This window comes from Protopterus annectens, chromosome 9.part0 (genome assembly GCF_019279795.1).
Source record: "Protopterus annectens isolate FY-2018-M chromosome 9.part0, PAN1.0, whole genome shotgun sequence".
Lineage (NCBI taxonomy): Eukaryota > Metazoa > Chordata > Ceratodontiformes > Protopteridae > Protopterus > Protopterus annectens.
The window spans coordinates 607,101,967-607,174,055 of NC_056743.1; positions in this window are offsets into that span (position 1 = coordinate 607,101,967).

Consider the following 72,089-nt stretch of genomic DNA (forward strand, 5'->3'; position numbering starts at 1 on the left):
GACATTGGCAACCTTCAAACGCTGGACCCCACCCAGTTTGGGTTCGTGAAGGGCCGATCTTATCTTCTGCACCTGATTGACTTCTTCGAATCAGTCTCCAGAGCTGTGGACGAGAGTAAGGCAGTCCACACAGCCTGTTTAGACCGCACCAAGGCCTTTTCCACCATCCCCCACTCTGGAATCGTAGATTAACTTACTAAGCTGGGCATTAATCTCTACATCACTTGATGGGTTGCCAACTGGCTTACTGACAGAACCCACACTGTAAAAGTAGCCGACTCCAAATCCAGTTCCAGACAAGTGACAAGTGGAGTACCTCAGGGTTCAGTCTTGGGACCGCTCTTGTTTGGCATCTACTTCTCTGAAGTACAGGCCAACACTAAGGAACTCTGGCTAACAAAGTTTTCAGATGACTGCAAACTGGCAGTCATTACTGAATCCCCAAATGATGTGGATATTCTACAAAGGGCCTTACAGAAACAGATGCTTGGTGCCAGAGCCATGGGCTCAAGTTCACTGCCAAGAAATGTATAGTTATCCCTTTTGGGAAAAAACATGTACTCATGAATTACCACATAGGTGGCAATACACTAAACACCGAAAGTGTGATAAGCGACTTAGGGACACAGGTGGTCAGTGGTCTCACCTTCGATAACCACATCGCTACAACAGTCAAGAAATCCTTCTATGTGGCACACCTCATCACTAAGGGCTTTTCATCCAGAAAAAAAGGAGGTAATTGTCCCACTGTACTCATCCCTCATTAGACCCATGATAGAATACAATTCCCCATTTGGTATGTACCTCTCAATACATCTGCAACAACTGGAAAGGCCACAGAAAACCTCACTAAAAGAATCACAGGCCTAAAGCAGATTCCCTATGCTGACTGTCTAAAAACTCCAGCTATACTCTGTCACATATCATCTACTCAGAGGCAATCTCTGCTTAACATACAAGGCCATGTCAAACCCAGAGCTGTTGGACATGCTACACTTAAAGAAATCCCAATCCCTCAGAGCCACATGCTCCAGGGATCTAAACCTTGTTATCACAATGAACGAAACATGCTGGAGGGATAGATTCCTGACCCAGAGACCCCACAGACTCTGGAATGGACTGCCCATACATGTCAAGCAGAGCCTCTTTGGCCCTCTTGAAAAGGAACCTTGATGATTGGATGGGAGATAGGAAATTCACACCGAGGATCACGTCAGTCACCCTGCTAGACGGGTACAGGGAAGTAAATATTGTGGGAAGAAATAGCCAGGAATTGTTATGACTAGGCTTGTATAGGCCCTAGGGCTGAAGCCTAGTACCAACCTATGAACCTGTGTAAGCAATATTGTAAAAGGGCAGGAAGAAAAACTATGCCCTTGTGGTAATGAATCAAAAATATGCAAAACAATGCAGAAGAGTGTGCAGACAGGATGGAATGTGTTGATTTCATTTATTGAAATATTGAAATGATTACAACTAAGCATCATACAATATTGCCAGGTTAGATCAAATATATTCCAGTAAGTACATTAGTAGATATAGGAATATATTTCAATAAGTAAATATTTAAATACATTAAAATACATTATTAAATGTTGATAGGGAGCTCTGTTTATAGATTTAAACTGATGAATGTCTGGTACTTAAAGGACTTTCTAAGGTGGCATCAGACTCCCATACCCATATAAGGGAAAGTAGCTCATTTTAAAAGACCAAGCAAGCAAGTGAAGGCCCATCTCCAGAAACCAACTGCTGTGTGACCCAAAATGTCAGAGTCAAAAGTTGCACTACTGCATGCAGAGTAAAGCCCTGACTATGGCCCAGACAACCTAGGTTCAGTTAGCATCTTATCTTGGGTATCTGAGGTACAGCAAGGGGAAAACGTTAACGCACTTAAGTAAGGTGGTACAGGGTGAGAAAGCTTTCAGTAGAGGCAACAAGCCTCGCTTGCTGAGCTGAAAGACCTTGATAAGAAATAGGCCACTGACAGATCCTTTAAATTGAGAGAAGACTGGTTGTGTAGGGCTCTGAAGGTTAATATAAGGGATCTAATGCAAGTTATCTGTGCAGCAACTGGTAGCCATTTCATTTCCTGCAGTCAATGCATGATGTATTATGGCCTAAAGCCTAGTTACAGACCAGCTACAGCCATGCAACACCACTATCAGTAAGCTCAAGGTTAAATGGCATTACAACTGACCAAGACATGTGATGCTGTCACATGGTCCATCAACAGGAAAGCCAACGATGGAAAAAATATTCTGGATTAGGGTAATATTATTAAGATGATCATATGATGACTTTGTGATGGCTGGCACATTGTCTTTAGGTGTAGGGCTGTCATCAAGAATCATGCCAGGATATCTGACAGAGATGATAAAAACTGGAATTTATCCTTCCCATATACAATAAGGGGGGATAGAAGAAGAGGGCATTTTGAATGTTGAATGGAGGCATGTGTCAACAGTAGCTTTGGCTTAGCTGTATTATAAGCTTTAGTTGAGTTTATGCCCTTTATCGAAGGATAGGCTCCAAGCAATCTTCATGAGAGACTATCGAGTAAGGAGAAGTACAGCAGAATATCTTTAGCATCAGATTAACAATGAATAACTTTCTCACAGGACTGCCTAAATGTCTGCTTTTACACTGTGAGCATGAGGTTCCAGTATTTGATCTCTGTAGTATCCTATATTCAAAACAATGAATATTGGAGGAAATATTTCAGGAAACCACCTGCTATGTGTGCAACCCAAATGTAAGAGTCAAAAGCTGCACCATGGCATAAAGCTGCACTATGGCTCTGGCAGCTCAGGTTTAATTAGTGGCTAAAGCACTGAGGTGCAGCATGAGAAGGACGGGCATCATATCCTAGTGGGGAGGGCATATGCACCAATGCCCTTTGTATCAGAGCTCTGAAAGAGACAGGGGACATGCTAAATGGGATTAGGTGGGGGACATTATCTGAGTCACCACGGAAATGGGACTAAAGGCTACTGTTTCCACTGCATGTCAGACCATTTGACACTGGGTGCATGTGTACAAATGGTAATGAGTAGTTAGGGTGTAAATTAAACTCTTGTCCCAGCAACAATATGATGCTGCAGCAGGATGCCTCAGCCTCTGCACAGGCCTCAAGCATGTGTCAGAACAAGTCTAGAGTGTTAAGGAGAGACTAGTAGACCCTGGGGATGTGGGAAGGTACTGGAGGCAACCAATGACCAGCTGTGTAGGTGCAGTGCAATGCAAAAAAAATAAAATAAATAAATTAAAAAAATATGTAAGAGGCAAACTGCTCAGCAATGATGCCAGAAATGCCACAATATGATCTTAAGTACTCAGTCAGAATGCTGTAGTCCTCAGTATCAAAAGCCCCAAAGACAAGAAAGAGGACTGGGATGGAATGCAGATGTTGTTCTCTACCTTTTAGAAGGTTACGTACCTCCCACATTGCAGTTTCCTAAGTGCTGTGTTTAGATCTTAAGAGTTCATGTGATGAGAAATGGAAAACATCTGACTATGCACCACCCTGTGAATAACTTTAACTATAAAAGGCATATTAGAGACATGACAGTAATATTTCAACCTGTTTACATCCAATAGTGTTTTCTTAAGTATATGATTTAATGAAGATAATGAAGCTCACATTGCCAGTGAGGATTGGACAGTTAAGGGGATAACTGTGATACGAGGCAAGATTTAACCAAATTCCTAGAAACAATGATTCAGCCTACAAGAGATTGTGTGCAAAATACAACTGGAGTCATAACCCTCTCAAAATCAAATGACTCAGACTCTGCAGGGCAGATGCCTAGGACAGCTGCATAGGGCACATTACACTGGGAGCCTGTGACTCAGAAGACTGCAGCAAGATGGCAAGATTTAGCATAAACCTCACAGGACAAAATTGTCTTCTTGTGTGATATTTGTGTATTATGTGTAGAATAATGTACATCTAAACCAAGTATCTTCGGGCAAACATATTGTCTACCAGTGTTCAATCCACCCCCTTATTTTAATTTCTCAATGCTTCTGGTCAAACCACATTAAGTGGAAGGTGCAAGACAGACATTATCTGGAGCAACAGAATCTACAACACCTGTTGCAGCCATAAGTAAATATTAGGCTAGCTGCCTTTGACAGCCATTTTAACTCTGGCCAATTTGTTTCAAAGGTGAGAATCAAACTCTGTACCTCGTGTGTGTGTGTGTGTGTGTGTGTGTGTGTGTGTGGTAAACACTTTCACAATTATACCAACCTCCACCCCTACCAAGGGCCTTAGGCACTGACTCAACTGTTTGGATCATCAGCACTGACTCCTAACAGCTGCTATTAATATTTTGTATAAACCCTATGGTGGACCCATTTAATAATGGTGGACAATACTGTTGGAAACCCAAGTCTGAAATGAACTAAGTAATAATGAGACCATGACATGGCTTCCACCACCAACGTTCTACTTTCAAGACCCATTTGGAAGAACAAGTGCAAAATGCATCTAGATTTGTGAGTATCATAAGCAAATGATTGAGCGAAGATACAACTTGCCTAATGACAGAGGAGTTCCACAGTGAGTTTATGAAACTTGGCATTGCCTCAGGTACTGAAATTACAGCTATGTCACTGATGCAATAAGCCAATGCTTGAGTCAAATCTTACAGAAATTCTCCCAAGTATGCAGGTGGATGCCACACAAGATTCCTCCAAAATTGTTTGCATTACTGATGCATATCAGCTGCACTGGAAGCTCAGATGCAGACTTTACTACCATTGACAATAGTACTCTGGCTTGGATTGTTAATGGCACCAAGACATGGGGAATGGATGCTACTAGACATGGTTCTGAATTTTATACAGCCTGCTTTACAGAATAAATACCAAGTCAGCAGAAAAGAAAAAGTCAGAAATATGTCCAACTGATTCTGCATCAACCTTACATTTAATAGCATAGTCTAATGTCCTGGGCAGGACCCGGGGAGAGAGGTCCTACCTAAAGGTTGGAAATGATTACCTAATTTCCAATGTACCACAACCAGTCAGGCCAGGTCCTTGTTTGGGTAGCATTTCAGCTTTGGGTGGTGATCGTCATGCTGACAGAATTCATGATGTCTCCTACCATACCTAGTAACCTGTAAATATGGGAGAGTAGCAAAAAATCAAATGGACACAGGCCAAGCCGGATGCCCCAGAATAGTAGAATCTTATTGCAGCAAAAATACACAAGCAATTTCCCAAAAACGATTAAAAATATTTAGTGGCAAAATAATTCAAAAGATGTAAAAAACTAAAAGGCATAACAAATAAAGGTTACTCAGGGTGAATGAGACTCCTAGAGCTAAACCTTTTACAGAAATTAAAATAATACAGGACATAGACTGTAAGGAAACAAAATGAAATGACACAGTAAAAACATAACAAAAAAAGATGAAAATGGAAAATACAAACCCACCCTCAGAAAATCTCAAAAACTGAAAAAAAAACTGTGCTGATTCAGTAAGTCAGGATGAAACAGATTATTTTATCTCAACAAATTCCTTGAACAAAATATCTACTTTGGACATCCTAGAACCAACAGATGACCATAATTATTATAAGAATAAAATACCCTGAAACTCTAATAAATGTCCCATCAACTTGTCTAAAATGGCCTGATGATTAGATTCAGTGTTGGTTGTATAAATCTACAGTAGTCAAAGAAGCAAACATAAGCCCATCAATAGGCATCAGGCAGGTGACCTCAGAATAGAAATCTGTCAGAGTTCTGTTTTCCCAAAATCTGTATAGGTCAGTTCACAAAATAATCTATGCAACAAATGTAAAATAAAAAAAATAAAATAAAATAACCATCAATTCAAAGTAACCCTCTATAAAATTATGAATGCATAGCCAGCAAGATCACAGATGACATAAAACAGGTGTAATCAACTGTTCTGATTATACTCCATTTCCTAATCTGTAATCAAAGGAAGGGCCAGCCAGTTGTTAGCAAATGCTGCATATAGTCAACATACCAAAAATAAAAAGCAACATATAGTCAAGCAAATACATATGCCAAAAAAAATCTTTCAGTTAAGGTCACTAGAAAAAAACTTTGACAACAAGAAATGAAACAATTTATCAATATTAACCAAGCTTAAAATCAACTGTTTAAGTTACATTTGGCATTGCAAAAATCCCTTCTATAGCATTAACAAATGGATATGGAACCTCAAAAATTCACACTCTTTTGAAATGAAAACTCACCAAAAGCTGTAGTTTCACAAAACTGCACCTTTATTATTCCTGAAATCAAAAGCAAATAAATCACTGAAACCATTACATTTGATTGGTGACATTTATTTCCTGGTTTTGGGTGGTAAATTCACTGTCAGGTCTGATTAGTACTGTGGTAATGTGAAAACCTCTGTTCCAACATCTGTTAAGTAGATCAGATTTGCCTTAGTTCCTTTGTCTTAGTTCCTGTGCTATCCATATCCTTATTTGGATAAGAGGAAGCTTCTTTGTTCACCAGTGGGAGTGGGGAGCATTGAGCAACCTATTTGTCCCTAGAGGATTTGTTCCAGCCCAGCAACTTGTAGTTTATTGGCCATTTTGGGTCAATTCCTGGCTCTTTTCAACCCCCTGCTATAAAGCCCACTTTTGTGTGCTTTTTCACTTGTAAAAGACTCAGCACAGCTCCTCGTGGTGTCCTTCACAGTTCTACAAGCAGCAGAGAGTGAAAGAGTGACTTTCCTGGATTTATAAGTAATTTTTCTGGCTTTCGCTTAAATTACTGCATCTCGACTGCATTTCGCTTAAAAAACAGCTCTGCATATTGTTTTTACTGTACTTGTGTTGAATTTATACTGTTAGCACTTTAAAAAGTTATTTTTTGTTTAATTTAATTGTTAGGCTAACACACTCAAGTGCGCTAGCCGTTTTATAGCATTTACTATTTGTTACTGTATCTTTTTCTCCTTTCTCTGTAAAAAAAGAAAAAAAAAAAAAAAAAAAAATCCTTGTTTTCCCGCTTTTCTGAACTAGAATAGTCCAGTCTTCAGATTTTGCTGATCTCTGGGCTTTGTCTTAGTTACTGTGCTATCCATATCCTTATTTGGATAAGAGGAAGCTTCTTTGTTCGCCAGTGGGAGTGGGGAGCACTGAGCAACCTATTTGTCCCTAGAGGATTGGTTCCAGCCCAGCAACTTGTAGTTTATTGGCCATTTTGGGTCAATTCCTGGCTCTTTTCAACCCCCTGCTATAAAGCCCGCTTTTGCGCGTTTTAGCGTGAAGTTGCTCATAGAGCAGCATAGGGCAGCACCGCTTAATCAAGTTTAAACTATTCCTGGCTCCGTAAAGTCTGCTCTTCAATTTTTCCCTTAGAATTGTTCTACTTGCAATCTAAACAGCCTATACTCTATCTGAAAAGCTCGGCACTTGCTCCTAAAGCATTTTTTATACAGGTAAAGCACTCTTAAACAAAAGAAAGTACTTCATTCACCTAAATTCCCTTGAATACCCATTTCCCTATAGGTCCTTTCTGACTCAGTTACACAGCAATCTTTTTCACTATTTCTAGCATGTCAAAGGGTCAGTTGCTGGCATCCTCTCCTGTTCAGCTGGTGAATCTGGGAATCTTGAGGCAATGTTACAATTGCCTCATGTACACAGACAACCCTCTCCTCCTCCCAACAAATACAAATATATGCGAGAGATACAACTATATAGCCAAACTGGAGGCTGAGCTCTCTCAATTCAGTACTGGCAAGACCAGTCAGGAGGAGAAGGTAACCACGCACACCACAAACCCAGTCTCACATAGAACTATCACAACTGCAAACCAAACATATAAACACACAAAAACATACTCGGAGGCGCTGATTAAAAATCTACCAAAACAACAGAGGCCTCCAAAGCAGACACCCAAGCAACTGCCACCTCAAGACATAGCACATGCAACACATAGTTCACAAAGTCATTGTGCTAAACAGTCACAGCCCTTAAGGCCAAACAACATGCCAGACACACTTGTAATAGGTAACTCCATAGTCAGACACACTGACGTCCCGCTCACCAGACTGAACAAGGAAAAGGTCACAGTAAGCTGCCTGTCAGGAGCTAGAATCCGCGACATAACACAAGCACTGATGTCACTCCACAGCAAGTACAAATATGACTCCGTCATTGTACATGCCGGTGTGAATGACCTGAGACGTACCTCCCTGGACTACATGAAAAGAGACATAGAAGTGCTCTCTGATTATGTAGCCCAGGCCAGTATGACCCTGACCCTGAGCAGCATCTTACCCTCACCAAGAATGATGCCACAGTACAAAGACAAAATGATCAGTTTTAACAATTGGCTTAATTACTGGTGTCATTCTAAGGGGATCCAATGTCTGTCTGCTTGGGATGACATGCTTGACAAGCCATGCTGCTTCGCAAGGGATGGCTTGCACCTGTCACCCCTGGGCTTCCGGATATTGGCCAAGGCTCTTGCCACCTCCATAGTGCCTTTTTTAGGCAAGGCTCAAATGACAAACCTACCTCCCTAGAAAACACAAGTGGAAAAAAACTAAGGGTAATGCTGCTCAATGCCAGAAGTCTAAACCTCAAGATGCATGTCCTCGAAGCCCTCCTCAGTATGAAGAACATCGATGTCTGTGCAGTGACTGAAACCTGGTTCAAGGCTCCTTAGAGCACCCCAGCACTAACAGGTTTTACCTCATATCATGCTTTCCAGCCCCAAAACTTGGACCGAACCACAAAAGGAGGGGGAGTATCCATATTCATCAAAGATACCCACACCTCCAGGTTAGTGGCAACGCATGAAGCATCGGAGACCACCAGGTGCAACTAACCATAGGCAAAACTGCCTTACAGTTTGTAGCATGCTACAGACCACCCTCTCAAACTCAGGAACCCCACACAGCCTTCCTGAAGACACTGGAGAGTATGAATGTCTCTCCAAATACCATCATATTGGGAGACTTCAACTACCCAAACATAGACTGGGAACATTACTCAAGCCCGAACACCCTAGCCCAAAGGTTCCTAGAATTCATAAACTCAAATGCAATGGAACAACTAGTCACCATTCCCACAAGAGGAGACCATATACTAGACCTGATCATCACAAACATGGGGAAAAAATGCTCCACACCGGAAGAATATCCCTCTTTGGTAAGATCAGACCATAAATTAATCTCACTGGAAATCCACATCCCGCCCCCACCCCCTGCACAAAAGACCACAGTGAAGAACTTCTCAAAAGCCAGCTTCACACTTGTTAAGACTGAAGTGGTATCCTTCAAGGCCCCTGGGCCAGTGGAAACCACAATCCACACTGCTGAATCCTTTGCAAATGCCTTCTACGGGCACCTTCAAGAATACATGGATCATGCAATCCCAAATAAAACCAAGACCTATTCCCCCAAAGGCAGGTGCCTGGTCTGGTGGACCCCAGCCATAAACAAACTTTACAACAGGAGGAGGAAGCTACTACATGACAGAGCAAAATCCCTAAAAGGGAAGGCATCTCTGATCAGTACTAGCAAAAAACTACGATCACTCATAAAATCATCCAAGGCCAACTTTGAGAGAAAAATCGCAAAAGACACAAAAGACAATCACAAGGCCTTCTTTAGCTATGTTAGAAACCTGGGTGGAAACTCCCAGATATGCTCAGAGTTAGTCCAAAATGACACAAAATACACTGAACCCACTGACATTGCCAACATTCTGGCAGACAGGTTCAGTACAAATTTCTCCTCCCCCCAAAAGGAGTAATAACTATCCCAGCGGAGTGTAGCCTCCCTAACATCTCAGATGCCCAGGTGAGAGCCGCCCTCTCTAAAGCTAAAAACACAGCATCAATGGGACCGGACGGTGTCCCGGGCTGTGTACTACATGAACTCCAAGAGGAACTAAACCCACACATAAGGCTGCTGTTTAATCTTAGCCTTACTACAGGATAGGTACCCAAAGAGTGGCGTACAGCAACAGTGGTCCCACTTCACAAAGGCGGTGCTTCTACAGACCCTGGAAATTACCACCCCATAAGCTTGACGAGCCTGGTCTGCAAAGCTATGGAGAGGATCATTATGGAACTCATAAACAAAGACATTGGGGGACCTAACAGACATTGGATCCTACCCAATTTGGCTTTGTCAAGGGCAGATCCTGCCTTTTGAACTTGGTCGACTTTTTTGAAACGGTGACTAAGGCCATTGATGAGGGTAAGGCAGTTCACACAGCCTACCTTGACCTTGCAAAAGCCTTTGACACAATACCCCACTCGGGCATCATAGACAAACTCACCAGCTTAAATGTAAACCCATATGTCACAAGATGGGTTGCAAACTGGCTCAAGGACAGAACCCACAGGGTCAGAGTTGCTGGAGCTATGTCAGACTCTAAGCCAGTCACAAGCGGTGTCCCACAGGGCTCAGTCCTGGGACCCCTCTTGTTCGGCATTTATTTTTCTGAGGTACAGGCAAACATAGGAGGATTGTGGCTGACAAAGTTCGCAGATGACTGCAAACTGGGCACCATAATTGATACTCCAGCGGACACAAACATCCTTCAGAGAGGCCTCATAGAAACGGATAATTGGTGCCAGAGTCATGGCCTTAAGCTGAATGCCAAAAAATGTATAGTCATACCCTTTGGGAAAAACAAGGTACCCACAAATTACCACATACGTGGTAATCCATTAAGTACGTAAGAGGTAATCGGGGACCTAGGGACCCAGGTTGACAGTAACCTCTCATTTGACACTCACATTGCCAAAGTGGTTAGGAAGACCTTCTATATTTTCCACCTTATCATGAAGGGTTTCACATCTAGATCAAGAGAGGTCATTGTGCCCCTGTACTCTTCTCTTATCAGGCCAATGATTGAGTACAATGCCCCATTTGGGATGTATCTTACCCGACACCTGCAGCAGTTGGAAAGACCCCAAAAGTTCCTCACCAAGAGGATAAAGGGTCTTAAACATATGTCATATGCTGCCCGACTGAAAAAACTCCAGCTCTATTCAGTCACATACCGCCACGAGAGGTGATCTGTGCCTGACGTACAAGGCCATGTCCAATCCGGAATTAATGGACATGCTCCACCTCAGAAAATCCAAATTCATCAGAGCCACAAGAGCAAGAGACTTAAACCTCAACACAGAAATAAATAGGACGTGCTGGAGGGACAGATTCATAACCCAGAGGCTCCCTACACTCTGGAACAGAATCCCAATCCATGTTAGGCAGAGCCCCTCACTAACTCTATTCAAGAGAAATCTTGATGAGTGGATGGGAGATCGTAGGTTTACCCCGGGGGTTATCTCTGTGTCACTACTAGACAGAGGCACAGTAAACTAAACCCTAAAAGGGCGTAGTATTCTCATCCTAAGGGGTGGTGAAAGCGACACACACTCTGGCTAGGCTTATAAATGCCCTAGGTCAGATAGCCTAGTACGAACCTATGAACCTATGAACACAGTACCATGAAAATTAAGCAAAATATGATTGCCATTTATTCATCTTCACTGTAACAGTAAAAAGCAGTTCCATTAAAGACTGGACTATGAAAGTACAAAGAACAAAATAGGGAATTATTCATCAGAAGACCTGAAAACTTATATGATTTTAACAACACAGTAATGTGACAAAATACATGCATATTTTGCTGTGTTCACTATGCTCCAGCAAAACAAATGAAGCTGCAGAATAGCTGTGAAGACGTGCACAATTATGAATTGGAGACAATAAAAAATCCAAGAATTAAAATGAACCAAAGTTTAGTCCACAATCCACAGTGAAAGCAAATCAGATCACTTAAAGAAATTGGGGAAACTTAACACTACAGCATGCTAACAGTAATCATTGAATGGCATTATATTGGAATGTAATTTCCCTCATCTGCAGCTTTTTACCATCTCCTTTACCATCAGGTTGTAACAAACACAATGCAGTTCACTAGGAATGAATAACTGCAACTGGGACCGATGTTTCATTACTAAATGCTTTTTAACTGTTCCTGCCGGTAAAACATTGCATTTTACAATGATCGTTCATTCCGGTTACTATAGAAACAATCCACAATGAACGATCATTCTAAAAAGCTAGCTGTTAGCGGCAGGAGCAGTTGATAAACGCTTATAAATGAAACGTCTGACTCAGGTAGTGGTGATCTGAATGTAGCTAGTTTGCAAGTGTAACGATCGTGCGTGGAAGGCACGAGACAGATGGCCGGTGTTATGCAGAGTTCCTTCTGCTTGCCAACAGATCTTCTGAGGTGCTTAGAGCGCAAATCTAAACAAAGTCTAAACTAATGGTGGCTGGCAAGGGAAACTTGGCAGCAGAATTAAGAGGGAAAGATTTTATTTATTAAACTAAAAGCCTAACATAGTAGCAGAGAAGGAACACTCATGAGAGGTAGGATTTTGCATGTGACATGAATGCTGGAAGTATGCCTCTTAACTTCTTAGAGCAAGAAACCTAGACAAAGCCTTATATAGAAACAAAGACTTTTTTAAAATATTACTCTTACAAACAGTTCATAGAATTACAGTTTCTACATAAGCATGAATTTATCGAAGGGTACGAAGTCGGAAATACAAATGCACGTATTGCCCAACTACAGTTCTTTAGGATTCAACTCTAATTTGCTTAAAATGCACAATTTAATGCTAAACAGACTTGGGGAAAATAAGCAATAATCATGGACATTCTGCAAAAGTTATCACAGTTAAGAAACATGGCTGAAAAACAGTCAATGCAAACAGCAGAATGGGACCATTAAGCAAGTATACGTGAAACTGCCTCTCGGCGATACAGTTCAACATATCAGCACGTAAATAGAAAAAAATATATAAAAATACAGTTAACCAACATAACATATGTGAGAAACATCACAGATTTTAAGTCCAATAGCACCGAGACAGGAACACAAAGTTAAAGTGCAGGTGCGGTTAGGAGCCAAACCATGATTGGAACTGAAGCCATACAGGATGTTTCCAAGCTAATTGACACTATGGGTGGGAATTTGAGTGACGTGGTTGAGTGGGCATTACTTTGCTCTGCTTTAGAGTGGACCCGAATTTTAAACGCTGGATTTGTCCCTTTAAGACTTCTGTGCATATAATGGGTGTGTCTGGTCGTTCTTCAGGATTTAAAGCAACAGAACCCGTTTCATAACCAAGTCCTTGTTTCCTATTGGGGAAACTTTTTCTGTTATTTGGATAAGCCATTCCATTCCTTTAAAGTTTAAGTTTTGTGGTGACAATAGTCTTTTTGAAACATTTGACTATTAACACCACCTCCTTATATTCGCAACATAAATCTCATGCACTAGTTAACATGTGATTGATAGGACATTCTAATTTATATATCTGCTCTTTAACATTGGTCATAATATCAGGAAAATGTTAGATGAGCATTCTTTACAGCTGCAGTCTGGTGGTGGTAAAGAATTCGACCAGTTTAAATAGAATGTATCATCAGAAGTAACACTGTTTGTACTCTTAAAGAAGACCAAGTTGCTGCTTCTAGAATACGTCTGTAATTCAACTCTCTTCAAAAAAGCCATAGATGAAACCAAGACATGATAGAATATAGCTTGACTCTGCCTGAAATAGTTTTGCTGCAGTGGGAATAGCAAAAGGTCAAAACCCAAGATATCCATTTGGAAATGGTCTGCTTTGGCACAGGTTGTCCCTTCTTCTTACCTTAACAAGAAATGAACAGCTGAGTGGAAGTTCTGAAAAATGTTATAATGTCAAGACAGTACCTGAACTGTCTGTGGACAGCCAAGATATGAAGTATCCTTTCTCCCTCATGTTGGGCCTTGTGGAATAACACAGGGATATGTACAATTTGGCTTTAAGTAAATTTGAATGCCACTTTAAACATAAAAGTATTAGTTGTCAAGGAAACCCTGTCCTGTGAAAAATTAAATAAGGTTGAAATATCATAAGAGTTTACAACTCAGATATTCTTCTTGCAGAGGTCAAGCAAGGAGTAAAACTCTTTTCCATCTTAACCTCAAGTCAGTAAATAGTTCAAGTGAAGCAAGTGTTAGGTTCTCCAACACAAAATTAATGTCCAAAGGAAGAGACACTGGTTTTTGTGGAGGTCTCTTATGCAAAACCCCTTTAAAAATATGTTGACATGGGAATACCTTGAAAAAGGGGGATCCATGGGCAGACATGCTGAAATGGCAAACAAATGAACCTTGATAGAGGAGTGAGATGGGCAAATAGAAAAGAAACTCACACAAATATTGTAAAATAAGTGAAACACTACTCTGAATGGGTTCAGGTTATGTTTTTGGCACCAAGTATAAAACATTTTCCATTTGCTAATATATGATGTTCTAGCAGAGGGCTTTCTTTTCCCCATTGCTACCATTGTGCACATCCTCTGTAAACAAGTGCCTAAGAGGTACTAAGACCCTAAAATCCAGGCAGTCAAAGTTGTTTAGGGTTGGGATGTATAAAATATATATTTTTTATAAACAAGTTGCATCTTTAGTAATTTATCACTTATGACATAGGTAACCATACACTTATACAAATGAAAACAAACTATATTGACATATTTTCAGTTGCAAACATTATACATCACTTATAGTCTATCCAGTCATTGTCAAACATTACAAAGCTCTTTCAATTCATACCTTCCCTTAAACCTCAGTCCTCTTTCAAGACATGTATTGTTCCTACCTTTTCAATTTTTTTTCATGCAATTTGTTCCTACCCTTTTCTAAAGCTTCCACTTAGTTGTTTTAGCTCTGTTACTATATTCACTTCTTCTGGTAGAATTGGTTTAGACTTTGATTTCCATTTTCTAGTAAATGCTTTTAGCAGCCACCAGAATTAAACTCAGCAAGGCCTTACTATGCCCAGGCAATTCCAATTTTATATAACAGATAAAAAAAATCAAATAATTTCCTTGGTTACACCAATTTGCTCACTCCGTATTTCTGATAGAGTAGTCTGCAGGGAATTTTTAAAGTCTGCCAACTCATTACAGTCCAAAACAATATGTTCCCAGTTATCTCTTGCATCTCTGTTCTTGTATGACTAGATCCATTGTGTGAGAGAAATTGTGGTAATTCGACCTGGCCAATTCCAAAAGGAGGGATAAACACTATTGCTTGGAACATAAGGAAGTCACCACAATGATCTTGGGGGATTACTTCTGAATCTTCAGAATTATCTTGAATATTAGAAAGGGTAGAAAAACATACATGAATATTCATGTCCAAGGAAAGGAAAATGCATCTGTCTTCCAGGCCTTCTTCCATGAAGTCTTGGATCAGAATTTTGCCACTGATTGTTCATTGGGAAGGCTAAAGGGCCTACTTGAGGAACTTCTCACAGATGGATCAGATCTTGGAAGGACCCCACCCGATCTAGTTTCTATTTGTAAAGGTCTGCCTTTGTCCTTTATTAGATATTTTTAAATAAAGCAAATAGCAATTAGAGCAAGCATAGGGGGAGGGAAGACCATAAACTGTGAGTAATGACATGTTCTGGAATCAGTTACTGTATCCAGCTTGTCCACAACACAATTTTGCTGTGACAGAATGTAAGAAGCAGAGTGAGATTCTGCTGTAATACTGTATCCCGTGACAACATGTCTACTCTGTGAAGGATATAAGACCTGGTTCTCCCTTACTTTTTTTTTACGTACCATATCACTGTGGTATTGTCCGTAATGACTTGAAATGGTCCTGGGGACCAAAGAATTAGAAAGTTGAGTGCCTTGATAAGGGCAAACTACTACTTTACATTTGTGTTTGTGTCTGTCTTTGCTGTCCTAGATATATTGCACTTTTATCCCCCTAGCAAAGTGGAAGGTAAATGTAGTGAGTGACTGTTTTGGAGCAGGAAAGGAGATGGAGAGACCTGGATTCAGGGTATTTGATGTCTTCACTAAGTGATTTATTTTCTCCCACATCCCAGAACTGGAATCTGAAAAGATAACGGATGTTGGTACTAAGACCAAAGCGACTTCAGATACCATTGTATCCACTCATGTGGAGTCTTGCCAGAGGTATCATGAGAATCACAGATGCCATGAAACTCAGAATCCTGAAGTATTTCCTTCCTTGCCCATTAAGGGGACCCCAACAGTCAAAGAAGACGTTGCTAACCCCCTGTCCATAGTGACTGTATGTGTAAGACCAGAGGGATTAGGGGAAAACTCCTGGAATAGATCTAAATGTAGATATATTTTTTCCTGTGGACAAAAATCTCTTTGTACTGAGGTTCTCCTGGAATCTCAGTCTATGTATGAGATCTCTCACCAGTGTCTCACCTTTGGCTGACATCTAAGATTGAAACAATTTCATGACCTTTAATCGTACATTGACTTAGGAATGGGGTCCATACCCATCATGGTATTAGAAACCTAAAAGATTTGGAGAAATTAAAAAAAGAGAGATATTCCTGATATTTTGATAAAGAGTCTGCATAGATAAGCAATACATCTAAATATGGAAAAATGTGGGTATCATATAGCCTACAATGTGCTGTAACTGGAGCTAGACACTTTGTGAACACTTTTGGGGCAGGGGATAGCCCAAAGGGTAAGGCAAAGAATGGCTAATGTAATCCAGATACATAAAACTTAAAGAAACATCTGAAGCATTAATGAATAGGAATGTGATGTTAAGTGTCTTTAATTGAAGGTTCCCAAAAAAATCTCAAATGGGAAAGAAGTGGTAAGAGATTGTGTTGTCAAAGGATCTTGAACGTGAGCACTATCAAAAACTGGTTTAAGAAAATGGTCTATAACTGATCTCCAAGCATTTTCTTGTTTTTGGCATCAGAAACATTATTGGATGAAAATCTTTTCCCCATTGGGAAAAGGAACTATTTCTATTACCCCTCCCGATAAAGCATGTGCTATAGTACAGGAGGGAGCAGAGAGATTTGGTCTGGGGATGTGGAACAATTCCCTGTAAAAGAGAGATCTTTCCACCAAGTCAGTATTAGCACCCATTTTTCTGAAACAACCTGTTGTCAAAGAGAGAAAAAAGGAGATTCTGACTTTCTAGAAGGGATAAGAGACTACATGGATGGGGAGGTGGGCCAAAGCCCCTTACATACTCATTCTGATCTTTTGACTGTCCTTTGTTCTTTGGGGGGGGGGTTCCTGCTTTCTTTTAGGGAACCTCCCCATCATTGTTTTTCATTGTCTGCTTACCAGCGTATTACTGAGACTGTTTTGTTTTGTTTCTTGCTATATTTGAACCTTTACAGCAGTGGGACCAAAAGCTCTATCCAAAGGTGAATTTTAGGAGCAGCAGGATGAGTATAGGGAAAATTGCAGGCAGTGACACATACTTCCTCCAGATCTGACAAAACTGGGGAAATGGTTTAAGCTTCTGGAAATTCCTTCTCTAGCAGCTGTTAATATTTTCTGGGGGACTGAGAAACTTCCCTGTTCCCCCACTGAATACACTTGCACATTCAGGAAATAGTCTTTGAGGAAGAGAATCATTGATAGGGAGAGTCAGTTAACGTACTCCACTGAGTCTAAATCAGAATTCTGAGATAAAAATGCATCTACTCCATCTCATATCTCTCTAAATTTATTTCTTGAGTTTCTTCAAGAAAATCGGAATCACTTTTTCTTTTACTATAAACCACCTGATAAAGGTCAATAGCCTAAACAAGGCCCTGAGACGGACTTAATAAACTACTCCTGTCCACTAAAACTGGAGCATGAGAAGCTGTAAGTTTAGTTTTCTGTTTCTTTTTGACAGGAAAGTAAAGGCAAACACATTTGTAATAGCAGCAATAGCTTCCTCAGAGATGGGCATTCTAGTAAAGCAGGGGCACTTCCCCTGCCCATTCTTGCAACACCAACAAAAGTGGTTCTCCCTTGCCCACTAAGGGGAGCCCAGTAGCTTCAGAGGACATAGTTAAGCCCCCAGTCCATAGTGGCTATATTCACACCACATAGTGATCTAGGGAGGAAAAACAGTGGTCTGAGGAACCAGCTTGGCAACAGAATAGTCTCACCTGCATCTCTGGCAAATTACCAGCCTGCTGTAGTGGCAAACACCTTTATTGAGTTATCACTTAAGGCCCAGGCAAAGATACATGTATGTAAAATAAAATAAACCACGTTAGTAACTTCTACTAACTAAGAATTATGAATAATGATCTTTGAGATAAAAAACATATTTGGCAGTTGCTCAGATAAGTGTGTTGCCTGAGCAGTACTAAACACTCCAAAATATTGTTTCTTTGTGGGCAAAACCATTGCACCTCCCATGACTGGTGTATTATAATTACTTGAAGTTGCTGCTTCACAATAAAAAAGAGCTGGTTTCCTGATAGGATAAAGTTGCACAGAAATGCTTCCTGCTACAATATAATAGCAACATTTTAGCCAGTATTGTCATAGATTAAAACAATTATAACTGGCTTGAACTGCACAACTACCCTAACCTACTCACAACTAATTCCAACACACAAGCTCATTCATCATCCAGAAAAATTCCCTGCACTCAAAACTTATTGCTGCCCTGCAAGGGACCTCAGTTCTAGTAACAAATGTTTGTTACTTACAAAAATTCTAAAAGGCTTAAAAATTACCTTAAAGAGCATAGGTGCAAATAGTGATTTTTGACTGGATTAGACTGTGCTTAAATACTTGTTAATTTTATGAATGGACAGGATCTGAAGAAGGGCATTGGAAAGCCCAGAAGCGCTTATCTCATTTTATTGTTGTTTTATCGTACTATTAAATCGATTTTAATTTGACATTAGCTGCCATGGTGGCATTGCTTTCTTTTGGAATATATATTCTATTCATTTGCTACAAATAAAAATAGAATATGTTGCAAGCCTGTGTATGCCTAGGTAAAAATTCATACCTAGTCTTTATACTCAGAACCTCAACCTTAAGGCTGACATGCTTTTTGAACCAGAACATATGCAAAAAGAATACTTTCTGTGCATTATTCATCTTAAAAGGCAAATGCAACATACAGGACAGAGCTCTTTTTTTCTTCCTGTACCCCTTACCCATGATTAAATAGCTTTAAAAGTAAGTCCGTTTAGGTAAACATTTTTATAAAACATGATGCCCATTAGTGGGTGACCATCATCATCCTTTTTATTATAACTAGAGAACTGTGATGGTCACTGTGTAACATTAAGTGATGTACATATTGTCCAGTGGTACCCAGTCACGGGCATTACTATCAGAAAATTCAATATCCAATTACATTTATTTTGTAAGCTATACAAAACGAAAAGCTTAAACAAGGGTAAGTGAATATTCTGATATGCATTTCCCATTTATTTTTTGTCCTTGTAGCGATAGAGTCTGGGCAACCTTAAAGTAAACCTCTGATAAGCTTATAATTGTCTCTGTGTCTGAAGAAAAGAATGCTTTAATATTTCTGAAATGATTTTGTGATAATGGCTTTGCTACACTGGATAATCTCTAGTAATTTTTGTCTTCACTGCAGTTTTGATGTCCATTTACCATTCTGGCAATTGCTAGAGTGTATTTATTTTGTGCATGCTATACACAGCATGAATTCTCAGCTCCCGTACTACTCACTTCTGTTTCATTCAACTACTGTACAAACTGAATGTCTTAGCCATCCATCCCTTTTCTGAATTGTTTATTCTTTCAGAGATCACTGTACTACCAAGGTGAGGAGGCAGAAGAGTTCTTAGCCATGCACAATGTTATCATGGACTGATGAGGCTCTGGGAACATGAGGGTTGTAACACCTGTTACAAGATATTCTGTATGTTGTTATATGCCTTGTCCAGACCACAAAACACATGACAAACTTTATGGCCCTTCTAGTACATCAGTGATAAAGCACTCATCCACTGCGCCACAACCAAACCAGAGTTTGCATTCGCATTCTTGAATTAGAGCATCTGCTACCAGACAGTCTCCTTTCCAGCACACAGACAGTATTTCTCAAGGAGCTTAAGAATGATGATTCATTTAACTAAAACACACCCTCTTTTCACCCTTTACAAAACTGGGGAACCGCAACCCTTGTTTGTCTTTCCAAACTTATTGACATTACTTTACATGTAGGGCTGAAAACAAAGTAGTAAAACCTCAAGAAAATTCAGTGTCTTCAGCATTACAGACCAGATCTCATCCACTACCATGGTTGTGTGACAGCATTCATGCTGACATCATCTACAGAAAGAGGCACTTCCCTCTCTAAGGAGATTAGGCCCACTGGGTTCACAAGTTCATCAAAGCTTTCTTTCTATCTCACAACAATGACTCCACTATGAGGTAGCTCACCATTTAGTGCTCAACAGCTGACGGCTCGCTACCTCTGTTGACCTGACTTGACTGTCTAAAACAGAATTTATACAGAAATTATATTTGCATTGTTCAAGTCTGACTTGGTATACCATGTTCTTCATAAATTCAATAACATTCAAAACCAGCCTTAATGAAATCCTTTTAAATTCATTTGCCTCTACAAAAAAAAAAAAAAAAAAAAAAAAATATATATATATATATATATATATTTATTTATTTACACATACACACACACACACACACATATATATATATATATATATATATATATATATATCTATACTAGATGTATACATCATGTTCTCTCAAAAAGCCATTTCATCAATATTGGCATTGAAAGCATCGATGGTAGGATCAAAAGGCACTGTTAGGAAAAACATATTGAGTTACGGGACACCTGCCATGGTGTAGACTGTAGCAATACAGGTAAGCGACTGAGTAGGGCAAGAAAATAAGCTAGTTTTGCACAGGTAAAAGCAATGGTGCTGTGTGCATGTATGGTGAAGTTCTATGTACATGGAAGACAGACTGCTGTAGCAGAAAGAGATGAATGCCATTTGATGCTGTATTGTCAAGGGAATATTTATTTTACCACTAGCATAAATCTTGCAATAGCTAGCACATTCTGTGCTTTTACACCTGAAATGTGAAATGTCATCAGTAAATACCTTGGCTGTATTTATCTGAAGTCCACTAGGTTCTTTTTTCCTGGCCAAATTATCATGTACAATTAAGCAAGTGATGATCGGTCTCTCTGATCTGCCATCAACAAACAGGTAATCCCATGCATGTTCTCCACTTCCAGAACAAACTACTGCCTAAACATTTCCCCTGATCATTCCAGCAACTTATTTCAGTCCAATGGTGACAATCATGAATGTTGGGCTTTACACTACTTGTCGGGTGCTCAGTGCAAGGCTCCATATTATACTTCAGATTAGAATTTAAGTGCATTTCTAGGAAAGTGACAGCTGTAGTATATCTAAAGACCTAATACATGCTAAGTTTGGAGGAATTAAATATTTTGTCCGATGCAAGTACATCAGTTTTCACCAAAATCTAAAATTAATCTTGACATATCTTTTGGTGCATGATGCCATCTGCAACATGTCTATAAGATGGCTTATTTTCAGCACTATTAGGAAGATGCTACATTTAAAAATGTATTCATAGTGAGCTTGGTGCATAACATCAAATTACTCAGTAGTTGTAGAAAGATGTGAGCATATTATAAATTATATTATGTATCAAGGTTGTGGGACTCAAACCAAGGTCTTGCAGGCTACAGATTGTTAAATATATACCTGTTTTAATGTATTGCTGAATAACACTGTCTTTTGGTTTTATTGCTGTTTTTTTTCTTGATAGTTTGATAACATAACTTGAAAATATGAATCTCTTATAAAACAGTACTGATACAAAGCATACTCTACAACAGAATGAAATATGATTTTGTAATTAAGACTTTCAAACTAAGTGATACCGATTTCTGGAAATAACGTTTTCGTGATTAGCACTGGGATGAAAACTGAAGCTTTGCTTCATATCATATATCTGCTGCATATTATCTTAAAGTTTAAAAGAAAAAGCCCCACCCTTAGCTCTGCAGTGTCTGCAACATTACAGGAAAAATCCTCTGGGACGCCTAGGTCAGTATGAGGAGATCTTACATCAGTCTGCAGAAAATAAAATGAGAAGAGCTCTGCAGATTTTCTGAAAGAACACACACAAGTATTTCATATCATCTTTCATTTTTAAAGACTTATTAAATATGCAAGTTTTTGCAGGAAAACACTGGTATTTTACTCTGAGCATTTTCTGTGTTCTTTTAATACCATTAATGGCAAATTAAGCAGATCTCTATGCGCTTAATAAAAAAAAAGGAATTGTAATCCTCTGCATTTCCTTTTACTTTATACCTCTGTGTGTATTATGAGTGCATACTTTAAAACCCTGTATGATGAGATGGTTTTGTAAGAGTTGTGTATTAGATTTTGGCTACTCTCTAACCACAAATCCACTCACCAATGAAATATTATTAGCATACTTCCATAGTATTTTGTTTACTGGTCAGTCCTTGTTAATTAAGCAACACCAGCTAGACTGAAAATCTTTTTTCTTGATTTTAACCATGTCAGGTTTAATCTGGTTAAGTTAACTAGCTTGAGTTCTTATAATATGCCAGTACTACACATTTTTCACAACTCAGCCCAAGCACTGTCGCACGGAGTATATGAAATATATATACATATAGACAGATCCATATAGTGGGTATATGTCTGGAATAAATTCATTACACTGAATGCTTACAATAGCTAAGCAATGAAGATGGAAACAGCATAGCACTGAAAAGCTGGTAGCATGTTGTGTGAGAATTCCCTACTCTAGTGCAGTCTTGTTGTTATATTTTGCAGGGGATGTGGAAGGGGGCTTGCCCCCCCTGCACAGTTAATGATTTGAATGTTTTCATTGTTCCATGTTTCAACCTTCTTTGGTTAATCTTCTGTGCTTCTCTATTACAAGCATTTGCTGTAATGAACATGTGTGTGTGTGTGTGTGTGTGTGTGTGTGTGTGTGTATAAATATATATAAATATATATATATATATATATATACACACACACACACACACACACACACACATCTATATCTATATCTATATATCTATATATATATATATATATATATATATATATACATATATATATATGTTGTGTGTGTATTTATGTATTTTTTAGACAGGTATTTAGATAAATATTTATAAAGATACATAAATATATAGAGAGAAATGCACATAGCTATATACAGAGAGAAAGAAATATGTATCGCACACAGATGCACACACTGATGTCTTTATATACAAATATGTCGAAAAAGAACATCATGGCATCGTAGTAAAAGCTTTTATAGCACAAAAGCAGCTATCTTCACACAGTTTGAGGCCTGGGCAAATTTATGTATTTTTTTATTTCTGAATTTGCTAACCAGGGTACAACTTTGGTCCCACTTTGGTTAGTTTGGCCAATGAAATGGGAATTAGTAATGCTATAACTGATATCACTGCAAAGCTTTATTTCGGTGTCCTCCTGTTGATTCAGCAAACATAGTTTGGCATCTTTAAGTAGAACTGTATGCTTGTGGATAAGGATGCTAATGGATTAAACTGAAAAAAGAGAAATGCTCATAGCTGTGTGGAGCATTATAGAATTCCTACTTCTATTAAGTCTGGTTAATAAAAAAAACATGATGGAGGTATTGATTAAAGTTCTATTACACGTGACATTGAACTGACCACTTCCAGTCTCCATAAGCCCAGAGAGAGTTTATAAATCTGAACTGACATCTTTATTCAGTAATGGAAGCCATGTAAGTGTTATGACAGTGCTTCAGGGAGTCAGACCTGTGCCTCTAGTTTCTACACATAAAGGTATAGCAGCACATACTTTTAAATGGGCATGGTGCAACCTAACGCTCCTTTTTCAACCCATTGCATGCAAAGTTACTTAAACTGTTGAGGTATACTGGTGTACCTCAGGGGCTGTGAAAGGGCATAGGTCACTGTATGATTACAGCTTAAGCAAGAAAAAATCCTCAGTTTATGTAATCTGTTCGAAACTATATGGGACATGTTCCTTATAGGGTCAGCCCATTACAGTTAAAAATACTTGCCAAAATGTATTTAATCAGTTGAAGATGAGATAAAATTTCATTTTGTCAGCCCCTTCTTTTAACTGTAAAAGAGACAAGTGTTCTATTATAGTAAAACTATAACCACAAAGTACAGATGTCATAACTTGACTGTGCAATCATTTTATCACTCAGTTTCTGGGATCCTTTCTTGGAATTATCACTGCAGGGCAAAAATATTTTACTAGACTGTGCTTGGGAGTATGGAGGTACTTTTACAGTGTAAGAATTAAGAATTCTCTGTTGTGATCAAGTGTTTTCGCATGAACGTGACTAATTTCACTTGCAGAAAATACTTTACACGATTCAGTCATCAGATGAATTATTATACAACTTTGTGTGAGATAGTGAATGCTAAAATAGTTCACTTTCAGAAATTAACATTTTTTCCAATACCAGAGTTGTATAACATTTGAAAAGTAATGTTATCAGTTTTGTTCCCCAAGTGATTTTGTAATATTTAAGCAGAATTAGTTTCCTTGAGATATTTAGCCATATTCATTATACCTGATAAAAAATATCACTTTGCAAAAATAAAGCATTGACTCTGCTGTCTGAGTGCTAACTCATTAGAATATTAAGTAATATTTTCTAACTGTAGATGTTATCATCACAGACCTGCTAGCAATGGACAAAGAAGAGCCTTTGAGATGGATAAACCTGACACCCTTACTTTCAAATTCTTTTAAGAAGTTAGCATTCTACTGACCACATATAACATGTAATGTAACACATTTCATTTGTTTGGCATTGGGTATCGTCTGATTCACCTGCACAAAGCAATGAGAATAAACATGCAACACACACGTATAGTGATGCAGAGCTCCAGACTGTGTGTTCATGTTTAATACTTCTATGCAAAGAAATGAATACCCATCCGGCAAGTTTCTCTCTTCCCACCCACCAGGTTTCCATTCTAACTGGTCATTTCCTTGGTAGTTTAGTGGTATTCCATCCCCATTATAGCTATAAAGTAAATTAAACTTTTAAGCTAAACCTTTGCTTCATAAATGATATTAGAATCTTGGTTATTTTGGAGCATAGAAATTTACCCTACATGGCAAACACTCTAGAACTTTGATCCAGGACACTCCTCATTATGGAATCAGATCCACAGATTTTTCAGGTCCGATTGTAGCAAGAAGCTCTATCAGATTGTGAATATGTACTGAGAGATGCTGGGGTTCACTCCTTACCAATTTGCAGTAATACCTATCACATCACCATGGACTCTACAGTAAATCAGTTGTTGTTACAAACATGCAGTTAGATGGCAGGTGTTATGATGTTATCCAACACCTACCAACTGTTATACCTAAATCTACATTGGGGTAATGTAAGAAGAGCAGACAGTGGTTGCCAGATGGTGCAATATTAAGAGGGGTGGCAGAAACTTCCACTGGCATTGGTGTTACTGTATGCTGCTAGTTGTTTCACATCATTCTGCTGTTAATTTATAACAGAAGCATATCATTTTGGAATAGATAACCAGTGGTACCTAAGTTATTTCAGACTTCTCAGAACAATCACAGTATGAAAGTAGAGCGGATGAGTTCACTGGGGAAACATAATGACCCTTTGCTGCTAAACTGTGTGAACCTGTGGCCTTTTCTCAGAGGAGAGGCCTCAGAGGTACACAGTTGGTGCTCTCATTTCTGCTGGTCATTCGGGATAAGGATCAACTAATGATCTATAGGATAAAGGGTAAATCATGGATGGTAAGGTACAATAAAAACCAGCAAGGCTACCATGATTGTCAGCATGTACTTTACTAAAACAATAAAATGGATAAGCGCTTTCACATAAATTACGTTTCGTCAGATCCATAGATAAAACCGTTATTGCTGCTCTTTTTTAATTAAAAGTACCAGTCACAAAGACCTAAAAATGACCAATCACATTAACAATTTAATGTGCACCCTTTCAGGGCAAGTTTTAAATAAACACTGGCATTAATCGCAGGATATCTTTCAGCCTGTAATCCAGTATCCATGAATGGTAAGCAGAGACAGACGTCAGCTACACTGAAGGGGAAACACAAATTTGACTTTGGATATTTGGCTGCCAGTTTACAGGAAGACGTTAACCTACTGGATGGCATTCAGCAAGGAAGACAGCAGAGAGAAGTTTTGGTGAATGTTGAAAGCAGTGTGAAAAAGGGACAAAGGAAGGGGGACCAGAAGGATTAAGCTAGAAATTAAAGACTGTTAAAATAAATGAACTGCCACAGGTGAGGAGACTGTCTAATGAAGAAAGGAGCAAGTTATTTGGTAATCTTTTGTGAATTATTGAATGTGAACCTGGAAGGTCATATTTCATAAAACCGTACCTACAGGGTAATAAAGTAATGTACAAGGATGAAAAGTATTAGGGATTGAATAGCTTATGCTTAAACAGAAAATAATTTTGTAAATGACTTTTTTATTACATCTGAGTAGTGGGTCTTAGAGGAATGTTTGTGTTCATACCTGGTACAGCACTGGTGATAAAGATAAGGTGAGAGCAGACTTTTTTTTTAGGAGGGGGGGGTCAATTTGAATTTATGATCCTGATGCATTTGATGAGAAGGAATCATTTTTTTCTTTGGCTCAGCATTTCTTGTCTATAATATTGATTTGGCAGGGATTTTAACTATTTTGCTAGCAATGTTTCAATGCATTCCCAGGACTGAAGAGCTGCAATTGTGCTGAGTAGAATATTGCATTCAGGGGCTTAGGTGATGTCTTTACATTGTTAGATTCAGAGATTGACAGTTGTATCATATTTGGGTTAGAGTGTCTTGTACATAATACTTAACATTTATCTTTATTTGTGTAACCAGTTCAAATTACAGTGAGAATGAGTCCATGGCTGTATTGGCTGTACATTGCTGTCTTCCTTTGCAAGACTGGTTTGCAAGACTGGTATATAATTGTCATGCAGTGAGAAAGTTATGCAATGATATCGTGGTGGAGCAAGCTTTCTATGACACATTTTATACTCATGCAGGGATAATTTAAGGATTAGCGGCTGCTTTCTTCATGTAGAAAATGGTTAGGATTTAAACAATTTCTGTAGACCATGTACAATACCGTACCACATTTGATGTAATGAAAAGAAATAACTTTGGTCTGGTAGATATATGAGAATCTGTGTACCTTAAAAAAATATATATATGTGAGAGTGGTGAGTGAGACTGTACTCAAATCATCCAATTTAAGAAAATGGAACCAGCTTTTTAAAACCATTACAAAATGAGTAAATGGGAAGCTACATGAAAGTTAACTGTCTAGTTTTATAGAAGCGCACTTTATTGGGTAATTAGCAAAATCCTCCTGCTGATCTGCATTAAGCTGATATTAATATCTGTATTTTACAAATTGAGATTAGCATACTCTGTTTTGTATCTAAGATATTGTTCAACTGCCATTTTCAGTCTATGGATGGCATTGCATTGTGCAATCCTTCATCCTATAATTAGAAATTGCAAAATAATTATCCATGTAATCAGTTATTCAGTTTATCAACTAATCAGTTAAACATTTCCATTGAACAAGTTTGCCAATTCAGTATGTAACTCACCATGTTCAAGACATAAATACAGGATATTTATTTATTACTAAAGAGAGCCATATAAACTGTTTCACAGGTGTTGTAGCACTGTAGCTGACAACCAAAGACTTGATATATTTCACAAATTTTTGAAAGTTCATATCACATTGTTCAAATGCTGATATTTAACATTTCTTTCTTAGTCTCTTTGTTAGAAACCAGTATTCCTTCTTAGCCTAGTCTGTCTTTTCTATATCCCACTTGTTCCTGCATGCAAGGGGGTGCACTTGCACCCCCCTGGAACCGGCTGGCCGAGAAATTAATTGTACTTTAAAAAAAAAAAGTTTTTTTTTAAAGGGTGTTCCTCTTTAAGAACGCCCTTTGCATCCCGTCCAGTCGCGCAGACGCAACAGGTGTTTGCGACCTGTTTTCGTCTTGTGTCTGTGCGACCAATGGTTTACGTCTTCATCTTTTGTGCCTACTAGGAATTTGAATTCCAAAGGACATTCGGATCGCGCGGACGAATGTTGGAGAGGTAGGTGTGTTGACAGCATTTACTAAGCACTTATTGCATAGGTTTATACTGATTTCAGGGAGCAGGAGCACACAAGCCCCAATCTTTTCACAGTTGAGGGTGAACCTATAATAATCCAGGAGATTTTCTGCTGTGCTCTGACTATCACTTCTTCTGGAAAATGTTGACTGGTGTTCCTAGACTTAACTGCATTGCTAGTATGTTATAGCTAGTGATGGTTTCAGGAATCTTTAAAAATCTGCTCTAATGTGCAATAAGGAATTACAAAAAATAGGCATGAAATAATTCCCACAGAGAGAATGAAATCAGGGGAAAGTAAACTAAACAGAAATTAAGTGGGGGCTAATAAAAGGTAACAACATGTCTTCTTGAATGGAAAGTAAAGCAGAATGGGTACAGTTTTTATTTCAGTCTCGCATATCAGTAATCTGTAAATACCGTTCTCTTAATGTCATGCTAAGAGCAAGCCAGCATTTATAAACTCAGTCTTCAGGTTGTAATAAAATATAATAAGCAAAAGACTGAAACTGTCTAACTGCAAACTAATTAAACAGCTTTGCAAATGTTTGTAAGTTGGCAGCGATCAAGCCAATTAAAATGCTGAGAGATGGTAGGCAGCATACATATTTTAGCTAGAATGCTTCTGGAAGTTAAATTTTATTAAAAAGCTCTTTGTTCTTTTAGTATATTACAGGTCATGCCACTTGCAAAGCAATTAGCTGGATTTTGGCAAGTTGTTGGGGGGTAGCGGGACTCATTCCACTGTGCTTGGGAATAGCAGGGTACCTTTACAAGTAAACCAGACTGCTATGTCATCTTGTATCCCACAAGATCAAAGACTTTCACTATGAAACAATAATATTATTTTCCTCTCGATCAATGTTTTCATTGACCTCCTGAAGGACTCATGTAGAATGCTTGATAAACATATTCTACAATTACATTTAAGTAGCATGTTATATAAAATAAATGAAATTCCACAGATAAATTCATACTAATGTTTTTTTTTTGTTCATAGCTCTGGGCATCTGCATCTAAAGAATACAAGACAAAAGAAAGTTAAAAAATACAGTTTTGTGTGTTTAGCGACTCAAATGCAGTGAGAGCAGGTGATTCAGATGTAATATTAATATCAGAGGAGTACTCACATAAAATGTGTTATTCTGTGGCATTTTTTCATTATATAATTTTATGACTTCCTCAGATATTTTTCCAGAAGCTGTTTTGTTAGATACCTTATAAGAACCCATAAAGTGGTAATTTCTCATTTATTTTCATGTTTTATTACAAGATTGGGAATTGTCACAAAGAAAATCTTGATAACACAGTTGGCCTATGCAGACTACCTGAAATTTTAGAAAGCAAGTAACCACATAGCTCATAGACTCTGTGAAATGTCTTAATGTAATTCTACTTTAAAGAAATAAATGGCTAGCTATGGTTAATAAAATAGGCAGAATCCATAGAAATCTAAAAATTAGTAGGAGGAGGACCATGGTTAACTTACTGATTAAACTTGGTAAGGAATATAGGATGTTTCAGTTTGTATAGGCATTAATGTCTCATTTTTCTTGGTCATTTATGCTGTTATAAGAACTCTATTAATGAGGAACTAAGTAAGCAGTTGTGACTGAAAGGGCAAGATTATAAATAAAGAATGATTACCCAAGGATAAGGTCTGTTAGTCTTCATTAGGCATGTCATGGCTGGGTTGCCATACTGCTGTGCAATGTGTATAACCAAACTGCATGCAGCGAATTGAAGACTAAAGTGCGGGACAGCAAAATGACTGAAAAAATAGTCAAACTGATTGCTGCTTGTAACCATTGCCGTCAGTTAAAAAATGACATTGCAGGAGAGGGATAGCAAAACAGCTTTGATCATACTATTGATCTGTACTCTAAAATAGATGACATTTGTGTTTTCTTTCTTTTTGTTTTTTGAGTAGTAGCCGTATAGCCACGTGAAGTAGACATTTGTATTTCACTTATGTTCTAGTTCTAGCACAAATCAACCTAATTTAGCTGTATTAGGATGCATGGTGTAAAATTGAGCTGTTTTCCTTGTAACATAAGTACTGTGATCTGCCTGGGATTTGCTGACTCATACAACATCTTTGTCTGTCTGCACTGTCCTGCAAGATTTTGAAATTCCAGCAAATGGTCTTGCAGATGTGAGTTATGCAACATTAAATGCAGTACTCTGAGCTCTCTTACTTAATAGTTTGTTCTGGTGGCATGTCTTCCTAGAGGAAACTGTATCCCTCAATCCGTTCTACAAGTTTTCCTTCAACACATTCCATGTGACTAAATATAAAAACTTCCAGGGCTTTTCCATTTTAGTTAATGCTGCTACCTCTCCTTCAGTTACATAGTTCATTTCAGTTCTTTTCTTTGAAGATTTTTGTATTTCATTTATTATTAGCTGTTTCAATTTCAGACTGTGCCATTAGTCTTCTCATGTATCTTTAAATCAGTTTTAATAATTATAATGAAATTCAGAAGCACTGCTGTCAGAACTTTCCAGACTGGACACCAGTACTAAACATTCTTTCACCAAAATAGGCTTGGTTTCCTATTGCACGCTGTGTACTATTCTCTGTCTTAGCCTAAGACATTACCCTAAAGCCTGCTTATTTGCCACCATTCTTTTATACAATAGCATGACAAATGGCCTGATAAAAATAATGTAGAGTATATATTCAGCCCTCTAAGGATCCCTAAGGACAACTGCATTGGTTCCCAAATGTATCTGTCAGTAGCACAGTAGGTAGCATACTTGCATCTTGATACAGAGGGCTATAGGAGTCATTAGAGATACAAGCTTAGTCTTGGAAAAAAATGTAATGCATTTTAGTTTTACTTAATTTTTTGAGGAGAGACTAGCATTTGATATCCAAGAAAATGCTAATGTGGAGTTTTTCTTGATGGCAGAAGCATTCATGCAGCTTAAGCCATTGCTTAAAAATACAGGATGTCTTTAGTTTCCGTACATGTGTAGGTTGTCTAAGGAAAATGTTAATGTAGAGTTTGTCCTGATAACAGAGGCATTGTTTGGTGATTTGGGGTGTAAGAGCCCTGTGAGAAAGTTACTGACTGCGTTGACAGAGAAAGAAGGAGGTAGGAGTGTGACTGTGTGTGTGTATGTGTGTGCGTGCGCGTGCGTGTGTGTGTGTGTGTGTGTGTGTGTGTGTGTGTGTGTGTGTGTGCGAGAGAGAGAGAGAAATGCCCTAGTTAAATCTAGCAGCTGGAATTTATTTTCAAGTGCATTTTCAAGGAATTGCGAGCTTCAAGGGAAGCAAAGGTTACTGCTGCTCATGCTAAGTCTGCTTAAAATGTGCAACTGTTTTGTTTAGCAAATGGTATAGAATTTTAAAGCAGTGTTAGCACAGCAGGTAGCATTCTTGCATCTTGATACAAAGGGCTGTAGGTTCTATTCCTACAGCATGTACATTTGTATTTTAAGGGGGTATGGTACTGCAGTCCTTAGTATGTCCTCCTTTGGATGAGACACCTAATAACTATGAACCTGTTTTATAGCTTGCCACTCATTCCCTATTGCAATATACCAGCTTACCATTTATTTTAATGTAACATAGGCAATTTATTCTTCAGGGGCAACAGGCACTGAATTTGTAAATGAAACACTGAAACATAAAGCTGATTTCTAGCAACAACATCTTCATTGGTTTCAGATCTCTTTAATGTGGAATTATTCAGATGATTTTTACTTCTGCAGAGATTCTGCATATTGATTGATATTGGTGGATTGTATGACAGACGTTTGAGTGGCCCTTTAGGGTTGAAATGTTCTGAATTGGGCAGGTTGTCATTATTGGTTCATATGATTTGTTTCATTGCTTGAAGGAAAAATGTTCAGAACTATACATTTAAAACACACTCTAACAAGTGGTGCTGTACTATACAAGGGATATAATTAAATTATTATATAGTATAATTAATACAGTAAGGAAGGTGAATCAAAGAACTTTTGCATGGTTCTAAAAACGTGTGCAAGGAGCCTATGATTTGAAAACAGCCCAAAGGTAAACTTTGCCACTGGCCAGATGCATTTTCTTTGAATGTAGGTTTCAATGCTGTTCCAGTGAATGTGGGTTTCAAAGGTAGAGAAGTTTTAATGCTAAGTCTGTTTTAATTGTAAGACTATTGCTTTGTTTAGGTTTAGTAAATGTCTATCAGTGTTTGTGCTATAAAATTTGAAATAAAAGTTGTAAATGAAATCCAAATATCTGTAATCATTGTAGGAGTAAAGGATAAAACAGTATGCACACTGAGAGATTTGAACAGTGTCTATGACAAATAGGGAGAAGTATCCAAGTAATAGGACACTGGAATGGCTGCGTGGGCGGAGGGGGTGGGGACTGCATGGGTGGAGCTCTGGGTTTGCACCCCCCTGCAAATAATCCTGCGGGCTCCCATTGCCTCCTTTCTTTAAATGACATCTAGGACTTCTGCATTCCATCACAAGCTTTCCTCATGTACCTTATTTGTATATGTGACTCGGGCATATATCTGTTCTACAGCCCTAATGTAAGCTGTTTTGAGGCCCTGCTATACTTCATCTCCACCTATTTTCTCTTCTTCCTGATTTGCTAGAGCCATGAGTGTTTCCCTGAACTCTTGTGCTGCTTCTACAGGCACCTCCCGGGTCTTCAGCCTAGGTTGTAGACCTCACATCCTTTCTTGATGACTTCTAACAACTGATAGTGTCACCCAGTGGTTTATGCTGTGAGCCAATTGTTTCACCAGGGATAACTTTGCAATTGTTGATTTTACCCCAGTGCCCTTTCAGTACTAAGAGGAGGTCTACCCAAGTTGCATGTGAGCCACTCTTGTATGTTTCCTTGTGACTGTCTGTCTTGCCAAACCAGGTGTTGGCCAGTATCAAGCCATTTGCCAGACAGAATTTTAGAATGGCATCTCCGCTTTTATTCCTGTTGCTTCACCCATGTTGGACCCAGGTGGTTCTCGTATCCTGTTCTGTCTGACCTGCTATGTTAGTTCATGTCCCCTATTATCAACACCAACTCATGTTGTCCTGCTTTATCAGATCATAACAAGTAGATGGAGTAATAGGAAGAGACAGTGGTCCTAACAAACAGCATACCCAGAACTGGTGCTGAACATCCCACCTGCGTCAGATACAGGAAACAACTCAGAGTTTAGGGATGAGATATTGCTGCAAGATGGTCAGAGGGTTTGGACAAATATGTTGAGGACTTTTGGACCTCATTAGAGATGGGATACAACAGGTTACACTAGCTTATGACATCCAGTCAAGGTCATCAGGAAAGGAAAGCTACAGCATTCGCTATAAAGGATGCTGAACACTGTATCTAGCAAAGCTAGTTTGAATCCTTGCCCCCCCCATCCCCCTCCACACACACACACACACACACACGCACACACAAAAACATCCCTTCACACTAACAGCAGCTTTGGGTACAGAAATGGGAGATTAAAAACAAAAGATCTGGGGAAACAGAGGAGAAGCTGGACTTAGCTGACATTAAATATTCTCAACACTTTGACCTTCTTATTCTTTGTCAGTTAAAGAAAAAAACATGAATTGGAAACTACATAAAGATACTTGACCCTTTAGACACAGATGGGGAATAGAGGATCATTGAGCCTGATCTCCCAGGTTCCTGGGACCTCATGGTGGCCCTCACTGCTCTTGGCAAGCTTAGGCTAGCCAGTCTCCAAGTGAAACCTGGGACAACTAGGTTTTATGATTTATTTACGTAATGTCCAGTACAACTGAGAAAGGCCATCAGTAAATGATATTTAGCTATCCGTTCTTATTTCATCACTATTCAGGAAACACAAAAAGTAAGGATAGTCTCAGTGTGGCTGTGGTATGATGACTGTTTCAGGAAGCTCAAGGCCATAGCTAAAGCCTTCAAATGGGAATCAAGGCACCCTGACACATGGCTTAAAGATCATGATACACAAAAGATTGACTCAGATGGACATACAGAAGTCAAAAGGAGGGTCCATTCTTTGCTGGACTTTTTAATAGTGGGAGGCACAAATAGAGACATGACTGCATTGTGCACATTTATTCTTGAAGCATTGGCACATACCTGGGTAGTAGCTAAGTGAAGGAGGGGATAGTGGTAGCATCTTCAGTGTACTGATTAAGACATTTGGAATCTGAGGTATGCAGCATATATGGGAGATAGTAGGCCATGTTCCTTTCATGGTGGGGACCCCTTGGGCCAGACAATGGGAATTTGCAGAGATACTGAAATTCATTCATAATTGAAATGGGAGTTTTAGAGCACTTACTAACAGGTTACAACACAGGATGTACATAGCATTAGAACTGGTAGAGGGTTTCCAAAAAGGGTTCCCACTCTTGGCAAACCTTGCAAGAATTTAAAGTGTGTAAAAAGGCAGGGAAGAAATGGTAAGATGATGATTGGACATGGAGGTACAAGTACTGTGGCATAGCCAGTGACATCCTCTCACTTCTAGCCTAAAGAGTAGAGTATGTAGACTTGCTAGCTAAAAAGAAAAAGGGAGTGGTCATGGACTATGTTATCCCTTGTCTTATCGTAGATGGAGTGTTGGTGAATGATATCACTAAAAACGGGAAGTGAGGGTCCTGTATGCATCCATGGATGATGTAGTGATATTGGTCCTTACACGTTATGATGCAAGTTAGATACAGAAGTAGTCTTTTGCTTGCTGCATGCTCACAAGGAACATTGGGGCATGCATGATATGCAGTTTTATGACTGGTTGTTCTTTGATAAGGCCTTGTCCGTGGGCTGTAGCTTGGCATGTGCAACATTCAAAAGGCTCTGCACATACCTTCACTGGATTAGGATTGCAAGGCAATACAGTATCTAATGACTTCCTGTTAATAGGAGAGGGATGCAAAGCCACGGAGATACCTGCCACAGAATGCATGAGACATAATAGGGTTGTCTCTAAAAAAGCTCTTATCTCTCTAGGTATTGAGATTAGAGTTCTCCCATCGACTTTTTGATTACCAAGAGACAAGCTAAAGAAACTGAATACAAAGAAAACAGAGCTGCATGAAAATACTAAAGCAAGTCTGGTTTATGTCACAATACCGCTAAGGCATGACAATACTAAAGCAAGTCTGGTTTATGTCACAATACCGCTAAGGCATAAAAATACTAAAGCAAGTCTGGTTTATGTCACAATACCGCTAAGGCATGAAAATACTAAAGCAAGTCTGGTTTATGTCACAATACCGCTAAGGCATGAAAATACTAAAGCAAGTCTGGTTTATGTCACAATACCGCTAAGGCATGAAAATACTAAAGCAAGTCTGGTTTATGTCACAATACCGCTAAGGCATGAAAATACTAAAGCAAGTCTGGTTTATGTCATAATACTGCTAAGGCATGAAAATATTAAAGCAAGTCTGGTTTATGTCACAATACCGCTAAGGCTATTAAACTTCCCCTTTAACAGTTCTGGCTCCTGCTTAAGCCCTTGCAAGGTCTGACAATTCAACTTTTGAAAGGTTATTGCAGAAGCATCATGAGGTTAGAGAATACTCTGATCAGACAGGACTAGTCCATCTAGACTTCATTTCTGCAATGATGGATTCTGGATTGATGTTTTGGCAAGAGGGCTGGGCTAGCAATATGGACAAAGTACTGCACACAGACATGAAGGGCTGGATAAAGATGGCAGCACACTACAGTGGGCTCTGGTTTGCAAGCTGGTGAATAGTTGGATGGGGTAAGGTGGGTTGCATAGACAACCACTTTCTAGACTTCTAATTTCTGGGCAGTTACAGTACAGTACAAAACTAGCTGAGAAAAATAAACAAGCAATAGATTATGCATTCAACAAGGAAACACCCAAGTCCAATAGGTTTCATGCCCTCCTGAGGTATCTGGTGTTGTAGAGCTTTCAAATTGATATGTCCTTTTAGCATGCTATTATCCGTGCAAGTTTAATGAGATTGCTGAGAGCTTTTTCTGCTTCTAGTTGCATTGGCTTTGGTCTTTATTTTTATAAATGCATCAGTAGCTGGTTGCGATATTGCAGAAGACTTGAGAGATTGAAAAAGACATGCAAGCTGGTTAGTAAGGGAATCTTGGGGTACATGCACTAGAAAAGTGTACATTGTGACCTGCAGAGTGACTCATGCATTCTTAGAATTTTACACAGATTACTGCTAGTCTTAAGGTCTTGGTCCACAGATAAAGGCTGAAGGAAGCAGCCCATACAATCAAGTTATACATGATACACTGAGCTTTGCTTTTTTGTTTTGAGGTGTGTCAGTCTGTGCCAAGATCAGGCCAGTCAACACATTGTTAAATGATGAGGGAGACTCCAGGTGCAAGATATGGATTAAAGACTTCCTGAGGGTAATAATGTGCTTGCTGCTATTATACTGGCTTCAAACAAAATCAGGCCTAATTATTCTCTGGACGAGACTGGTGGTGGCGGCGGCAGCATTCTTCTTGTATACTAGAGATCTTTTAGGGGTGAGGGAATTAATGGGCAGTGAGGATTGTGCAGCAGGTTAGCAATTAATATAAGGAGATGTTTGTTATGGTCAGGTGGGGGGAATCTTTGGTTGAAAGCAACAAAAATTAGAAGGCAGTGCTTGATGTAGGCCAGAACCCTTTGTTATGCCCATTTAGTTGGGAGATCACTCTTCAAGTTCATAAGCTACCATTGGGAAAAAGAGAGGCATTATTTAAACTTCCATATGCTAAGGGCATATGGACACTACAATTTTATGTTTTATTGATAACGATGCTAGAAAGCCAAGATACATCCCTCCACATTATACATTCTTTCTGCACTGAGCAGGTATCTGACTTAGTGATGGATGGAGCACCAAAACAGGTGAGTAAATGTGCTAGTTGAATTTTCCATGGCATGATTTGGACATATTGCATAAAAGGAAAAAGAAGAGAAACTGGGGAACCTGAGAGAGGAAGAAGTGATGAAAGAAAAGGGGGGGGGGTGACTCAACCGTTGAGGTAGCACTAGATATCAGCAGATGCTAGAATGCAAAATACATGCAAATACTAATGTACAAGTTCTGTTTCTTGTAGGTTGAAAGAGGCTTGCCTCCTGGAACATTTCTATGTTTACTGGACAGAGGAGAGGGCTGCAGTAAACCCTGATGATAGAAGGTGAAGGTAATTTTGGGAAGGATGCAGAAGCATTGAAGTAGCCATGGTTTTACCCACTTTTGTGCAACATGACTGAAGTGTAATGTCAATTCCCAGTTTTATTTAATTTGTGGGAATTATTTCCAGCCATGGTCAAATATATACTTTTCATTAAGAAAAGATGTCCACAAGCCATGTAATTTGCCTAGCAAGCACTGGGAGATTGGTGGAGATGGGCCCAAAACTGCAAATCAATGGAGTGAGCTAGAAAATTGATTGATCATAAGGTGGCTAGAATAGCCCCACGTATATAGATCTTCGTCCTGGGGCACAGGAAGTTTGGTGGCAGAGACCCACCATAATACAGTGAAGATGAAGTACACCTGAATATTACTAAACTAGAGCTCTTTACTTTGCAGGTGAATCTGGTGTTGCAGGTCTTGGTGGTCAAGAATCAGTTTGAGTTTTAGGAGATGATGCCAGTTTAACATATGGGATAGAACAGAGAGAAGTATCAGGCAGGACTTCAAAAATGAATGAATGCATAGCAATAGTGTAGTGGGCAGAGCATTTGCTTTCCGAGCAGGCATTCCCGATTCGAGTCCCACTGCAGCACATTCCATTTTGGGAGGGTGGGTGGCCTAATGGTTAAGGTGTTTGCCTTACAAACACAAGGTGCAGCGTTTGAGTCTCACAAGGGATAATTGGCTAGGCTTAAAATGGCTTGCAAGAGAAGTTAGCTTATTACTAACCTATGAACCTATGAATAAATCAGTGTTACAAATGGGGGAGGGGTCATCACATCCTGGGGAAATGGGGAAAAAGCTACAAAATCAGATACAGGGTGATTGGTAAAAAGAAACCCCTGCTGACATTGCTGGTGTTAAGTAAACCGGAGTTGGAAGGTTATTTTACAGAAAAAAGAGGCCAAATGTACAGACTGCCCATGATGAAAGTAAGGCTACCTATTTTGTTTTGCAGTTCTGAGGAACAAAACCCCTTGGAATTTCAGCAGCAACTTTTTTTTGTGTCTGTCGTTTTTGAACTAAGACAAGATGCATACAGTTCTATTGTTTGCATTTCATTAAAGTGCCATTTCAGAGCACAGATGCTATAGAAGTCTGCACTCAGCCTATAATTAGGAGGTACAAGACAGATGTGCAACTTGTTTCTTTATTCTTCTTCTCCTTTCGGCTTTTCCCGGTTAGGGGTTACCACCTGTCTGCTCATGATTGGCAGTGTAGTTTTACGGTGTTGAGTTGCTAAATATAAATTGACAGTTGTGCATATAAGTTATATCATACATAAAACAGCACTGCAACTATCATCCAGAGAATTATTTTCACAAATTCCTAAGCATGGAGTAGCTTTTCCAACATCCTTATTTAATCTGCTTAAAAAGTAGCTATATTGTAGACAGTGGTAGAAGAATTTGTGTTGTGTTTTTTGGTGTGTTATATTATGATATTTATTAAAGTTTTACTTTATGGGCATAGACTCACTACGATGCAGTGGGAGATACCAACCCTGCATCTGCATGCAGTATCAAAGCATTTTAAGATTATTTTATGAAAGTAAATTTATTTAAGCAGTAGTTTCAGCACCGCAACATATAATATACTCAGTGTCAAAGGGAGACATTTCACTTGTAATATTGCACAGAACATGCATTGTTGCAAGTCTGCAGTTAGTGCAGAAATGCAATAGTCTTTTCACTGTTATAGAGGTTGGAGTGTTTGAATGCAGCATATTTGTGCCCTTTCTGTTTCCATACTTTGCATCTGTTGGTGCCATGAGAGGAGGGAAGCATCTCTCAAGGAATGAAAGTTGGTATTTCTTTTACAAATTAAAACACATTAAAATCTTTCTGCAATGCATAGTGATCATATATGATAAAGGAATTATACTAATTACTCCTGTGGCATGCTGTTGACTCGTATAAGAAATAGGCATGTAATAGTGAGAGATACAGATTGGTGTACACTCACTAAGAATGCTAATAAGCTGTTGATAACATTTACTGTTTTGTAGTCCTGAAATGACTGTAAATTTAAAACATGTTAGGGAAAAAAATGGAAATAACAAATAGCTTTTGTTGGTCTATATGAAACGGTGACATTCCCCTTGGCATTCATGGAAATGTTACTAGTGCCCTAAGTTGGTAACAAAGAAAAAAATGATTGAAAAATAATAAAAACTGCAGTGTTTTATTTTAGGGGGTTCTGAACCTAAAGGGAGTCGCAAAAGACTAGACAGTGGATGCATGGTGCTGAGGGGACTCTATAAAGCAGGCAGAACTTTATGAGCTAGTATGCTGTGCAAAAGGGTGTGGAAAAAATGTTTAGAATATGCTAATTATATGCTTGATTTGGCAGATGGATGGCATCATGACTTCCTACAACAAAGATCTAGTCAAGCTGCGACAGAGAAGAAAAACCCAGAGCGGTATACTTGGAGTGCAGTGAAACTTTGAAAACTGGTGTGACACGTGAAGGCAGGAGCAGGGATTACGATGGTAAGGTAAGGCGACCTTGTTGAAAAGCAGGCAACAGAAGGTGGTGATTATGAAGAAGTTGTGTGAGTAAACTACAACCATTGGATTATCACATGACTCACTTCTAAATCTGATCCTGTTAATGTTTGTTTCCAGTAAAATCAGGAGAATGGAGAAGAATATTAATTTATTTGCAGATGACACCAAGTGTGGATGCAAGTGACAAAAATATAAGGATCATTCACTAAGGCTTTGTAAAGCTAGCATGCCTGTTCTGCAGACAGCCATTACATTTAAATGAAAACAAATGTAGAGTCATGCATTAGGGATGAATCTAACGTATCTGATGAGAAATATGGAGGATGGATTTCAGGAAGACTTGCATAAAAATAATCTTAGATAAATTACCATGCCTAAACACAGTCATGCAGCACAGTGGGGGTGTGGTGTACAGGACATTATCAGATATGTTGTACCAGTCTGTCTAGCAACCTTGTAAAGATATTTAGGACTCTCTTAGATTAAGCAATTATATATCAGAAAAGAATAACTCTGGTGTGCTGTCAGTTGTGCGTTGCTGAGATGAAAAAGCAGGTTTATGCCATCCCCTTGCCTGAAGGCTGCATATTTCTTGTTTGTTGACTTGTGAAAGGAACAGTGAAGAGATGGAACAAGCAGGGCCTCATTGGAATTGCTACTTAATAGAAGAAAACCCCAGTGGTTTGGTAAGATGGCAAGTAATCGTGAGTAGAAAGTTGACAAAATTTCAGATGGTGGGCGATACAGTCAGTAGAAAGAATATGAAGTGCTCTAGTGGTATGAATGGTATCCAATATATCTTCTATTGTAAGGATTTGTTGTGGCCATTTAGGGTAGCTTGATATTCCAGGGACAAAGCTGGGGATCAGAACATTTAGATCTGTTACAGACACAAATGATTCCCATCTATGCTACTAAAAAGTGCAAATTGGATAATTATAATGAACACCACAAAACTTCAGTTGTATTCCAAGCCCAATAAGGTCTCCTCAGTAATGAAATTTGAATAAAATACCAGTAGTTTATTTTAAGTTCAAGCAGACACAAAACGGACTGATTTCAAACAGACATAAAAAATGGACTTTGATTTCCTACCACAGAAACATCATCAGAGTCATTGTCAAAGTTCCCACCCTTACTTTAAATAGACCCAACACCTAAATAATTAACTAATTAATCAATTAATTTCTAGTTAAAATAATACAGCTACCTAAACCCTTAGTTCATAAATTCTATAAATTGATATACCACCTTATCACTTTATGTATGTTATAACCATAAACATACGATCACAAACATCATACTGTTTCACATATTTTTAAAAATATATTTTAACACATATTACACATATAAACAATAAAGTAAATAAAATATTATTAAATAGTTTTCATATTATACAATAATTTAATTTATACTATAATTTGATTTCATGCATACAGCTTTAACCATTAATACTTGTTTGCTCTAATTTTTAAGTGTTGGCATAAATGAAATGTGATAATTTAGTCCCGGTGGGTTACAAGCATCCAACTGCAGTTGCCATATAAGTTCCCTTAACTCCAGTTGTGCTTCCCAATCACCACCCCTTTCACTTCTTAAAACCTGTTCTATGACCCAAAACTTAAAATCAGCCTGTGGGCAAACTATAGTATGTCCATAAAGTGCATTGGTTTCCTTCCTCCTATTAATATCATATGTGTGCTCATATATCCTTTGTTTCAAACTCCTCTCTGTCTTTCCCACATAATATGAGCTACATATACATTTAGCCAAATACACTATACCCTTTGACTGACAATTGTAATAATCCTTAGGGTAGAATGTCATGTTGATATGCTCTCTATTTAAACCCCCTTGGTTATACACAAATGGACATTGTGGACATCTACCACACTTATACATACCAACCTTCCTTTTAGATCTTACTACTTGTTCCCTCTCAAATATTTCCTTAAAGTTCCTACTTTTCTTATACCCAAATTTTAACTTCTTAGAAAATATTTTACTACTATTGGGCATAGATGAAAATGAAGTCCAATTTCTGTATATAATATTCTTAATGTCCTTAGTGTCTTGATTGTAAGTCAGTACCATATATACATCTCCCGTCTCTTTCCTTTCATCCAACTCCCTTACCTCAAGTTGCATACATTTACTATTACTATGCCCACTTAATATTAATGGTATATACTTCTCTTTTCATCATTTCAGAACTTCTCGCTTAATATTCACTGTAATCTCTACAGGATAGTCCCTTTCTTCAAAAATATTCTGTATATAATCCAACTCACTCCTCATATCATCCTCCTCTGATGTCATAAGTATCGCCCTAATCATCTGACCTTTTATTATATTTCGTTTCTGATTAATACGGTGGTTACTACTATAATGTAAGTATGAATTAGAGAAACACTCCTTCCTATACAATTTTGACTTAAACTTTTTATTTTCGTTGTCCTTCAAGATAGTAACAAAATTATAATGAAGCCAATGCGGAAAAATGTAGGATCAATCTTAGGAAATAAATACAAGGAGTGCTTGGTTAGTATGGTTTCTTTTTTATAAAAAAAAAAAATGTGTTACCTATTCTAAACTGCTTACTATTGTGTGTGACTTTGGTGAGTTCAGGAGTATATCAGCTGCATGGTTCTTTATTGCCAATAATACACTTTGACATGTTTGTATAATGTTTTATATTTATGAAATTGTTTAGATAAAAGCTGTAAGCACTGAATAGATGGATATATGGGTATACTACATTGGACTGCTTAAGTGTGTAAAGTCTTTCAATAAAAAAAACTTTAAAAAGTCACTTAACACTGACAGGAGGCTGTGGTGAAGGCCAATGTGATGCTGAACCACACGATGATAGATGGGATCCCTGAAAGCAGATATCAGTTTAAGTGGTAAATATCAGTTAATAGAGCTGTTGTTTATCGTGATCCAAAACACTGCAATGCGAATGTACAAAAAAGTGTCTTTTCATCATCCAAAAATATGTAGCTGTGTTTGAAGTAAATATAAGAATGCTTAACTTCATGGGTAAAGGAAACTGTTCCTACTACTAAGTTCAGTCATTTTAGAGTTAGCATAGGGTGCAGTACTGATGGACTTGAAGAAACATTTTATCAACAAAAGAAAAGTCTGCAATGTAACATTGTGCAGGGGGATGCATAAGACCAAACGTTTAAGGCCAGGCAGAGTTAAACAGGCTCATCTCTTTACTACTGAACTCATTGTCAGTGTTTTGCACAGGAAATCATCTCCAGTGCAGTTTTAGTGTGCACCGCCAGTGAATTCATTGTCACTGTTTTGCACAGGAAATCATCTCCAGTGCAGTTTGTGTGTACACCGGCAGTGGTTCTTTTATTTTAGGAAATGTCTTCTTCCTTTATATTTTGGTGACCGTGGAGCTGGTATGTGAACATTGCAGGTGTAGGGAGCTTTACACACATATGGGTAGGTTCAGGGGTCCCCCCTAAAAATGCTTTCATTTAATTTTACTTAGCAGTTTGAATCCTAAACAATTTAAATTACATTTATGCTGTAGTCAACAGTATATGACTCTGCTATTACATAAATTGATGAACATAGTATTTGTCAGTTCATGCATTCAACTAAAGCAGTGCTCAAGAAAATGAACTGCACTCTAGTATATAAACAGATAGGTATGCGCACATACACACACACACAAACAGCTTAAGCATTAACCCAGATTTCTTGGTTTGCCATGGCAGTATTAAAGTACATTACAGTTTTATATTCAGATGGAAGTCAAATAAATGAAGACAGATATTGCACATTCCCTATTAAGCCTTTTGGATCACATCTAATATATAACTTCGAATGCTTGTGGGCTTAACTTGGCCAAAAACATAAATAAATATAGCCACAACAAACAAAAGTAGAAGGTGTTCCCTCAGGAAAAAAAAAGCAAATTCCAGATAGGCGCTTTCGTGTGAATGAAGACGCTTGATCAGATTATTCAAAATTAGCAATTTCAGAACATTTTAAATTAATTAAACAAGATACAAAATAACCAATGGAGCTTCCTGAACGGAGCACTAGATTTGAGATAAGGTTTGAGTCGGATGGTCTCATTAAGCCCACTGTCCTAGTCAACTTGTAACAAAATAATCCATCGTAGCTCTGTTTTACTTTTAGCATCACCCAGCCTAGGGTCATTATGCACCTACTGTAAAACCCACATGCTTAGCTAGTGCACTTCTTTCATCCAGTCTCCTAATAGGGTATAGATGTTCACGCACTCACTCCCTTAAAGTTCTTTCTGTCTTCCCTACATAGAAGGAATCACATATCCTGCATCTAGCTAAGTAAACTAAATGCCTACCTGCGCAATGTCAGAATGAGTCATGTTATCAATATAAGAACAAACAGTACAGGACATACAACTAAATGTACCTGTACTTTGTATAACAAGAGTCTCATCAAAACCATGCTGTGTCTTATAACAAAGCATGTGTCTAAGGGACTTCTTGTTCTTAAGTTGGTCTGGGTCCTATTAAGATGGACCAGTGATGCTGAAAAACATCACATATCAACTTAACATCAGAAGAATAAGATAAACATACTCCAGCACTCCTCTTGAACAAATTATTGTCAAGTTTACAAGAGGATGCTGTTAATGCCTCATTTGAATCAGAAAAATACGGTCTTGCTCTCCCCTCATTGTCATGAACAGTAGAATTCAACTGCTCATTGACCTCTTTACGTGAGTAACCCCTAGATAATAAATCAGTTTTAAAGTCACTTAATGCATTATTAAAATCTTCACTATTACAATTCAATCTTGAGATTCTCATGCCTTGTCCTTTAACTATATTATGGCAAATGTAGTTCGAATGCATTCTTTTTCTATGAAGTATGTTGTTCTTTCTACATGCTTTCTTATATATATTAGAAGAAAAGTGAGCATCCAGAGTACTACTCCGGGAATCGTCCAAAACGTTTATCTTGGTTATAGTCAGTAGCTTTTGTTCATATAAGACATGTACCCTTTGGCTCTGTCCCATTGAGTTTTATTTTTTTCTTTTCCTTTTTTTTTATAACCAAATCATCAGTGAGCTTATTATACGTTGTTTACCACACTTCATCATTTTCACTATATATTATACTTTAAATGTTTCGTGTCTCAACAGCATCTTGTTTTTTCCCTAGTGAAAAATGGCAGAGATATTGGAAAGGTTATTCTCTCCACACACTTGCTGGCATACATGTGATTGCAGATGGGGGGAGGGGGGTGGCATTAACAAAACCAGTAAAAAGAAATGCCACAGGCAGATTTACCCTGCGGTGCAGGAGTCTGCCCTCTTTTTTGCTACCATCATCTTTTACAACCTGCTGAGAAATGCTTTTGTAAGTCAGTAAGTCATGGCGGAATATCAGAATGCGTTATTTAAAGTAGCATGGCTTAGAGAATCTGTTTTCAGCTAGGATTTACAGAGGAGTTGTAACATAATCAGTGTATCTAATGAGAGAGACAAATGGATTTTAAGATGAGTAAGTGAAGGCATATGTGGCATTGAGCAAAAGATGCAGCAGCCACAGCTAGCATATATAAAACAGAACCATTTAAAAAGACCATAGATTACAGACTTCAGTTCTAGCCTTAACGTTATAGGCAACCATGTGAGTAATTGCATGGGAAGTCAGCTTATTGTAATGCATCAACCTATATTATACCTTAGAGTTCTGCCAGTCAAGATTTAAGCCAGTGACTACACAAATTAAATAAGCAAAGATTAAAATAAATGAAATTAGAATTTGAAGAGCTCTATCACCAGCTGTGTCGGTGGTTTGACTTTGAAACTAGTATCACTAGTTTTATGTTCTGTATGCTTTGCACAGGGGATGTGTGTGTATGTATCTATTAGGGAGAGGAAAAATAATTGTATTTGCATTTCTGGTCATTTAATCAGTTTAACCAATCTGGTTTTGCTGGACTAGTGAGCATCTGTGTAAAGCAAGTTGGAATATTTTAATGTGACCATTTTTTTATAATTATCTGACATCCAAGTTACACAGTAAAGTGGCTTTAATTGACAGTTGTGGAAGCTGTCTTAGCAGAGGCAATTCAGTTTTATGCAGTTTGAATACTGTTAAACAGTCACTGAGATGGCAGAGCAGGAGCAGTGACAGGCAATGTACTACATTTACTGAAATGATTCTGAACTTATCACTGCTTCAGTTATACATGTGTATTTCCATCACAGTAAAACATTAGGACTGTACGTAGTGTCTGTCTGTGACAGTATGAGCTGGCTGTGTGTGAAAGCAACTGCTCGATGTGCTCATTAGCACAGCAAAAAGCTTTCTCACAATGTTTAGTTGTTCTGGTTGAGTTCTTGGCCTTGGCTCCCTCTACTTAGAATCTGCAATACCCTCTTTGTCTCATTGTGGGTTTAAGTTAAGTGGTATATCTTTTTTGTAATACCCCAAAGACATGCAGTAGATGAAATGGTATTCCTCCAGTTGGCTTGTAGGTAAGAACGTTTTTTTCTTTTTATCTGGCTTGTCAGGAGCAGTGTCATTGTGTTTGTGTGTTCGTATATGAAAAATTAATGCAGTGTGTGCGTGTGTGATGCTCTTGTTTGTGTTTCATGGAAAATTAAGGCTTGTTTATTGGTAAAATGTGTTTAATCAAATGGTGGTGTGCAAGTGTGTGTCTGTGTATCTGTAAAAGGGAGATGTGAGGGGTTTTGCCACCCTGCCCATGTTCTAATAAGTGTGCTTTTTATTCTGAGTATGTGGAAGTGTTTTGTTTATAAGAGTTTTTTTTAATAGGTTCATAGGTGTGTACTAGGCTAATGGCCCTGGAGCCTTTACAAGCCTAGCCCATAGGATTACCCTGGCATCATGCCACCCAATATTAGTTCCCAGTGCATCTGTCGGGTAGAGCCACTGGAGTGATTCCCAGGGTGAATTTTCTATTTCCCATCCACTTATCAAGATTTCTATTGAAGAGGGCCAGTGAGGTATTCTGTTTGACATGTATGGGAAATCTATTCCATAGCATGGGCAGTCTCTGAGTTATGAACCTGTCCCTCCAGCATGTTCTGTTGATTGTGGTAATGAGGTTGAGGTCTGTGGAGCATGTGGTGTGGAGGGATTGGGATTTATTTAGATGAAGCATTTCTAACAGAGCTGGGTCAGACATGGCTTTGTAAGTCAAGCAGAGATCACCTCTAAGTAGGCAATATGAGACAGAGAATAGTTAGTGTTTTTTGAGTCTGTCCATATAGGACAACTGTTTAAGGCCTAGGATCATCTTTGTGAGGTACTTTTGTGGCCTCTCCAGTTGTTGCAGGTGTCTAGTGAGGTACATGCCAAATGGGGCATTGTACGCGATGATTGGCCTAATGAGGGAAGAGTAGAGGGAGACAGACCTCTTTCTTCCTGGATGCAAAACAATTAGTAATGAGATGTACCACACAGGACTTTCTGACCACAGTGGCAGTGTGGTGGTCAAGAGAGGTTGCTGTCAACCTGTGTTCCCAGGTCTCTTATAACGCCTTCTGTGTTCGGTGGACTACCATCGATGTGGTAATACTTGGGAACCAAGTTTTTCCAAAAGGGGATGACACACTTTTTGACATTGAGCTTAAGGCTATGGTTCTGACACCAGTCATTGTTCTCAGTGAGGCCTTTCTACAGGATATAATAAGTTACTGTTTTGACAAAAGTTTGGTCACTATTTTATTTTTTGTCACTTCTTGGTTCGATCATTTGCACTTTTGCGGAAGCATAACCTCAAGCACACACTGTATATGTGGTGGTGTCTAAAGTGTAAGAAAAAGTATACCATTTAGGCTAGATGAGAAAAGTAGCACAAGTGTAGCTTGTAGAATATGCCGATTGGGTTCATCTGTAAATTATGATACTTAGGTTCTAATGAGGGAAAAAAAACTTATTTCACAGCAGTGAGTGCTGTTGAAAATGTAAGCATAGCAATATCGAGTCCAGAAATTCTTGTCTGTTCACCATATGTTTAATGCTTGTTCTGTGAAACAGCCCCCCACTTCAAGAATTTCACTTACAAGAGGGGAGACAGTGCTCAGGTGTCAAGCAACAAAAATGCTGGATGAAATTTCCACATGATGAATGCTACGAACACTTACCTCAAGGCAGATTAGAAGGTTTTCAAAACCTTGGTTCAATGAAGATCAGTAGTGGAATATTCTTCACAGATCAAGCATATCAATAGGTCTTTTTGAATTGTTATACTTTCTTGGTTTAAAATATATTCATTTTTAAAAGTTTTTAATTATTTGCAGGAATGAGAATGGGTGTACCATTGTATAGTAAAATAGATACAACCATGGGAGGGAAGATGAAGACAACAGGGGATTAGATAAATTATTACATGGCATTTCTAGATGTGCTACATATGTAGGTAGGACAGCAAGGGACTGTTGGCTTAACAGCCAAATTCAGAGGATATTGCTTATCTGTGCACTCCCAAAGTGCCATGTCAACCACTACTGTCATATGGGTGCAAATGAGGGTCTGCCTGCATAGTCTACATGCCGTACTATTTGACCCCCCCCCCATGCATAACTACAATAATTTGTGCTAGTTCACAGTTACAACTCTAAATATGAACCCATACTATGCAAAAGACTTGTGCCTGTTTAAGTGTAAAAGAGAAGACTGTGGTAGTGTGACAAATACCCTAACGGCATGTATATGACCTCTTAAATAACTGAAAGGAATGAGAGATGCAATGTTACTGAGTGAGGGGAAATGCATAATTCCATATGCAGATTTTAAATGTTAAAACTGACATCTGATTCAGGTGATGAGTCGCGTAAATAGGAAGGTGTGTCAGCTGATGATGTACCATATTTTTACTGATGGCTTTTACACTGGTGTAAGGCTGTGTCTTTCTAAGAGGAAAGACCTAATTGTTTAGCATGCACAGCTACATAAATTACAGTGATGCAGTACTGTTTGTGCAGAATATCAGGCCTGTAGTACAAGGAACAGTCACTATGGTACAAATTACAGCTTTCTTAGGAAGAAGGTCTCTTGTTTGAGCTTGTAGTGGTTTGACTGCATGCTTTTTTGCTTTGGGTAGAAACTAAAACTATAAACATTTATTTTTGCAAAAAAAAAAAAAAAATAGTAACACCAGTGGCTGGACTTGGTATATATATTATGTACATAATTTGAACTATGCAGGTCAGCACATAACAAAATATAGCTAGGCAAATATTTACAAAGCAGATTCTACCTTTAAAGAAGCTGGAATGCCTTTTATGATACACGAGAGGCAGCAGGTTTCTGGCATGTGTTCTGTCTGAGGTTTTCAAATACTGCAGTCTTCTCATATTCTGACAGTACTAATTAAAATGTGACTGATCATATACTCAAAATCAACATTCAGATAAAGCTGCAGACAAGTGAAGGAGGAGTATTTTGAATCTTTTAAAAGTTTGCACCCACAGTATGAATGTTTCACCTGTCTCATGTCACTGACTATTTGCTGCCTCATCTTTCACCGTATACTCATGTGCGTCTTGAAAGGCAAGTTCATTAAAGTACACATATTAATCACCCCCATTGTACTTGCATTATATAAATGTTATGTATATGACAGTATTGACACATCTGGAGTGTGCTCAGAGACTATGTCGTAATTGTTTCTGATGAATGCAAACCGTATTGCTGTGATTCTTTCATGTGCAAGTCTTACACAGATGCTTTAGTAAACTAATACCAGCAGGCACCTTGTAATATGAACCTAAACCTGATTTTTATAATGGTTTCCCAGCCTTTGTAATACTGCTGTTCCTTAAACAAAATCCTAAAGTTGTGTGTGTAAGAGAGAGAGAGAAAGCGAGAGCTGAATGCCCTCTAAGCTCCACAACAAGGGCACCAGACAAGCCCAGACACCAAGCCCTGGCAGTAAAATTCGATTGGTGCCCAAGATAACTACTTGTTAGTGATTATGGAAATGCGATGGCCCAGCAGAGGCAGCAACAGCTGACGTTGCCACAGAGAAGTTGCACTGAGGCACTGCACTGCAGAAAGAACAAAAGCATTAAATAAACAGTACTCATAGCAGAGGTCATAGAAAAGGATGTAGACAAATGTCAGATGTTTTTGTTAGTATTCAACCTTCCGAGAACAGTGGGACAGGATAGCCTTAATTTTGTAATAAGCTATTTGTCAGGCAGAGATTCAATAATAAAGAGGTGGTATAATTGTATTATAAGCATTCTGTTTCTTTGTGCTAGGACACAGTTTGTACTGATACGTAATATAATAAAGTGCACTTAAGAAATACTGGCACTTTTGACTCTATGCTGGGTTTATAAAAACATTAGGAGACAGCACTCTTATGGACGTTTTAGGTACCTGGGATAGTTTGGGTGAAATTCTTTATTTCCTTGATTGACACATTTTGTACTCATCTGTAACTAGCAAGTTTCCTTGGGTATACAGAGAAAACAGTTTACTCAAACTGTATGGCAGTTAAAGACACCAATATATTTTAAGTAAGACATAGCAGGACAGTAGATGGACAGAGCTGGTATGTTTTTATTGTGAAAAGTTGTATTGCATAACCTCGCAGAACACAGATAAAGTGACTTCATTGTCAGCTTGAATTAATGCAGTATTTTGTGTTTCAGAGCTGCTGCTGTAGACACACAGCAGTGGCAGGCCACCTTTGATTAGAGTGCCTGAGTTAACATTTTCTGTATAACTGTATGCAGACTTTTGTATGTTGAGTACCTGTTTTACAGATGGACTGTAGTTTTTGTGCACTTCCCCTTACTAGAAACAGAAGTATTATTTCTTCGAATGAGGCTGCTATGAGAGCACATAAAAATTGAAGAAAGGCAGAGATAAAAGGGAGATATGAAGGTAGGATATAATGTTAAATTCACTACATGGGAAGATTACATAAGTTCTGTATATCTCAAATTAGACAACTATAATATAATAGAAATTTGATATATTTAGCATATTTATCCAAGAGACATTTTCACATATATTTTGAATTCTGAGGAATTCTAAACTTTTCAAAACTGCTCTTACATACACAGTAGTCAGGAAGTTTGTTGTTTTGTGTAGATTTCTTAATGGAATCATTGTTTGTGTTAGTTATAACATGTAAACCAAAAGAAAAGTGACTGACCGAAAGATGTGTAAAGAAAAGTAACATTAGATTTTAGGTCAATGCACTTGAAATTTGGTGTCATGGTTTGAGATAACTAAATATCCAGCATTTTTACTTTTTTTCATGTCCTGAGGTATTTGATATCTGAAAACTATTTAGAAATTGACCAATAGTATGCTACTCTGCTCCAAATTCAGAAAAGACAGACTTAAGTGCTTTTCTGACATCAGAAAGGTGCTTAATAAGCTTATGTTAAGCACCTCTAAGTGCTGCTCAGCTCTAGTCTCATTCTACAGCCTAACAGTACAAATACTGGCTACCTCAGAGCAGCAGCAGAAACAAAACATCTTTAAGAGCTGTCAGATTCTTTATCCTGTCATACTTTAACAAAAAAAAGTGTAAAAATGTTAGTTACTCAGAGACACTTCACTTCCACCTTCAGTTTTGCATTGGCAAGTGTTTTAAATCTTTCATTGTCTCTTTCTTAAAATATCTAATAATTATATACATTATGGTGCAGTGGTTAGCATTGTCGCCTCACAGCAAGAGGTTCTCCCATTCGATTCTCGGCTGGAGCACATTCTGTGTGGAGTCTGCATGTCTTCCCCGTGGTCGATTGATGTTAGACATGCAGATAGGTGCGAGCATGAATGGGTGTGCCTTCTTTGAAGGTTGGGCATCGGGCTGGCAACTCGGCACCGTAAAAATTCACTACCAATCATGAGCGAACCAGAGTTCCGCTGTGGCGACCCCTAACTGGGAAAAGCCGAAAGACTGTTGTAATGCTTAAAGTCTTGGGAACAAATACCAAGAACTCTTATTTTAGAAAAAACAATATAAATGTCACAGTTATCACTGAAGTCTAGGATTTATCACACCTTATGTTCCCAGGTTATCACAACATTTAGTGCTTTGAGGTATGGTAAGAATGGGGGGAGGGGTTCTACTATGGATGTCAGATTTTCTAGAGTTTAATACATTTTCAGATAATACCTGTCTGGAGACCATTGTTGTTAGGGAAATCTGAACTTCTGAAATTAATTTGTACCTATAGAAAACCTGCCATATGCAACAAAACACATCTAGATTATGTAGAGTTCTTGGACACTCATTTGAACCATAAACAGTTAATTTTGATGAAATTTGAATTACTCACACATTATCTGGAAAACATCATATTTATCATGCTGGAAAATTAAACAGGAGTTCATTGATCTAGTCAGGCTGCATTACTTGTCTCATGTCATCTATGAGCCCATATGAGAATATAACATTCTTTATTACTAACAAACTGTGAATATAAAATGGCAGAAGTAAATCTTGATTCCCATTAAGAAACACTGATTATAGGTCATGGTCTTTTAATATCTTTTGGTCATTTTTCCATACCGTATGTTAGAGAGATACTTTATAGTTATTCATGTTTATGGCCTGCTAATACCATTAGTAAAGTTCATTGGAACTCTAATAGTTTGTTATTATAATGGAGGGTATAAAATTCATAAAAATATTTTTTAACACGTTATGGAAGAAACGTCATCTATTAAGTCATCTTGAACTCTATAAAGTCCATATTGGTTAAACAACAATATTTGTAAATTATATAAAAAGGAAAAAAAAGTCTATATCTGCCAAAAAAAAAAAAATCCAGCCCCAAATATAAAAATTAAGATGAATCAATTAAATTTAATTTCAGCTGTTTGGAGAATGAAAAACACTGGTTACATTTTCTTTGATACATGTATGCTAAACCTTTCATCTAAACCAGGCAATCATGAAGCTAAAGACAATATATATATATATATATATATATATATATATATATATATATATATATATATATATATATATAAAATAAATAACATGGCTTTAGCCAAGGAATAATCTAATTTAACTAACTTGGCTGAGTTTTATAACTAAGTTACTCTGGCCCTGAATAAGAGTTTATTATTCGGAGTAATAGTTTTAAATTTGACTAAATCATTTGATACCCTATCTTATCCCTCCATGGATTTGACAATGAAGTACTGTAAATTTAATCCTTTCCTGGTAAATTGTTTTAATAATCAGTTTACCAGTCACACTCAGTGTCTGTACATGGAATTGGATAAGACCCTTTGAGTATAAATATGTATCTAAAACTGTCACTGAATTGAAATTATGAATGCTGAAGGCCATTTCATGGAACTGTAAATACATACACATATTGATTGTTCCCTGTCATCATATGTATGCTGAAAGTATGTATAAAGCAATATGTGTGTTTATAAATCAACTGCATTCACAGGACAATCTTAGTGTGGTTATTTTATGGAGAGGTCTAAGGACAAACAAAGGTCACCGTGAGTGAATACAGAAAGAAAAACTCAATGCAGGGGGGGATTAGCTGTGTAAAAACTTTTCCCTCACAGTAAGCTTTTCTGAATCCCAGTCTTCAGATATTTTTCTTATAAACAACCAGTTCAGAATAATAAAGCTTTGCTACTTTATAACTCTATAATGATATGTTAACCAGGTTCATTCATAATCAGAACTGACTTATGTTCTCCGATAAGTAATTTGGAATTCAGACTGGTACAATAAAAGAAATGCATGACATTTTGCAAAGAACAAAAGTGATAATTTGTTTTCACACATATAGATTGTAAGCATCGTAAAACAATAAATCAATGTTGATTTATATTGAACTGAAATTGGCAGAAGACAGTTTTGTAAAATTCATACCAAATATAGAGAAAACATTTGTCTAAGAATCCGTGAAGCAATATAAATTTGAAGACAATGGATCACAGTTAAAAATGTGCGTTAAGTAAAACTCAGGGGAAACTGTTTTCACTTGGATATAAACTGAAAAGAAGCAGGACTTGCTTTTCTTACTAGAAAAATAAATGCAAAATATTACAATATTGTTAGATCACACAGTGGTATGTATATAACATTATTTATTAAAAAATGGGAATGCAAAAAAATCCACAAAAGCTATGGAGACTTCAATTTGAAAATAAAATATTCTAGTAATGCTTATTTTGAAGACTGAATCATACTGTTAGAGGTACAGTATTATTCTAATATATACAGATATATATATATATATATATATAAAGTATGCATATAATTGCATTCCCAGAGTACGGCAGAATATTAGATTTGTTACCAAATATATATTTCAATACTATGATATACCAGAAGCTGACAAAAAAAAAATAAAATGTTTTAAAAATGATAGTCAATTCAAGTGTACAGAATTTCTTGGCCTAGTATTTCATTATATAAGAGGTGGAATCATTAAAGGACATTTGTAAAGGTGTTTTTTCTTTCCGTGATATTTATTTAATTCTTTTCAGGGTCAAGGAGAACATGAAGCCTATCTTAACATTCAGTGGCTCCAATACAGAGAATCGTAAACTGGATATGCCACTAATCTGTCACAGGATGCATGCACACATTCTCATTTACATATGGTATGAATAGATCTATGTCACAAGTTTTACCTACCAGAATATTGACTTGTTAACAAGATCGAGCACATATTCGAAATGTCAGAATAGTGATTGACTGGAACCTCAAAAGCCCAGGATATCGAGAGCTTGCATCCCCCCATATCCCATGCAAATTAAATATAGTAATTCTAAGACAAGCTACAACAAAGAAAGGTCAAGGCCACATTCCCTGCTGTAGTGCAATATGCTTACTGCTGCCATTTATTGTTCTGTTCCTTGGATCAAGTCCTTCACTTTGATGCGATTTCACTCAACTGGTCTTGTTCTTCTGAACGTTGACATTCTGGCAAGTCGACCCTTTGAAGTAGAGCTGGTATAGACACACACAAGCAATTTGTAGGACTTCCATTACATATGAGTGAAAATACAGACCTTGCAGAGAAGACTCCCTGTGCACAAATTTAATTTTGTAGGCTACAGAAAATGTATGCTACTTGGGAGAAGAATATGGTGCCATTAATGGATTGAGTTGTTAATCTCTTAATAGATTAGCTCAAAGAATAAGAACATTCAGAAAAGTAATGCACCTAGTCTGAAGTATTTTCTAAAAGTAGGAACCAGGCCATGATGACTTACTTAGGATATTAAAGCTGTAATCAGTTGATGCAATGCCTGTCTTGATAGGCTAGTTCAGGAACCAGGTAGTGTCTCCTTTTTCTGCCACCACATCCTCCACTTACAGTATATTCTAGAGTGGCTCCAACTACTCTCTGTTCCCTCATTCAGTTTTCCCTTGGTAATCTTCTACCCAGAGGTCTGTTTTATGTCATAGAAAGGAAGCATGGCTAACATTTAAGTAAACCCACTTTCCCTTAGGCTACTGATATTGCACTTGTACTTCCAGTCAAGATGATACACACACCACAACTGCATGCGAGTTCTGTCATTTTGGAGCTGCTCCATTCTGACAGAGATTTTTAATTCCGTATGTCTCTATATCAGAAATGCAGTTATGCAGTAACATCAGCTCCATGTACAAAATTGTCATTTTGTGTTTGTCCACTTTTACACTAGCTTTAGACGCAGTATCTTTCCAAAAATTCACACTGCTGCCACCATGACAGGGTACCTTGCCCATGAGAAAGTATTATCTGTTTATACAATGTGGACTAGAGGGAGATGATATAAACTGTTTTATAGATTATGCAAAAGAGAAAGCTCAAGCAAAAAAGCATAGTCAGGTGAAAAATGTAGAAAGAAATTCCAATAAGTAACTCAAGTCAACACAGGAAAAATGCTTTAATAAAGTAAATTAGTAATGTAATAACACTAATAAGCTTTTGCATTCAGTGCCCGCTGTTAAAAAAGGAGATGCTGCTGCACAGCTATCTGGAACTTTCTAGTTGTGAATATCAACATGATTTATATAAGATGCTTGTGTTACAAATGTATTAGAACTCTGTCATGTGTATATCAAACTGCTGGTACAGAAGTGCGTATTGAAAAGGGTTTTCCAAAGTGCTGATTGAAATGTAAGCACAATGCGCCCTACTGGAATAGAACAGAAATGTACATGCACTACTGTAATTTTTTATATGTATATATTTTAATGCTGTAAACTGGAATGCAGGACATTAAATAAAAGATGATCTATTTTAGTTTCAAGGCAGCTAGAGACCTATCTGTAATAGGGAGCTTTATGTATTGTCTTTAGGATGAAATAATTACTAGTCTTGAAATGTGGAGGAATGTAATTGTTTTATGACTTCCAGCATCTGCCAAAGATATGAGGTCTATGTATTTTCACAGGTAGATGCTAAATACTGACAGCTTTTATCAGTGGGGTTTCACCTGGGATAGAGTCAGATGACAAGACATTGTCATTCTGCAAGCTAACCCAGCAGTAATATTTGAGATTTTAATTTTGGAAGTCTCTGAGAGAGACAGGGCATTCTGTATTCGGTCTTGGACCTGACAACAACCATTCACCACAACATCTGCCTTGTCCTAATGAAGTAAGTTTCTAGGGAACGGTATAACGCTCTTTGATAAAGTCAGGAATATAGTAAAGCTTAGTTTAGATATTTTTCTTTATTTATTTTAGACTGTCTTGCAATGTTGTTTTAAATATTTCCTGTGGTTTTGAACTCTGATGTCACTGTAAATATATATTTAGTATTGTCTTGTTCTTTTATTTATTATTAAATATATTTAAATCTTTCATTGTGGCTGATCTGTGTAAAGACATTTAAGTTTTGAGAGTACTAGCTTATTTATTTGGTGATGCTGTGTGGGCCACTCATAATAGCCTTGCTGTTGGTCAAGCTACCATTTGTATTAATATTTATATCACACCCTTTTTTAAGGGCTTTAAAGTAACTGAGAAGTTGACTGGTGGCAGTGGTAACTACCTTATCCTCTGGGCAGAAGGGGGCATAGCTAGCAAACCCATGCCAGCCTTTCCCAGGTGTGTGTATGTAAATCAAACCTCAAAGTGTGTCTGCTAATTGGGCAGGGACATGAAGCACTGGTTGGACTGTGAGGGTGTTGGTAGTTCTTGGCTTTGTCACTCAGCTGAGACATCAACTCTGTAGCTGTGCCAGTTGGGAGTCTTATTGGGGATCTGGAAAAAGAGGGAGAAACCAGCCCCAGACTGGCTGTGGTCTCTCTGTGCCCTTAAGGGAAATTGCACTTGATGCCGAGAGCTGCACCTGGAAATAGTGCGTGTGTGAGTACCTGTTATTCTCTGTGTACTTTCCCCATTGCTGCTAGTGGTGAGGATTAAGGTTCCTTGATTACTGGTCCAGTGATGGGGTGTCAACACCCATATTAAAACAAACTCCTATTTAAATGCTTTTAAAAATCACATCATATGACATTGCAAGCTGATTGGATACCACATTTAGAAATAGGCTGTTCATTCCATTTAAACTATGGTAAACATCTGCCCTCGATCACTTCACCATTCATATTCATAATTATGTGAGCTGAAGTCTCAGCTATTTTCATTTTGTAGAACTGTAAACTTAAACAGCATTCTTTCCCAGATTCACTAATGTGCTTATATAAGGTGTGTGTTCTGACCAGTCTTACATCTTGTAAGTGATTGCATATAAAATCACTTATTAGTTTTTTTCTATATAGTATGATGTACAGTTCATGTTAGAAACAAGTACCTTATATAAAAACACAAATTTTATTTTTCTTAAAATGTGCATGCCTTCTCTGTAGTTAATGCAAGTCAGCATTGCTTTCATTTCTATTCAGATTTGAAGTGAAGGCTGTGGTCTCTACTCCTAAATATAGATAAGGCTTTCTCTTTTATCTAGTACATCCCCTGCTGAATTTCCATAGGCATACTGGTATTGTCCTTTTGGCTCTTTCAGCATTTTTCTTTTGCTTACCATCATTATTTTGCTTTTGACTGGATCTTTTTGCTTTAGTGTAGCAGGAAGAAACTTGCAGCTATATCAAAATTCCACTCTCTCTTTCCTTGTAGTGTGTGTGTGGGGTGCCAACCCGTTGCTTAATTTCTATACCCACTCCTCTTAGTATATTCTTAACATTCGGTCTCTGTCAATTTCCATACTGATGTCTCTTATTAGTTTAACAGCTGGAGTTGTTTGGCAAGCCTCAACTTATCTGTTAGTCTCTGAACTGATTTCCTTTGTTACTTGAACAACTGCCACCTTTTGCCAGGACTCACTCTTAGATTTATCTAATCTTTCTATCCAAAGCCAAATCTAAGATCCATATGCATCCTTTACCCCTACAACTTTTTTCTTGCAGCAACATGTCAGACTGAATTACACAACTGGAAGCTTCACTAATTTGTCTTCGAAAAGCTCAGCATAGGTAGAAAAAAATATAGTGACAAAATTAGTGTAGTGGTCTTTTAAGCCAACTTGGTGAACTTCCTTATTAAATGAAAGCAGTCTCATTTTCAGATGGTCTCTGAGCCCTAATAATGATAGGATGTGCCTCTTGATCACACAGAATAAGAAGTCATAGCATCTCCCAGCAGAGTAACATAAAAGCATTACTGAGCCTTCGGTATGAATTTCTTCACCTCCATAAGCAACAAGCTTCGCATACATTGCAAAATCAAGCCTTTCACCACAAAATACTCAAGCAAATGTTTCTGCTGACATAACATTGCACTTGTCAACTTTGAGCTATATGGGTTTGCCATTTATCTGAACAAGTACAAAAATACTTCATTTTTTGCTCTTAACTCTACTGCATTAACTGTTTAATAAAGCACTGACACACTATCAACATAGAGTAGGGCTGCAGCTTTCTAATTGATCCACTTGTTTCTTAAAATGTTCCCTTTTAATAAAAGAATGTGGGCCTTTTGATTGCAAAACCTTTTAAAATGATTCCACTTATTTCATTTGTGGCATTGCTGACCAAAAGCTAAACATTTTTCCTTTTTAAATTCATGACTTGCACCTCAATTACGACAGTTGCCAATGAAAGTAGGTTGGGGCCCATGCTTTCTGTTTTCTGATTCACTCTTATGCTTCGCTGAGACTGTGCGAACTCTGGAATTTGCTGGAAAGTTCTGGGGTTTACCAATGAGTGCTGCAGGGGCTAAGTTGTTCCCATGTGCTTGGGCCTGTTTCTTTTAACTACGTGCTGCATACTATCAACATGAGCTTTATCACTGTGCCTTCTAGAGCTATTCTCATTTTAAGCATGTCTGTGTGATTTTCTGTGAGCTCGTATATCTGACAGATCTCAGTATCCTTATTTAAAGTTAAATCACTGTCATGAAGCAAAATCTTTCTCACAGCATCATCTTTCATACCACACACAAGTCTGTCCTTTATGAACTCATCCCTTAAATCACCAAATCTGCACGTTTTAGCCTTATTTCTCAGGTCAGTTATATATGCTGCAAAGGTTTCACCAGGCTTTTTGATCCCTTGGGTAAAATAAGTACCTTTCCATAATAACATTTGTCTGGGGGGGGGGTACACATTTCTCTAAATTTACATTTTAAGCTTTCAGAGTCCTCCCTTGTCTCAACCAGTACAACAATATGATGGTTTTCCCCTTCTCCTGTATAGATAGCTGCTGCATAACCAAATTAACGTTCTCTTTCTATGGCTTCTCACCCAGCTAAATTAAGTAGATTAAATGCCTTTGTATAGTCATCTTTATCAGAAAATGCAGCCTCTATGAAAATGTCGTACTCTTGCTCAAACACTCTCCAATTCTCAGCATTATTACTATCAAACACGTGCACTGGGTTTTCGAAATCTGTTTGCCTTGCCAGACACTGAAAATATGTCCCTCGTAATTATGTACGAACAAAGTGTTCTATGAGCTTGTAATAACATTCAAATGCACAATAAACTTTGAGATACTGTACTTTGCGAAATATGATGTGCAATGGCTGTATTCTGCAAAATAGCTACTGTAACAGTGCACAAACATGCAAACACTTTATACACTTCTGATAACTTGGATATCTTTGATTAATACAAAAAATATGGATTCACTAAGCACAAAAATGCGGTAGTTTCCCCTTATTTTATTCATTTTATGCAATTCAGACTTTGGATTTTCCTTAGTAATTTGAATATTTTTATCAGTATCATACATATCGGTTTATGCAAATATCATTTAGAATGTTCTGTATGCTTCATTTCATATTTTGTGAATAAAAAAATATTGCTGAGCAAGTTTTAATATATGAAATTCGTTTCTGACAGATTTTGTGAAGTATGAACGTTGTAGGGATGATTCACTGCTGTATATTCCACAAGTTCTAATCAGTTGCCTCATGGCTGTAACTCTGGATCCCACTTCTGACACTATGTTGCTTGTCCTTCTCTAGCATAGAAGATAAGCAGGCAGAGTATTTCATTTTGATGCTTTAATACATAGAAACACATCAGGATGGATAGCAGCATCATAAAATAAAAATGAACTGGTTAACAGGCAGACATTATATACATACATGCTTACATCTCAACAGCTAACTACAAAATGGCAGTCAGGCTCACAAGTGCTCAGTATTTATACACTTGTGCAAGCCATTGGATAGCTTCTTAAAGGTATATACACAAACATTGATTTACAATAATAATAATAATAATGATAATACCTGTTAACCAGGTAAGCCCAGGCATCTTGCCAGCAATATATGGTTAAGGGATTTGGTCAAGGTCCATGCAAGCACAGAGCAGACAACATAGAACGTGTTTGATAGGTAGTGCAGTTGATGCCAGACATAGAGGACCCTTTGACTATGCAGGTAATTCAGCCCATATGGAAACATGTAGCATCACGGCACATGTATTTGAACTGTGGAAGGGATTTTCCCAGTTCACCACATTTGGAGAGGCTCTGCAATGCCGTTTAGAAGTTTGATGTAAGATTTATATTGTGTTGACATACTGTACAGCATGACTATTTCTTCCATTGGTCTGCTGTTATGTTATTTATTGCAGAAGATACTTTGGTAGAAAAGTAGTAGAGAGCTGAATACATTCCTGACTAATCAATATTCATTCTGATTTTTATTAGCACATTATTATTCCAAGTTGTGATTCATATATTCTCTCAGGCATTTGTTTGGTGGATTTAGCTCTTGGTTTGTCAGCTTTGAACATTAAGACCTGGGCACAGCTTGTAGTTTCAGTGAATGAAAAAACAACATAAAATTTGTTTCCGTTTGCTCAGATCTTTATTTCATTGTAATATATTTCATTAGTTGCATATTTATTCAGCATTTGAGCAGCTCTGGAGTTATTTTACTGTGGAAACATTAGTATTACCCAATATAGTGTCACTCCATTTTTTTTTTTTGCATTTCTTTGTGTAGTTCTGGTAAATATGCTAAGTTCAGTATTATCTGTTGTAAGTACTTATTTTTCTGGTGTGCGTAACATGTTCAGATCATATTTCTGTATACTTGGAAACATCCTCTGCATTCTCACTGATAACTTAAAGTGGAATATGAAAGCATTTTCTGAAGGAGAATGCAGTTGGCATAATTAAGGTCTTTGCGTCCCATGGGTACGAGGTTTGGTCCTGATGTCTGGCTAGTGTCTGTTTGAAGTTTGCATGTTTTACCTGTATTTCTGTGGGGTTTCTCCCACCTCTGAAAACCACGCTGAGTGTTTCCATCTCAAACTCACCCAAGAATGGAGCTGTGGGCAGAAGCACAGACTCTATATAGTGGTCTATAGGAGAAAAAGTTGTACAGACAAACTGCTCTGGGCATATACTGTGTTGTGCAGTATCCTCACGATAGGAGAACATGGATCACAGACTGTGAGCCATAGCAGGGCTAGCCACTAGATGCTGTATAGTATAGTTTTAAGTGATTCGGTTGTGTTGCTCATGTCACCAAATGGACATGGGTCTTTGCCAGTGATAAATGGGTTGAGGACCTGGCCTACTCCAACCTACACCAGGGACCCATGCTAATGGTGGGAGTGGTGTATCTGCCCTATTGGCTAGTGTGCGCCCTTTTATAAAGCCCAGAAATCCTGGGTCAATAAGCTACTGGCTGACCAGTGTCCTCTTGTCCAGCTTGAGTTGCCTGGGATAGCTCTGTTGAGCAAACGCTGGATGTAAATCTAATCAACCTGCTACACTCAGTGTAGGTTCACTGACAGTCCTGAGTTTGGAAGTAGATGACATAATGGTAAGTATGAGTTTGGATATGCTGTGTATCCAGGAGACACACGAAAAAGGCAGTGCAGCAAAGCCACTTGGCTTGGGATCCAGAGTCGTCTACTCAGGTGGAGGACAGGCAAGAAATGGTGTGGGACTTGATGAGGGAGTGACTTCAAAAGGTAGTGAGGGATGTCATCAGAATTAGTGACAGACTGATGGCGATCAGACAACAGCCTAATAATAGGGCAGATTTCATAATCTCAGCCAATTCCCCACAGCAGGGTTGTAAAAGTGAGGAAATGAGTGCATTCAGATTGTTAAAGGAGCTACTAGATTAATCAGGACAACATACATTGTGGTTGATAATGGGTAACCTGAATGCATATATTGGGAAAGAAAGAATAGGACAGGAAGACTGCCTGGTTCCACATGGGTGGAGGAACAGGACTGAGGAGGAGGAGAGGCCATTATAGACTTCGGGCTGACAAATGGCTTGATGGTGGTCAGCACATGGTTCAGAAAGATACAGTAACAGATTACATACAAGAGTGGCCAACATGCAACTTAGGTAGACTTCCTCCTAGTAAGGAAAGGGCACTGGGGTAGAATCAGTGATGGCAAAGACATCCCCTGTGGAACAGTTGGCCCACAGCATAAACAACTGGTTGCCATAATCAGTTTCAAGCAGTGGTCAGAGAAGCTCTAAAGTCAACAGATACTAAGCTGAAGACATGGAAGTTGATTAGAGAGAAAGCACAGCAGTTCAAGGAATTACTTCTGGCTCTGTCACTTCAGGAAGAGGAAGAAATAGGTGGCGTAGAAGATGAATGGTGTGCCTCAAAACAGTATGTGTATGGGCTACAGAACAGATGTGTGTCCAAGCCAGGTTTAGAAATAAGGTATATATGCAAAGCTGGTGGTGAAATGCAGAAGTCCAGGAAGTTCTCAAAAGAAAGGAGGAGTGCAGGAAAAGTGGGAGAAAGGAAGGAATACGGGATGGCTAACAAAGTGGCTAAAAAAAGAGTTGCAATAGCAAAGAACAAGTCATCAGAGGCACTAACAGCTTCTAGAAAGTTACTCAGTAGATGGCGCAAAGAAACTATCAGGTAGCAAGGCAAAGACAGAAAGATAAAAGAAGATAGACAGACACCCTTTATAAGGGGTGTCAGCAACAACCTACTCACCAGTCCATAGGACATCAAAGGCAGATGGAAGAAGTACCTCCAGCAGCTTCAGAGTGATGAAACCTCACAGTTGTAATGTCCCAGGCACAGCCTACAATGAAAGAAGAGGAGGAGCCCATCATAGAAGAATTAAGAACAGCCCTCAGAAAATGAAGTCAGGAAAAGCAGCAGGCTCAGATGAGATCACAGCAAATATGATAAAGATTTTGGGTGAGACGGGAAGAAATGGCTCCTGAGGGTACTGACAGAAGTGTGGCGAGAAAGGCATACCCAGATGACAGGAGAATAAGCATACTAGTGCAAGTGTGCAAGAGCAAATGGGACATTCACAACTGTGGGCAGTACAGGGGTATCAGACTCCTGTCACAGTGCCTTAAAATTGTGGGCAGGTGGATTGGTAAAAGAATAAGCACATTAGTTGAAAATAATATGAGAGATGAGCAGTGCAGATTTAGATTAGGATGCAGCACAACTGAGCCGATGTTTGCAATTAGACATATAATTGAGACGAAGCTAAAGATGAGCAAAGAATCCAACCGGGCATTCCTAAACTTAGAGAAAGCATGTGACAAGGTCCCGAGAAAGATGATTTGGGTAGTTCTGCAGTGTCTAAATTCCCAGAAACATTAGCAGAGTTAGTAAAAGCTTTTTGCAGGGATCCAATGACTCATTATGATCAATGTTCAATCTCATAGAGGGGGTTCCCATTGGGAGAGAGTGTGCATCAGGGTTTAGCTCTGAGCCCACTGCTGTTCCCACTGGTGATGGACAGGTTGGAGGGGTCAAATTAACAAAGTTGCTGTAAGCAGGCAATAAAGCATTACAGGCAGACTCAGAGCAAGAACTTCAGCAAAGAATAGGGGAATGGAAAGCAAAACTGAAGGCACGTGGGATGAAACTGAGTTATAAATTGGAGAGTTGTAATGGCAGCAAATTACTGAAATCAGAAGAAACTGAGAATTGAGATAGAAGGAAATATAGTGGAACAAGTTAACAGCTTCAAGTATTTGGGAGGGGTGGTTAAGGAGAAGGGAAGTCTGAATGAAGAGGTCTAGGCTAGAATCAGAGGGGCTGAAGCCAACTGATATCATGTCAGGTGAAGTGTAGGAAGAGGAATGCCAAAGAAGCTGAAAATTAAGGTATACAAAACAGTGGTGTGACCAGTTCTACTGTGTGGTACAGAAACCTGAGAAGTGAAGGCAGACCAACTGAGGAAGCTAGAGTTGATGGAGATGAAGTGCTTGAGACAGGTGGTAGGATGCACACTGCAGGACAGACTAAGATATAAGGAAACAAGAGCGGAAGAAAAAGCAGCTCCACTTGCAGAGAAGCTCAGAGTGCAGATTACAGTGGTCTGGGCACATATGCAGAAAAGCATAAGATAATCTGGTAAAGATGACCTGGGACAGACAGGAAGTAGGCAAGAGAAAAGGAAGGAGTCCATCAAATTGGTGGATTGACTTTGTGAGAGAAGACCTGTGACAGTCAGTCATGAGCATCAGCGAAAGTAGAGTGGGCATCAAAACCAAAAAGAAAGTGCACTTTTTATACATTCTGAGAAGTGCTTTAGTTTTAATTAGTTTCTGTTTTTAATTATTGATAGAGTGACCAACTATGGTAGAGGTGGGGACTTGAAGATGTACTTGGAGAAACTTGAAATGGAATGGCAATATAGAACAAATGCCACAGTGTATCCTGGCATCAATGAGAACATTTCTATAAGCTCAGTGTTAAAAATAAGAGCTAGGCAGATTTAACATCATAGCATGTATTATCAGTATTTATTTAGTATTATTTTTAAAGCAAAAGACAATTTAGTATAACATATTTTCAACACATAAATACAACAGAAATCTGTTTTAAAACATTTTTATCTTAAGGTATTTGATGTATGAACTTGTTAATTGATGTGATCATGTGATGTTTTTGCTGTATTTAACAAGACAGCTGACATAGTATGATACTCTGAAGAAGCCCTGAGGTTGCAGGGTGAAAGAGCTCATTGCATTAGTTTAATAAAGTCCTTCTGGTTTTATTGTGGCCGTACCTGTGTTGGTGGCATTTTTTATTTTTTGTGTTAGTTACGTGTGCTAGCTCTTTTGGGTGTTTTTTTCTACATTTTATTAAGTGTTTATCGCCCCACATTGGTTGCTGCCATTCCTTGACATGGAGGAACTGCTGCTCTTAGTGAAACAATAGAAATCTCCAGTTGCTGGTAATTTGGACCAGCTCACTTTAACACACACTCAAATGGAACTGCTAACTTTACAAGCAACTCCGAGCAGTTCAGGAACACTAACAAGTGGATCAGAGGTGAACAACTGGTCCTGTATTGACAGCATCAACCACAATAATGTTGATGTTCCAAGCTTTTTGTTTATTTTGAAAACATTTAATATACAATTGTCTGACAGCACTGCAGTAGGGGAAGGACATGGTACAGTCCGCACACAGCTAGGTAACTTTGAAAAGTTACTAGGAAGATTCAAGGCAATGCAAGCTGACGATCTTTTCCTTAAACGTTCCTTGGAGCTTAAACAGGTCCCAAAGGGCCTGTGACTTTGGAAATACCTGAAGGAACAGAAATGGGCTCAGTAATGAATGGAAAACTATTAGAACTTTTAGACCACACCGGCCTAGACTTGGTACGTAGTATTATAAGGGAAAATTAACTGAAATTGGTATGTACTGAGAAACAGTTGATAGAAATGAACAATAACATCACTAAAGACTTACTATTTGATGTTAGTAAATCCTTGTATAGTGCAGAGATTGAAAAACATGTTAAAAATAACATAGCCAAGAAAGTAAAGAAATTACAAATGAACACACAGGACTATGTTAACGAGACAGTGTACCCATTACCTTTTAAAAGTGATGAGGACAAAAATTATCACAACACTGTAGAGTCTGAACAGTTTTCTGAAGATGTTACAGTGTGTGAACATAATAATGAGAATACTAGAAACGGGGATTTTTTAGAACCACCTCAACTCCCAAGAAGGTCCCAGAGGTTGATGAATAGGAATCAAAGGAACTGGGGGAGCAAACAATGGAAGAACTTTTCTCACCAGGGAAATAGATAGAAGGGAGTGTGTTGTTACACCATATGTTTAATGAAGAAATAGAAGGCATGGGCATGAATTTACATGATCGATCTGCATGTACAATAAGTACAAAAGATGGTTTTACCGCATATAATTCTCAAGTGTGTATCAATGAAGTTCATATGTTTTTGCTTATTAAAGGATTTTCCTTTGTGCCTTGTTTTATTGATTCAATATCTAAGCTACTGAACCCTAACCCAAACTCCTCTACTACTAACATCTCCAGCCTTTCTGAACCTACTCCTAATACTAATTTCTCAAATACCTTCTCCCTCAAAACTCTACTCTCTAAATTAAAACCATGCTCAGCATCAGCTGACAATATTCCTTCCACTTTTCTTCTACTAGCGGCTGACTCTCTTGCTCTCCCTGTATATATCCTAATTGATCACTCTGTCTCTGAATCTAAAGTCCTTTCCATCTGGAAACAATGCTACACTCTACCTATACACAAAGGAGGTAACTCCTCTGATATCTCCAACTTTAGACCTATTGCTATCCTCTCCCCTCTCTCTAAAGTACTAGAAACATGTATTCATAAACAAGTTATGCAGCATCTAATACAGGAAAATCTGCTTGCACCCACTCAATATGGCTTCAAACCCAAACATAACACCACTACAGCTCTATTATCCTTGCTCAACACTGTCTGTATAGCCATGGATGACCGTAAACTTATTTCTTGCCTATTCTTGGACCTCTCAAAAGCATTTGACACTGTCTCCCACTCTCATCTTCTGCACAAACTGCATAACCTTAACTTTTCCTCTGATACTGTTGCATGGTTCTCCAGCTACCTCACTGATAGATCTCAGTCAGTGAGATGGCACTCTGCACTCTCCCCTCCTCTCCCTGTCAAAAATGGGTGTACCTCAAGGGTCTATCCTAGGGCCTTTACCTTTTAATATCTTTACTAATCAGCTCTATACCTCCTGTCCTCAGTCATCTTTAGTGCAATACACAGATGACTCTACAGTCATCACCACAGCCAACTCTCCCTGTAAGCTCTTCTCAGCTACTCAGGCATCTTTAACTTAGTTGAAACATGGCTCTCCAACAACCAGCTCGTCCTTAACCCTAAAAACACAAAGCTGTTACTCTTCCTACCTAAAAAGTTCATAAATACTAAACCCTCCTTCTCCATACTTAATAACACTCCCATTCAGGTAGAATCCAGTACTAAGCTCTTAGGCGTAACCACTGACGATCAGCTTAAATTTGACTTGCATGTTAATAACTGTACCAAAAAGACCCATTCAGAACTAGGGCTCCTTTAACGTAACAAGAAATTTCTTACCTCTGAAGCCAAGATTACTCTCTCTCTCTCTTACCTACCTTCTACCCAGTCTAATGTACAATTCTCAAATTCTCACATATCTTAACTCAGCACTCCTGACCAAACTCGAATCTACCTACAACAAGGTAGCTAGATTTGCTGCCCAACAAACCTACAAATCCCATCACTGTCTCTGTCTAAAACACCTAAACTGGCTTGAATTACCCCACCAGCTTTTTCTCTCTCAGCTCCAGATCATCCATTCTATCCTATACCAGCCTTCGTACTGCCCAGCACTATCCCCTCTCAACTCCCATTATTCTCCCTTCAGACCTCTCCGAAGCTCTAACCAAGACCTACTACAAATCTACAAACCCAAGTCTAAATTTGGACGCAACATGTACAGCTATCACCCCACTGTTGCTTGGAGAAGGCTCCCACTAGAAATCAGGACCCTTACACATCCTAAACAAATTTAAGACAGCCACCAAATGGCACTTTAAAAGTCACTGGTCCTGCCACTGCACTCTCCCTCCTTAACATCGCCTTCTTCTCATACCTTAATCTACTTTCTCACCTTAACACACTCTTCTCAGTAGCTCTCTCTAATCTTCCTTGACTACTCTTTCTACTGTCTTCTAAAATCTATTAAGCAAATTGCCTCAGAGAAACATTCTATTGTAATTGTCTTGACTTCATGCAACTACATCATGATAAAACTGTTTTTTTTTAAACACTTACCCCAAAAACTATAGTCATCTTAATGACATATTTCTTTTTATACATCTTGAAATAGTTATGCTATACTCCTGATTATTGACACTGTATAACATTGTATTGCTACTTAATGCCTTGTAATAATCCTGTAACATTGCTGTTTAATGCTAATTTATAATGAAAATTGTATAATATGTTGGAGCTTTTCTCCCTGGCCCTCCGCTGAAAAAGGGCTCTTCAGCTCAGTCGGACAATCCCGGTCAACAAATGTAAAATAAATAAAATAAATAAATTTAAACAAGACATTGCCAAAGTTCTTACTAACCTAAAATTATTTACAAGGCAATTGAATTTAAGAATGTTTTTTCATGAGAAACCGGAATTGGTTTGCACCCAACAAATATCTCTAAAAAGGAAAAGTACTGTTATTCCACCCATGAATAATTTTATAACTACATTTGATATTTTACATGAAAATGAAGTACATAATTTATTTTTGAATGTGACAAATGGTAACGACAATTTATCTGTACATGAGAAAAAAGGTTTAAAGCAACTGAAGTTTAACAACCAGTTCAGAGTTATGAAACCTGACCGGGGGGGTGGGGGGGGCAGTGATTATGGATTACCACGATTATGTGTTTAAAATTTGAGTTGCTAAATGATAGCTCCACTTAGGAAAGAATTTCTGTTAACGAATTGATGACAACTTATGCAACAGTTGATTGGGTACTTTATGATTTTTTAACCCAAGAGTTATTAGATTCAAGTGATTGTAATTTTTTGACAGTGGATTCCCCTGTGACCCTCCCACATCTTTGGGATCCTGAAGATCCACAAAGATCTATGAAACCCACCTTTCAGATCAATTGTCGCAGCAACAGGATCAAAGACAGAACCCATTTCAGCGTACATTGATTTTTGGTGTAAACCTGTGCTGAATGACTTTAAACATATTTTAAAAGATTCATGTCATTGTTTAGAAACCCTGAGAGACATTGTCATTACAGATGAATTTTTACTTGTTACAGTTGATGTAATAAATGTGTTTATAGTTATCCCACACAAAGAAGGGTTAAAATTTATTTGAGGAGGCCCTAAGAGGAAAAGAAGGTATTCACAATGTGAAAAGATGTTTTAGTTGAACTTATGGAAATGGTATTGAATAACAATTTTTTACTATTTGAGGGAGAACTCTTTCACCAGACATCAGTTGTAGCCATGGGAGCCAAGTGTGCACCAATTTATGCTAACCTGGTGTGGGCTCAATGGGAGCAAAAATGGATGTTTCATTTGAATTTTTTCAGTAAGACTATAACATGGCTCAGAATTTTGGACGATATACTCATCTTTTGGAAAGATACACAAAAAGAGTTGGAAGAAATTGTAGATTATTTAAACTCTACAACAACATTCCTAAAGTTCACTTACAAGATAGGTATAGATAGTATAGAATTTCTGGATATTTTATTGATGTGGGATAGAAGGAACAAGAAATTAAATTCAAGAGTATATAGAAAAGAAACATACTCATTTCTTCACTATAACAGTTGTCATCCTATGCATCAAATGAAAAGCATAGTAAAAGGTCAAATGGTGAGGATATTGAGATTGACGAGTAATGACAGTGACTTTAAGGATGAAGATGTACACTTTAATAGGTATGTTTAAGGATAGGGGATACCCCATTAAACTGTTGATTAGAACCAGGAATTATATTCAACAGAAAAGAAAGGAGAAGTTTATACCCATTTTATCTGCTAGACTTGTACCTTTCTTTGTCTCAAAAGAACTTCCATCAGTCGACAATATATTGGTACTTCCGTACAATAATGAAGCTTTGAAAATTAAAACCATTGTTAATAATGCATGGGATTTAGTTTTTAGCTCAGATCTTAAAAATATTTTGGGGTCTACGCCTAGAATTACTTTCACTAGGGTTGCTAATCTTAAAAACAAATTAGAAAAACATAAAAGTAAAAAAGGTTTGGTTTCTAAAATGTCCAAATGTAACAAGTGTAAAGAATGTAAACATGTTAACACTTGTCCATTTATAGCAACAGATAGTTATTATCATACAATTCCGTGCCCTGATAACTGTAATTGTAATACCAAGATGGTGGTATATATGGCTACGTGCATGTCCTGCACAGCCTTTTATGTGGGTAAACCAATAGAAAACTTAAGGAAAGGATTTTAGAGCATGTTAGGGACATCAAAAACAAAAATAAATAAAGTGCACTTTTTATACATTCTGAAAAGTGTGTTAGTTTTAATAAGTTTCTGTTTTTTATTATTGATAGAGTAACCAACTATGGTAGAGGTGGGGACTTTAAGTTGTACTTGGAGAAACTTGAAATGGAATGGCAATATAGAACAAATGCCACAGTGTATCCTGGCATCAATGAGAACATTTCTATAAGCTCAGTATTAAAAATAAGAGCTAGGCAAATTTAACATCATAGCATGTATTATCAGTATTTATTTAGTATTATTTTTAAAGCAAAAGACAATTTATTATAACACATTTTCAACACAAATATAACAGACATCTGTTTTAAAACGTTTTTATCTTAAGGTATTTGATGTATGACTTGTTAATTGATGTGATTATGTGATGTTTTTACTGTATTTAACAAGACAGCTGACATAGTATGATACTCTGAAGCAGCCCTGAGGTTGCAGGGTGAAAGCGCTCAGTGTATTAGTTTAATGTAATAAAGTCCTTCTGGTTTTATTGTGGCCGTACCTGTGTTGGTAGCATTTTTTTTATTTTTTTTATTTTTTTTGGTAGTTGTAGCATTTCACAGGAGAAAACAATGTTCTTTAAATATAAACCAGACATACTAATATTTGGGTGAAACAGCAAATATTCCATTTAATTTATGTAAAATAATGGAACAAAAATGTTTTCTTGTCAGAATATAAAAGAAAGTGTCTTCGTTTTATTACTGATTTCGAGCTTAATTCAGTTTCTGTTGCAGACTGACTAATAGCTTTTAGAGAAAATTAACAAAAGAATCTCAGTTATACAGTAACTGGTCATTGCTGTACAAAAATGAGCATGCTGATTGGGCAGACCGTTTATTGTTTTTAGCTTTCTCTATGGATTTCCAGCCTATTTTTACGTAGAGAAAAATACCGCTGAAAAGTGGCTTTTCTCCAAGAGGGGAAAAGCTAGGAGGCTGAAACTCTACAGGTGGGCAGAGTACTATTCACCCTACAAAAGGGTACTGCAATCCTGGCTCTGGTTTAACTTCCAGTCTAACCGGTGTGTCTGTTGCAAATTCAGCATATACCAATAGAAAAAGTGTATGACCTCTGAAGTATCATTAAGCAGCCAGATTTTCTATTGACATATGCTAGGAGACAGCAAAATATGAGAAAAATCAGGTATGTTCTGCAAAACTAAAGACACATACATACTCATTTTTCTTTGTATTTCTGTGCTGCACCTTGTAAAATCCTGACTTTTTTAAACATTACAAAAAAGTAGGTAGTGGAGATCATCTTTTCTCCATTGCTTGTCCTGCACTTCACTGATGTACTGTACACGTGTGGGAACACAAGTCCCACATGCATGCGCAGTAAATATCAGCCTACAGAAGACAGCACAGACTTAAGTGCCCTTATACAAAGACATTACTTAAGAAAGGTAAGCAATTTTTTTCTTAAATAATTTCAATGTATGATAGCAATAATCCACTACTATTTGTGGGTATATTAGGAGTTACCTATGGTTGGTTTTGTTTAATCTTCACCATCATGATCAAGCCACCTTAACCATAAAATCCTGATATAAGCACGCACAGTCATGGTTTATTACTTAAACATGGGATGACTCTCACAGCAT